At 39.5% G+C, this 72,089-nt stretch overlaps 1 non-coding gene and 1 pseudogene across 1 annotated transcript; one reads left to right on the top strand and one right to left on the bottom strand.

Moving 5' to 3' along the window:
* Nucleotides 1-9,423: 9,423 nt before the first annotated feature.
* LOC117196166 (uncharacterized) lies at nucleotides 9,424-9,645 on the bottom strand (annotated as a pseudogene).
* Nucleotides 9,646-40,380: 30,735 nt separating this feature from the next.
* Nucleotides 40,381-40,487, top strand: LOC117196168 (U6 spliceosomal RNA). Its single transcript, XR_004476251.1, has one exon. It is a non-coding gene; the product is annotated as a U6 spliceosomal RNA (small nuclear RNA).
* The last annotated feature ends 31,602 nt before the right edge of the window (nucleotides 40,488-72,089 follow it).

The raw sequence follows: 72,089 nt of genomic DNA, 5'->3' as shown, positions 1-72,089 counted from the left end.
ACAACATGGCAGCCCCTCACAGAGTTAAGCATAGAGTTGACATGTGATGCATCGATTCCACTTCAGGGTATTTACTCAAAATATTTGAAAGCAGGGACTGAAACAAATATTTGTACACTCCTATTGATAGCAGCATCATTAACAATAACAAAATGTGGAAGCAACCCAAGTGTCCATTGACAGATCAATGGATCAATAAAATGTGGTATATAATACACAAGGAATATTATTCAGCCTTGGAAACTAAGGAAATTCTGATATAAGCTATAACATGGATGAACCCTGAAGTCACTATGCTAAGCGAAATAAGTCACAGTAGGACAAATTATCTGATTCCACTTCCATAAGATGTCCAGAGAAGTCAAATTCAGAGACAGAAAGGATATGGTTGTGAAGAGCTGAGAGGATTTATTGTATAATGGATACAGTTTCACTTGGGGAAAATGAAAAAGGTCTGGAGATGGAAGGCAGAAATGTAGAAACGGAAACGTAGTTAATGCCCCTGAACTATATACTTAAAGTGATTTAAATGGTAAAGGCTATGCTATGTATTATATTTTGATCACAATGAAAAATATGAAGTGCTGATACGTGTTACAACAAGGATGAACACTGACAACATATTAAGTGAAAGAAGCCATGCAGGAAAGGCCACCCAGATCATAAACTCATCTTGTGCACTTTAAACCCATCCATGTTTTGAATATGAGGAAAAATCTCAGTAATGCTTCCTGAAAAAGAAAACTGGATCAGAATCGAAAAAGACATTTCCATAGTGTCAGGGCAGATGGTGAAAGTTGAAGTGGGCCTGTGGATTGGATTAGTATGTGGAAACTGTAATGATCCTCATTTGGGGGTTAGGTGCTGGTTCCCTGGGAGAGTGTCGCTGTTCGGGGTAAAACACATGGGAGTATTTTGTGTGAAGTGCCAAATGTGTGTACTCTGTACTGCTATTCAAAGTTTTCTATACATTTGAAATTATTGGAAAATAAATTACTTTTCGAAACAACTGTGTCAATAACAGGACAGAAAAGTAGAAAAGACATCAAACTTTGTTACAGAGGCCACCCTACCCAGACCCTGCTAATCAAAAGTGATGATGCTAACCGCCCTTGTAGGATTTCCCATGTTTTAAGGGGACCTGTGGAAAGATTGTAATAGTAGCCACTATGTCCTGGGTGTTGTGCATGACCTGCTGTGGTAGAAACAGTGGGGTTTCTAATTCCAGTTTTCCGCATCAAACCACAAAAAAACTGTTAGAATTAATAAATGAATTCAGTAAAGCTGCAGGATACAAAATCAATACACTAAGATCACGTGTGTCTCCATACACTAATAAGGAACCACCTGAAAGAGAAATTGAGAAAACAATCCCATTTACAATAACATCAGCAAAGCCAAATACCTAGGAATGAATTTAGCCTGAGACATGAAAGCCCTGCACACTGAAGACGTGAAGACATTGATGAAGAAATTGAAGACACAAATAAATGGAAAGATAGCCTGTGCTCATGGATGGAAAAAATCAGCAGTGTTAAAATGTCCATTCTACCCAAAACAATATACACATTCAATGCAACTCGTACCAAAATTCCAGCAGCATTGTTCACAGAAACTGAACAAAGAATTCTAACATTTCTGTGGTCCACAAAGGACCCCGAACAGCCAAGGGGATCCTGAGAAAGGAGAGCAGCAGCTGGAGGAAACTCACTGCCTGACTTCAAACCATATTACAAAGATACATTAAGCAAACAGTGTAGAAATAGCACAGAAAGAGGCCCACGGACCAGAGGGACAGAACAGAGCCCAGAAATAAGCCCACACACGTGGCCAGTTAACTGATGCCAAAGCTGCCAAGGACATACATCAGGGAAAGGACACTCCCCTCAATAAACTGCCTGGAAAATGGAACATCACAAGCCCAAGAGGGACATTGGACACTGTCTGCACCACACACAAAACTCACTGAAACCCACAATTTTCCACGCCAAGCCCTTCCTCCGCTGGGTCCTCTGAAGACTAACCAGCCCCACTCCAGCCCCCAGCAGTCAGCCACACACATGAAGCTTCTCCCTCATGTTTCCTCACCTCTTCTCCCCACAGCAGCACCTCCCAGCCGGGCCTGAGGAAACCGAGCTCGTCTCAATGTGGATACAGGCCCGCACTGTCCTGAAGCCAAACCCCTGGAGGGTCCGGAGGAGACCAGGCTCCGGTCAGCTGTGCAGGGAGCCAAATCTGATGAAAGAACAGGCAGGGGCTGCACTAGAAAGAAGGGCGGGCTTGTCGCCTTCTGCTGGCAACCTAGCAAATGCAGGCCTCACCCTCTCCAGTTCAGTGGAGGCAAGTCCTGCGCTGGCCATCCTGCTGCAGCCACTAAACTTTGAAAATTCAAAATGAAGGAGGCAAATATCCCATGACATCTCAATAAAGAGTTACAGAACAATAAGAAACCATGTGCAATGAAATGAATGTAGACACAAACTTTACAACTTACACCAAATGTCATTCAAAATTGTCCACAGACAAGTTTAAAACAGAAAGCTATAAATATTACAGAAGAAAATATAGAAGAAAACCTACACGGCTATGGGTTTGGTCAGGTAGATCATGAGCTTTGACTTCTAACACACAACAGGAAAAGCCCACAAATAAAAGGAAAAATAATAACGTACTTTATAAAATTAAAAATTTCTACTTGGTGAACTACTTTATTCAGAAAACCAAAAGAGAAACAATAACCTGGGAGAAAAAATATTTGCAAAACATATATCTGATAAAGCATTTGTACGCACATTATTACAACTATAAAGCAAACACTTTCATTACAAATGGGTAAAGATCTGAACAGACACCTGGCCAGAGAAGATAAACAGATAATCAATAAGTGGACAAAAACATGATCAACATTGTACACCATTAGAGAATTACCAATTAAAACAGTAAGACAGCTCTACACCCCATTAGAACTGCTAAGCTCCTCCCACATGACAATACCGATCACTGGAGGGCGGGGAACATCAGTGACTCTTCATCACTGATGGGACGCACAGACCGCCTCCTGAGATACAGTCTGGCAGTACTTTCCAAGCCAAATGGGTCTCACACCTTGAGATCCATCTATCACGCCTCCAGTATTCACATAACTGCTTTGAAAAACAGTATCCAAACAAAAACAAGGATGCTATTATGCACAGAACTTCTACTCATAATGTCTAAACCTCACAGGAATCAGGATGCCTTCAGAAGATGAATGCATAAGCTAATTGGCGTACACCCATGTGAAGGGGAGCAGAATGACACCCCAAAATATGGAATTTCAAGAGAACCTAAGGAGCTAAAACAATTTTCAGAAAGAAAATCAAAGTTGGAGGCTCACACTTCCCAATATCAAATGTTAATACAAAGCAACAGCAACTAGAACAGGGTGACACTGGCATAAAGATATACATAGAGATGAATGGAACTGAATGCAGATCCCAGAAATAAACCCACCCATCTAGGATAAACTGATTTTAGGTAACAGTCAACAAAATTAAATTGGGGGAAAACAGTGTTTTCAACAAGTGGTGCTAAGCAATTGGCTATCCACATGCAGAAGAATGAAACTGGATCCTTGCCTCATACCACATAGAAAAAGTAATTCAAAACAGATAACAGGCTTAAATGTAGTAAATTACAGTCAATCCCCTATATTCACGGGTTCCACATCTGTGGATCCCACCAACTCCAGACAGAAAATATTAGAAAAAAAATTACGGTAAGTTTCAAAAGGCAAAAGTTGAATTTGCCATGTGCCAGCAACTATTTACATAGCATTTACACTGTATTTACAACATTTATGTAGCATTTACATTGTATTAGTTATAATAAGTAATCTAGAGATAATTTAAAGTGTACAGGAAGATGTGCCCAGGTTATATGCAAATACTATACTTTTTCTTTGTTAACATCTTTATTGGAGTATAGTTGCTTTACAATGGTGCTATACCCTTTTATACGAGACTTCAGCAGCCGTGGATTTTGTTGTCCCTGGGTGTTCTGGAACCAATCCCCCACAGACATCAAGGGACTACTGTATAAACTCTCCAATAAAACACGGGGATTAATCTTCATAACCTTGGATTTAGCAACGGTGTCTTAGATCTGACACCAAAGCACAAGCAACAAAAGAAAAAACAGGTAAATTGGATTTCTTTAAAAGTACAAACTTTTTGCATCAAAAGATGCAATCCAGAAAGTGAAAAGACAGCCCACAGAACGGAAGAAAATATTTACACATTATGTATTGATGAGTCTTTTAACCAAATTACATCAAGAACTTTTACAACTCATCAACAAAAAGACAAATAACCCAATTTTAAAAATGGACAAAGGACTTGAATAGACGGTTCTCCACACAAGACATACAAATGGTCAATGAGCAGATGAAAAGATGTCAAACATCATTAGTCATGATTGAAATGCAAAGTAAATCCACAATGCAATAACTCCTTCACACATTCTAAAACAGTTATAATCAAGAAAGCTAAAAATAACAAACCTTGGCAACAATGTAGAGAATTTAAAACCCTTAAATATTACTTGTGTAAAGGTAAAATGGTGCAACTTATGTTTACAATATAAATATACAAATACCATATCGTTCAAAAACTCCACTTCTAGATATATACAGGCCAAAGAGTTGAAAACAGGTGCTCATACAGAAACCTGTACCCATATATTGAAAGCAGCACTGTTCACAGCAGCCAAATAGTAGAAATAAGGCAAATGTCCATCAATGGGTAAATATATAAAGAAAATGGGGTAGATCCATAAACTGAAATATTATTCCACCATAAAATTTATAAAGTATAATGGTGCAGCCTCTGTGGAAAACAGTATAGCAGTTCCTCAAAAAATTCAACACAGAATTAAGGTATTATCCATTAATTCCACATCAGAGTATATACTCAACAGACTGAAAGCAGAGACGGAAAGAGATATTTGTACACCCATATTCATAATAGCATTAACACAATAGCAAAAGGTGGAAGTGACCCAAGTGTCCCCTGATGAATGGATAAACTTAACTGTATCGTACACAGGATGGAATATTATTTAGCCTTAAAAACTAAGGAAATTCTGACACACACTACGATGTATGTGAACCCTGAAGTCATTCTGACAAGTGAAATAACCCTGTCACAAAAGGTCAAACATGATATGATTCCACTTATAGGAGGTACCCAGGCAAATCAAATTCAAAGGCAGAAAGTAGAATGCAGTTGCCAGGGGCTGAGGGGAATTAGTGTCTAATGGCTACAGAGTTTTGCTGGTGAAAATTGAAAAGTTCCGGAGATGGATGGTGAGGATATTTGTACAACGATGTAAATGGATTTAATGTCATAAAACTGTATACTTAAAACCATTTAAATGGAATATGTTATGTAATATATATTTAATCACAACAACAACAACAACAAATCCATGAAGTACCAATACATGTTACCAATATGGATGAACATTGAAAACATCCTTTGTTAAAAAATAAAAATAAAAAAGCCATATAGAAAAAGCCAACCAGATCACATACTCACCTTGTGCGCTTTAAATCCATTAAAGTTGTGAAAATGAGAGGAAGTATCGGTAATGGTTCCCAGAAAAGAAAACTGGATCAGTATGGGAAAAGACATTTCCATTGACTTGGGGCAGCTGGTGGACTGTGGATTGGATTCTCACATGGAAACCATGATAATAATTTCCTCATTTGGCGGTTACCTGCTAGTTGCCTGGAAGAGTGCCCTGGTGTGGGTAAAACCCACTGAAGTATTTTGTGTGGAGTGGCTAATGCAGTGAAGCAAGGACGGCTGGGGAATCTGAGGGTGCAGATACACAGGACTTTGTTCTGCTATTGGAGTTTTCTGTATGTTTGAAATTACTGGAAAGTAAATAACTTATCAAAACCGCACCAGAAAAGCGGAGAAAACATCACACTTCCTAACAGAGGCCACGCCCTACCCAGATCCAGCTTCACAAAGTCGTGGACCTAATTGCCCTCCTAGGAGTCCACGTGTAATTTATAAGCACTGTGGGAAGATTCGATTAGAAGCCGCTGTGTCTTGCGTGCTGTGGACGACCTGGCTGTGAAAAAAGCGGTGGGATTTCCAAGTTCCAATTTTCTACATCATTCCACAAAAAAACTATTAGAACGAATCAACGAATTCAGAAAAGTTACAAAATCAATACACAAAAATCAACTGTATTTCTAAACACGAATCACAAACCATCAGAAAGAGGAAGAATCCAGTTTACAACTGCATCCCAAAGACCAAAATACCAAGGAATAGATTTAACCAAGGACGTGAGAGACCTGCACACTGAAAACTTTAAGACCTTGATGAAATTGAGAAAGACATAAATCAGTGGAAAGACACCCCGTGCTCATGGGGCGGAAGAATACTGCTAAAACGTCCGTTCTGCCCAAAGCAGGGTGCGCCGTGAATGCAGGCCTTGCCTAACCTCCGATGGTGTTTGTCACAGAAACGGAGCAAATCCTCCTAATGTCTGTGTGGAGCCACAAAGGACCCCAAAGGGCCAAGGCGACCCTGAGAAAGGAGAACAAGCTGGAGGCACCTCCCCCACTGACTTCACACTACACGGCGAAGCTACCGTCACCAAAACAGTGCGGAACTGGCTCAAAACAGGCGCACAGACCAGAGGGACGGGACGCAGAGCCCGGAATCCAACCCACACGGGCGGGGTCCATTAATTTACGACAAGGGGGCCAAGGACACACCGAGGGGAAGGGCAGCCCCACGGTAAACGGTGCTGGGAAGACTGCACACCCCATAACCCACGCGGCTCCACCGCACACCAGCCTGACCAAAAACCCAGCTTTGCACACCAAGCCCTTCCTGGGTCGCACGAAGACGGACCCCCCGCCGTCAGCCGTCAGTCGCCCCCAGGAAGCTTCTCCCCACTTTTCCCCAATTTTCCTCACCTTTTCCTCCCAGCATTGCCTGGGTCGTCAGGAAACCCAGCTCCCGTCAGCGTGGACACGGCCCCGTGTTGTCGTGAAGCCAAAACCCCAGCGAGTCCTGAGGAGACCGAGCTCCCGTCAGCAGAGACGCTGAGCTCAGCGTCCCAGGCGCAGCGCTGCCGTCGACTGAGGAAACACAACTCCTCTCAGCTGCGCTCAGAGCCGAGTCCGCGGGGAACGCGCATGTGGTTGGCAGGTGGCTCGGCGCCACCCTGTGGTCCGTGCGGGAAGTGCAGGCCGCGTCTCCCTCACGGGTCAGAGTTCACGCCCTTCTCTTCCTGCACTACGTGGAAGACACTCTATAAATGGCAATACTGTAGCTGTCGTGAGCTAATGGCAGATGCTCCGGATGACTTCATCGAGTCAGAAGGTCAGCTTCCATTCAGGCTGAGATGTGGTAAGTCACACTTTCTAAATGACCTCCCAGCTCCATTCTAAAGAGCTCTCTTATAATCGCCTATTCCGTTTTGATTCTGCCTTCGCAAGTGACAGAATCCAAGCTCAAGAGCCTACACGCTGTATGACCCCGTTTATATGACGTTCTGGAAAAGGCAAACTAAGAGATGGCAAACAGATCACGACATAGTTCAGATACCTGAGCGATGGACCTCTGCCACCGTGCATCTATCTAAACCATAGATTTTTATGGTTCCACGAGTCAATTGAAACCTATTCAAATCAAGCAATCAAGGAAGTGGGAGTGTCACAGGGTAGAATACACGTAATCTAAAATGTATGAAAAAGTTAAAAGTAACTTTAGAAGTGAACTTTAGAAATGAACAGAATGTCTAGACTAAAGGCAAAATGTGCTGTACATAAACAGCGGACTCTATCTTATAAAGTTCTTTCCCATGGGGGTAGGAGCTAAGAATATTGAAACGGCTATATCTGTGATCCGGAATAGAACAAGCAATGAATTAAATAAATAAACGGACTTGGGCATGAGAACAGATGCTTGAGGGATCATGGTTCTTACAACACAGTCATTCTCTGGGGCATTATTTCTGAATTCTGTAGTGTAGATGTTGTGTATCTACAAATCTCCATTGATGTGTGACTTTTTGATTTGGTAAGAAGGCCTTTTGTGTACACTTTAGTTGGAGTAGGCTGGTTCAGATGAAAACCTGCTAAAGTACTTTCTAAAGTATTCCTATATATTTCTATGGAATTTCTAAAGTAAGTCTATATTGTTTACAGTATAAGATACTAGCTCTTATAGTATCTGGTTTATTGTGAGAATCTACCTTTATGACAGAAATTATCTTAGGAGACGTCAAGGAATCAAGTAATTCATGTACTTGTTCATGTTTAAATAGTACCTGAAGAGTCTGAGAAGCTTTTTTGTTTCTATATTATTTCAAAGAAGCAAATTGTTCTAAAATTGAACCTGTTACTGGTGTATAGATTTACTATTTTATTTAGACAATTTGGCATGTCCTAAAAAGTGTCATAAGTCAGTTCAACTTAACTTTTAGTAAGAAATTAGGTTCAATAGGCGTGACTAGACTACTTATTTTAGTGAACACATATTTTTCCATTACATGTTTAATTTAAAAACAACCAGAGCAGACATAATAAGTCAGATTCTGATTTTGGAGTGTCCATAAATTCCGTTCTGAGCAAGAACAATTCCTTAATTACAGATATACAGTCACATGATTTCCCTTTATGGGTGTTAGAGAATTATTGGATGAAAAGTCATACATCACCATCAACAGATGAATGGATAAAGAAGATGTAGTATGTATATGCTATGGAATATTACTCAGCCATAAGAAAGAATGAAATCCTGCCATTTATGACAACGTGGATGGACCTAGAGGGTATTATGCTAAGGGAAATAAGTTGGACAGAGAAAGACAAATACTGTACGATTTTACTTATATGTGGAATCTGAAAAACACAACAAATGAACAAACATAACAAAACCAAAACAGACTCATAGATACAGAGAACAAACTGGTGGTCACCAGAGGGAATGGGGTGGGAAGATGGGTGAAATAGGTGAAGGGGATTATGAGGTACAAACTTCCAGTTATAAAATAACTAAGTCACAGGGTTGTAACATAGAACACAGGGAATGTAGTCAATAATATTGTAACACCTTTGTATGGTGACAGATAGTAACCAGAATGACATGGTGATCAATTTGTAATGTACATAACATTGAATCACTATGTTGTACACTTGAAACTAATGTAATATTGTGTGTCAACTATATTTCAAATTTTTAAAAAAGGAAAAATGGAAAGCTGTATTGTTCATAAATAATTATAGGCTATTTCCCTTGAGAGTTTAGATGAAGAGCATGGAATTTCAGGATACAAGGTTTCCCTGTAAGCAGCACTACTGAACAGATTTTAGACAGTTTTCCTTGTGTTTCTTTTTTCTTTTTCTTTTTTTACCAGGGGAAAGCGCAAACGCAGTCCCCTACTATGACGAATTATGCAGTCGAGTTTCCTACATTTGGGGAAATCGCAGGGGTCAGCCCATCCAGAGTGCTATGCAGTCGAGTTTCCTACATTTGGGGAAATCGCAGGGGTCAGCCCATCCAGAGTGCAATGGATAAGCCTCAACCTGGGAAAACCACCTTTGTGATCATGGTATCTCCCTTGCCAGGTAAGTATCCTTGCGTTTCTTAACCATTATGGGTCGCTGTTTCCTTTAATGGCCTTCCTGTTCACAATATTTACACATATTCTTGTCTAGGGGCTCCCAATTAGAGCACAAAGTTTTGCTCTTTTTTCTTCCTGTGGAGGAGTTATTTTGCCTAGAGAGCCAAAAATTTCTATCAATTATCAGCTTATTTTCTAAATCTTTCCAAAAATGTCCTTTCACACTTATTGGAATGAGGAGGTGATGGTTAAAGGGTTCAGAGTTTCATTATGCAAGATAAATAAGTTCTGGACATCTGCTATACAGCATAGTGCCTACAGCTAAAACTATGGTAGCACATATTTAAAATATGCTAAGAGGATAGGGCAGATCTTGTGTTACATGTTCTCATCACATCAAGCAGTAACAACAACAATAATAACAATAATATTATAGGAGGCAGAATGAAGCTTTGGGGGGTGATAGTATGTTTATGGCCTTGATATTGATGATGGTTTCGTGACCTTGGTATTAATGATAATTTAATGTCTATATACTAATTCCCAAACTCACTGAGTTGTATGCATTAAATATGTACAGCTTTTCTTTTGCACAGCAAAGGAAACCATAAACAAGATGAAAAGACAACCCCAGAATGGGAGAAAATATTTGCAAACAAACCAACTGACAAAGGATTAATCTCCAATATATACAAGCAGCTCATGCAGCTCAATATCAAAAAAACAAACAACCCAATCCAAAAATGGGCAGAAGACCTAAACAGACATTTCTCCAAAGAAGATATACAGACTGCCAACAAACACATGAAAGGACGCTTAATGTCACTAATCATTAGAGAAATGCAAATCAAAATACCATGAGATATCATCTCACACCAGTCAGAATGGCCATCATCAAAAAATCTACAAACAATAAATACTGGAGAGGGTGTGGAGAAAAGGGAACCCTCCTACACTGTTGGTGGGAACGTGAATTGATACAGCCACTATGGAGAACAGTATGGAGGTTCCTTAAAAAACTAAAAATAGAACTACCATATGACTCAGCAATCCCACTACTGGGCATATACCCTGAGAAAACCATAACTCAAAAAGAGTCATGTACCACAGTGTTCACTGCAGCACTATTTACAATAGCTAGGACATGGAAGCAACCTAAGTGTCCATCGACACATGAATGGATAAAGAAGATGTGGCACATATATACAATGGAATATTAGTCAGCCATAAAAGGAAACGAAATTGAGTTATTTGTAGTGAGGTGGATGGACCTAGAGTCGGTCCTACGGAGGGAAGTAAGTCAGAAAGAGAAAAACAAATACCGTATGCTAACACATACACATGGAATCTAAAAACAAAAAAGAAATGGTTCTGAAGAACCTAGGGGCAGGACAGGAATAAAGATGCAGACGTAGAGAATGGACTTGAGGATACAGGGAGCGGGAAGGGTGAGCTGGGACGAAGTAAGAGGGTGGCATGGACATATATACACTACCAAATGTATAATAGATAGCTAGTGGGAAGCAACCACATAGTACAAGGAGATCAGCTTGGTGCTTTGTGACCACCTAGAGGGGAGGGATAGTGATGGTGGGAGGGAAATACAAGAGGGAGGGGATATGGAGATATATGTATACGTACAGCTGATTCACTTTGTTATAGAGCAGAAACTAAAACACCATTGTAAAGCAATTATACTCCAATAAAGATGTTAAAAAAATGTCTCTTAGCTAAGTAAAAATTCTAAGAGGGCTTACCACTTAATCTTCTCTACTAAAAATAATGTAAACTCTTCCGTGATAAGTTATCTCAAAAAATAAAAGTGACTTCTCCATGTTAAAAAAAAAATATGTACAGCTTTTTATAAGTCCATCTTACCTCAATAAAATGATTTTTTTTAAAAAAGAAGCTAGGCACAAAGGACCTCACACTGTATGATTTCATTCACATGAAATGCCCAGAGAAGGCAAATCTACAGATATAGAAAGTAGATTAGTGGTTGCCAAGGGCTGGGGAGGATAGGAGACCCAGAGGTTACAGCAAATGGATACAGTTTCTTTTGGGGACAATGAAAATGTTCTAAACTTGTTTGTGAGACTAGATACACGATTCTGTGAACACATCAAAAACCATGGCATGACACTTTTAACGGGTGAATTTTATGGTATGTGAGTTATATCAAACTAAAGTTGTTAATAAAAAGAATTCTACTTCCATCTTACTTTATTTTAAATGAAACATACAATTCACATTTTTTTCCTAAATTATAAAAATTGCTTTCAAGTAGCACCTTAAATTGTTATAGGTTTTAAAATTTACATCACATTTCTAGAGCCATCATGTCATATTTATATTCAAACTGCATGGTATTTCTAGATTAACTTGTTCTCAAAATAAAATAAATTCACTACCTGTTCCCAGAAATTCAAGGAAAAAATCATCAATTAGTTATAAAAAACTGTATTATAAATTCAATTATTTGACTGCAGTTAGAATTTTCATTATTAAAGATAGAATTGTATTACTGATTGTGCTAATATCAGAATATTATCCATTAATGATTTTGTTTACTATTTTATTGATGAAATAAAAGCAAGCTCTCTGCTATTATATGTAAGCACTAAGAATCTTTGTATGCAAGCTCTAAGTCAAAAGACTGAAATATTTTCTGAAAGAAAACCACTGGAATTGGAAACAGTGTTACAAGGGAAGAACCAAATCTGACTACATGTTGGATCTGCTTCTTTTACTTTAACCTTTGCTTTCCCCCTGCTTTTGTTCACTAAAAGCATACTGTCCATACATAATGGCCTGCCTCAGGGGACCCTGCCCCTCTGCCTGAATGTTAACTCAATGTGCCTTTGTTCAGGGAAGCATCCTGACCCTGTCCACCTGCTGATGGCGGCAAGAAAGAAGAAATTAACACATACCCTCCCCGAGGCTGGCCATTCCAGGTGATATTTGCAAAATGTATGGCCTTTTTACTTTACTTCCCCATCTCCCCCTCTCTGTGCTATAAAAGAAACTGGCATCCAAACCCCGAGGTTATTTTGAGACTTTAGTCTGCCGTCTTCTCAGTCTGCCGCTTTCCCAATAAAGTCATATTCGTGCCTCAACACCTCGTCTCCAATTCATTGGCCTGCCGTGCGGCAAGCAGAGCGAGCTTGGACTCGGTAACAATAGCAGTCATCTTAGCTAAAACTGGTACATGTATTTAACGTCCACAGGTATATCATTATTATTTTTTAAATGCTGTTTCTTAATTAAATGAACTGTAAATTGTATTTCTTCCTATGTTTTTGACCACACAATGCTTTCTGACTTTCACCTGAGTTAAACAGTTCTAGTCATACATAGCATAGTTCCTAAATTCCTAATCTAAATATGGAAAAGCAGGAAATAAGCTAAATAAGGAAACGAAGGGGGGCGGGGGGGAGATCAGAAGCGGGGGGGCCAGGAAGTTCAGGAGCGTGGGGAGACTTGTGATTTTGAGTTTGGTGTCAGAAAAAGGGGGTGCAACACCTCAGTGAGATATTAAGGAGGAGAGAAAGGAGAGATCTCCACCGGAGCAGCATTCCAGGCAATGGGGTTCAACGAGTCCAAAGAATCTGCAGTGAGAGTAAAGTCTGGGGACGCGGGGAAGCAAATCCCATAAAGCCTTACTTATCAGTTTATGCAGAGGCTTCCGCAGACCCTAATAATACAGGGCCCTGTAAGAGATGTGCCGCCCTCTAGGACTGAACAGGAAGCCGGCGGGAATTTGAGCAGCTAAGTGACAAGGTGCGACTTAACCACAGGTGAGTTAAAAGCGTCTGTAGTAACCTAAGAGGAAGAGGGTGATGGCTTGGATACAGGTGAATCAGGGGAGGCAGTGATGTGTTTTGAAAGAAAACCCAACTGGATTGGTTATGGGGTCTGAGTAAAAGAGGGTAATCCAGGAAAACTCTTACACTTCTGACCAGAGCAACTAAGATTAGATTTGGCTGTAAACTGAGATAGAAAAATCTGCAGGAGGTACAGATTTGGGGTAAAAGATAGGAGTTTATTTTTTAATGTGTTGGGCTGAGATATCAATTAGACATGCAAGTGATTACTTGGGAAAAAAGTAGAAAAGCTTGCCTCAAGTTCTGCGGAGATGATTAGTCTGGAAATATGATTTGGGAAGCATTAGCATATCAGTGGCATTTAAAGCTTTGGGGTAGGATGACATTGAGACAGAGGAGAGAGAAGGACCAAGGTCTGAGGACGGAGCTTTGGGGCACCTCAGTGTTTAGCAGATTGGGGATGAAAAAAAACAAGTGCAAGAACCAGAGAAGGAGGGATCTTGTAGCGGGCACAACTGGAAGAGAGATTTCCTGGAATCAAAGTGAAAAAAAAATATTTTAAATGGAGGAAATAGTCAAACACAGGCATGTACATGAAGATTCAAGGAAGGTGAGGATGGACAAGAGTCAGTTCAGTGGCAGCACCTGCTGGAGTCGATTCGGAGAAAAGAGGAAAAAGAATAATTGGAGGGCTTCCCTGGTGGCGCAGTGGTTGAGAATCTGCCTGCTGATGCAGGGGACGCGGGTTCGAGCCCCGGTCCAGGAAGATCGCACATGCCACGGAGTGGCTGGGCCCGTGAGCCATGGCCGCTGAGCCTGCGCGTCTGGAGCCTGTGCGCCGCAAGGGGAGAGGCCGCAACAGTGAGAGGCCCGCATACCGCAAAAAAAAAAAAAAAAAAAAAAGAGTAATTGGAAACAGTGACAAGGACTCTTTTGGGAAGGCAAGAGAAAAGGGGTTTTAACAGACAGTCGTGGAATAGGACGCAGGTCCTGGGGCCTGGGGTCTGGTTGGTGTGCAGGTGCGGTAGCACGAGGTTGTGGGAATCTGTATTTTCTCAGTGAATTGGGTGCCAAGTCCCTCAGAGTGAGGATGGAGTTGGAGGTTTCAGAGGTTTAAGAAGAGAGATGAAATAATGTTCTGTAAAAGGAGAAAGTGAGAGGGCTGGCGGCTTGCAGTACAATTATAGGACAGCAATGAAGATTGATTCAAGGTTCGAGGTCCTGCATTTAGAGATCGTCAGCACATTTGTGTGTTTTGCTCTAATTATATTTGGCTGCATAAGTGTGGGCGTAGGCTGGGGGAGATTAAATTCTAAACACAGCTTTGGCTGGTGTGCATGAGAGAGAGAACCTGAGCCAGAGTGGAGGGCACAGGAGACACTTTGGGAATTTAAGCTGTTTATGGAGGACAGTGACACTGAGGGAACAGAGAAAACTTGTTAGGATCGATGATTTGTAAATCCCAGTGGGCTCTACAGCTCACATAACCGAGCAGGACTCTACGAGGCCTTCCCAGAATAGACCCCTACCCATGTCCTCCGCCTGCCTTTTGTCTGTAGAAAAACTTTAGTCAAAGAATACATTTAATCAGAGAAGTGAGAAAATGCAGAAGGAAAGGAAAACAGTCAAACAAGACAAAATAATAATAGTTTAGCCATTGAACAGAGTCAGGGACTTTGGGTTCCTCCTCGAGGGCTGTAGATAATATTCTGAGCCATGACCTTCAAGCTGTTTTGCAGATACTGAAGCCCCTACCAGGTGGGAGAAGTTAACTGCATGCTGCCCACAAGCAAGTAGACCCTTGACCAGCTGGAACCAGAAGGTGGATGATGCCAACTCCCCATGACCTCACCACCAGCCAATCAGAAGAGTGTGCACCAGCTGACCACGCCCTGCTCCTTGAACATCACTACCCCCTCCAGGGCGGGTCACACAGTCTTGACGTCATTAGCCTGCTGTGGCCCCCTCTGCCTGGCGAAGCAGTAAAGCTATGATTTTCTAGTTCACCCAAAACTGTCTCCGAGACTGTCTCCGAGATTTAATCTGGCCTGGATGTACCGAGGCCGAATTTCATAAATAAGTACGCAAATGTGAAGTAGTATGTGTAGTTTCCATTTTTAGATGACAAAAATCGAGACTGAAATTTTAGGTGAGATCTCTGTGCAACAGCTCATGTCAAAGACCAAACCGAAGGCAGGTCTGACCCCGCACTCACTGTTTTCCCACAAGGTTAAGCCTAATTCCTCTGCAATAACGATGAAAAATGTCTTCTGAAAATATCTGAATTTTAAAAGATTACCACTTTGACATTTTCCACAATGACAGACCCAAGCATTGTTTTAGCAAACAGCCACTTTGAGCAGACATTGCTTGACTTGATAATCTCTCAGCTGAGCGTCTTTATACCCAGTTCTAAATGCCTGTGAATGTTTTTTTAGTTCTAAAGCATGGTTGAACTATAACAGCTTTTACAAACGTGGCTCTCTTTGGCTGTTTCTTGACATATTGGCAATGCCTCATGGCAACTGAACCACCTTTCCTAACCTCGCAGTCACTTGAAAAAAGTAGAGTGATCACTGGTAAAGTGCAACACTGATCGACCGCTATACATGAGTATTTGTTAGGCTTATTATTTCCCCAATACTGCAAACTCCAAACTGCTTCAGAGTTAGGACTTGGAAACTGGGACTTGTGAGCTGGCGTAGGATGAGCCCCTCATGCTCCACTTCTTGCCCAATGGCCAGAGACAGATTGCTCTAGAGGGGAAGGGACATGTATTCAGGGAAACAATTAGAAAAGAGAACAGAAGGAAAGGCAACACTGTAATGATTTAAAGTGGTTCTGCATAGTGGGTTTTGTTTAAAAAAAAAATGAAAACCCAAAATCATGTTCCACCAGCCTCTCTGGGCATCAAGCCTGCAGGGGGCACAGAGCATCTGTGATTAACCCCAGGAAACTCCACTCAGCACCTCTCAGCGCAGTAATTTACATAGTGTTCATCAATTTATTACAACCGCAAGTCAACACTTTCCACGAGCATCTTTGCTGTTTGCTATAGTGAAAAGCACGTAGAATCTGAGGTGCTACAGCTCAGTTCAAGTGTGGCTTTCCATTCAAAAGCTTCAATTCACTCATCTGTACAATAAACTTTTAATTATGGGTAGTGTGGGCCTACCTAGCTCACAAGATGATTTTAAGAATCAAATGAGGTAATTTATACACAAGAGAATTTTAGGGAAACCATACATCCAAACAACTCCAGTTGTTGGTATTTTTCATGAGGAAGTAATGAGCATACAATTGCAGATTTATATTTAAAGTTATGTTTGCATAATAGTTTAAAATAGTTTTTTTTTAAATATAGCAATATGCATGCCTCCGAGCAGGAATCTGATGTAGTGGAATACTGTAGAGAGATAGCAAGAAGCTATGTATATATCTAAACACACACACACACACACACACACACACACACACTAATCAGATATTAATTGTGGCTTTTTCTCTGGGTAGTGGAATCATAGGAAATGTTTAAAATTTTCTGTTCACTTTGCAGTAAGTTATGAATTTTCCCCCACATATGTATAACTTTTATCATTAAAAAAGAGACTACTTGGGGCTTCCCTGGTGGCGCAGTGGTTGAGAGTCCGCCTGCCGATGCAGGGGACACGGGTTCGTGCCCCAGTCCGGGAAGATCCCACATGCCGCGGAGCGGCTGGGCCCGTGAGCCATGGCCACTGAGCCTGCGCGTCTGGAGCCTGTGCTCCGCAACGGGAGAGGCCACAACAGTGAGAGGCCCGCGTACCGCAAAAAAAAAAAAAGAGACTACTTGGAAACAAAATCAGTGTTTCATTGTAAAATGGCATTTACATAGCTCTCCCAAGAATTTCTGTTCTACAAAATTTCATTATTCAAGGCTTGGAATAGAAGAGTAAGTACAAGGACATTTCCTAAGAGCCATCAGAAGAAAAGTATGTTTAGCAAAATTACTGCCATTCCAAGTAATCATACCAGCAAAAGAAAAGGATTTTTTTTTGGTTTCTCATCATCATAAGTTTAAATTAAATTCTCTCTTCTTTTCATTTCTTTGTTCTCATACCAGTTTTGTTTCTGTCTCTATGGGAACTCTAAGAAAAGAATTGGCGTAGTTGGAACAAACACAACAGCGAAATTCATTCCTCTAGTCCCTTTGTTGACTGTGATTGTCCAGCGCATCTCTATCTCTTCTGGTTCTTATGCTGAAATTCCTCACCTTCTCATTTTGTATTGCCTCTGCCACCTGAGACACAATGTCCTTTCAGGACCCTCATTGTGAGGAGGAAAGGATTTGCTCTCCTGCACAATAGCACCAGCAGGAAAGTGAGTTTCATCCCTGCCAACGTGTTTGGGAACCTGAGGTAAAGAAAATGATGGTTCTCTGTTGTTCAACTCCTTTGTTTACTCCTTTTCTTTCTCCTTGATTGAAGCTAATGCTCTATAAATGTTACTATGTTCTATACAGGCTACTTTAGCAAAAGGTTTTAGGCTTTCTTTTCTATTGAACCTCAAATGAGAGCCTTTAAAAGTGTAAATTCTCTCTGCAGGTAATGTAACAACAACATATGTGTATGTATATATGTGTGTGTGTGTGTGTGTATGATATATATGATATATCACACAGATACACACAAATACACACACATACTCTGCCCAGAGTGTGGACTTATAATAGCAAAAATCTCGATGAAATTATTTAATATGTACCATTTTCCAAAATATGCACTGTTGAAAATTAGTTGCATAGAAAGATGGTAATTGAAAATATCCACTGACACATAATAGATAAACTATACGGGATTTAAAAAATTATGCATATAAATTCAATATATAAAAAGAAAGACAGAATAAAACAATATAACAGCATCCTTATGCATCAACAAAAAATAAACAGAATAGCCAATACCATAATAAAGATGAAGGCCCAGAGAGAAAAGGAGATGTGTATAAGAAGGCTGAATATTTGTACAAGATTAATTAGTAGAATTTATAATTCTACATAAAACAATAATAGCTCACTAATAAAATCAGTAATAGCTTCAATGAATCAAATTCATATCATGCAAACAATGACTATGGAGACAGTTCTTATATTCTGCACAATTCAGAGAAAAGACACTGCCTCTATTTCATACTAGTTTTTTCAAGGATTTTGTGCACAGTCTTAGAAGACAGAGACGGTGTCCCCCTCCACTGCAGAGGTCAGGCACGCTTACTGTCCAGTAGGAAACACTGGGTTCCCTGAGTTCTGTGCTCTACTCCTGTAACACAGCCCCTGCCTGTGCAGGAGGCACCTGGACCTCCTTGAACTGCCCTGTGAGTTCTGGGGTTCGCAGAGCCCTGGGCCACAAGAGAACGTGTGAGATATTCTGGCCTCTACTGCTGCTGAGACTAACAATGTCCTTTGTTTCTGACCCAAGATTCTAATGTCTCAGCAACGCTGAAACTTCCACAGGCTGACTTGTGAGTTTGCAAGTAGTATAAAAATCTCAGGCCCTTCTTAACTTTTGGCATGACTTTTACAGAAGAAAACAAAATGGAAGTCAGAGCCGCATACATTATTATGAGCATATCTGTAAAAAATATTGTGCAGTGAAATAAGCAGTTAACACAATTTGTTTATATAATGTCTTAAAATGTGCAAAATGTACTATATATATATTTTGAGTATATTCATATAAAATAAATGAATAAAATAACTCATACCTGTGATTGACACCCAAGGTTAGAAAGAGCTAGAAAAGAATCAAAAAACAGTACCCAGGGGTTTCCCTGGTGGCGCAGTGGTTGGGAGTCTGCCTGCCGATGCAGGGGACGCGGGTTTGTGCCCCGGTCCGGGGGGATCTGACATGCCGCGGAGCGGCTGGGCCCGTGGGCCATGGCTGCTGGGCCTGCGCTTCCGGAGCCTGTGCTCCGCAATGGGAGAGGCCGCAGCAGTGAGGGTCCCGCGTGCCGGAAAAAAAAAAAAAAAACAGTACCCAGGAAACTTCCAAACTTCCAATGTATTTGTAATTTTTCTAAATTAAAAAAGTCCAGGGACCAGGGGATGGGGAGCGGGGAGGGGGAATGGGGAGTTAGTGTTTAATGGGGACAGAGTTTCCATTTAGAAAGCTGAAAAATTCAGGAGATGGATGATGGTGAGTTGCACAACAATGTGAATGTACTTAGTGCCACTGAGCTGTACAGTTAAATTAGTATGTTTTATATTATGTGACTTTTACCACAGTAAAAAAATTTTTTTTTAATCTAGAGGACTAGTTTTCTGATCTGACATGTAAAGAGATGGGAAGCCGTCACTCCTATCCTCACAACAAGAAAAAAGCTGAACAAACAACATCAACCCTCTTCTCAGACCTTTTAGAAGATTGAGGTCATTGGAAAAACTGTTGCCACAAAAACTGGAGAGACAGGTAAATACAGAGAATCACAGTTTGTCTGGAACAGAATCCCCAAAGCAGAAGCCTGCCACTGGGGCCGGAAGAGACACTCAAACTATAACTGATAAATTGCTGAACGCTTCATGAACTGGAGACGTAAAACCTGGGGAGGTGGGTCTCAGGGAGGAGGTGTTGGGAAGGGCTCAAAACCCATGAGAACTGCCCAAATCTGAAGCACTGACATCACCAAATGCTGCTGGGGATGTGGAGCAGCAGTAACTCCCATCACTGCTGGTGGGAATGCAAACTGGTCCAGCCACTCTTGAAGACAGTTTGGTGGTTTATTACAAAAATAAACATACTCTTACCATAAATTCAGCAACTAGGCTCCTTGGTATATACCTAAAGGAGCTGAAAACTGATGTCCACACAAAAACCTGCCCAGGAATGTTTATAGCAGCTTTATTCATAATTGCCAAAACTTGGAAACAATCAAGAGGCCCTTCAGTAGGTGACGGATAACTAATCTGTGGTGCATCCGGAAAATGGAAGATGATTCCGTGTTATAAAGAAATGAGCTATCAAGCCATGAAAACATATGGAGGAAGATTAAATGCATATCACTAAGTGAAAAAAGCCAATCTGAGAAGGCTACACGCTGTGTGATTCCAACTATGCGACATTCTGAAAAAGGAATAACTAGGGAGACAGTAGAAAGATCAGTGGTTGCCAGGGGCTAAGGGGCAGGGGATGAATAGGTGGAACACAGAGGATTTTTAGGGTGGTGAAACTATTCTGTACAATAGTATAATGGTGGACACGTCATTAAATGTTTATTTGTCCAAACCTATAGGATATGCAACACCAAGAGTGAGCACTAAGGTAAACTCTGGACTCTGGGTGATGATGATGTGTCAGTGGAGGTTTAATAGTAGTAACAAATGTACCATTTGGTGGGGGAAGTTGATGGTGGGAGAGGCTGTGCATGCATGGGACAGGGGTGTACCGGAATCCGTACTTCCTGCTCAATTCTGCTGTGTACCTAAAATTGCTCTCAAAAATAAAATCTATTAAAAACAAACAAACTGAAGCTTCGGGAGGTGGATGGCTCTTCACAGTCTTAAATTAAAGCAAGGGAGTGTGTCCTTGCACATCTACACTGACAAGTAACGGACACAGACAGCTTTGGAGAAGTTGTCTTATTTGGGGCCAGGCAATGTCCTTCAACCACTGGTAACTTTAAGACTGGGGCTGAGTCATGAGCACAGCATTTCTAGCTGGGGTGTAAGTGCTTAGTTATATCTGAGAGGCACCCCATAGCCACCATTAGAATATGTTTTATTTATTTTAAGAGGTGCTTTGGAATAATAGAATAAGGATCTTCAGCTTGCATTCAACATGAAAAACAAAGCTTGATACAAACATAATACTGTTGTTCATTCAACAAGCATTTATTGAGCATGATAAGCATTGTACTACACAATTTATGTTGAGATCAGTATTCACCACGGGAATTACAAGTATTTTTGTTACAGTAAAACTTAATTGGGATAAAATAGCTTTAAAGGGGAACTAAAACAGAGCTGAGGGAATCAGGCCCCGTGACTTTAGACTGTACTACAAAGCTACAGTAATCAAAACTGCATCGTACTGGCACAAAAACAGAAATATAGATCAATGGAACAGGATAGAAAGCCAGAAATAAACTCATGCACCTATGGTCAATTAATCTACAGCAAAGGTGGCAAGAATTTTCAACGGAGAAAAGACAGTCTCTGCAATAAGTGGTGCTGGGAAAACTGGACAGCTACATGTAAAAGAATGAAACTATAAAATTCTCTAACACCATACACAAAAATAAACTCAAAATGGATTAAAGACCTAAATGTAAGCCTGGTTACTATAAAACTCCTAGAGGAAAACATAGGCAGAACATTCTCCGACATAAATCGCAGCAATATCTTTTTGGATCCACCTCCTAGAGTAATGAAAATAAAAACAAAAATAAACAAATGGGACCTAGTTAAACTTAAAAGCTTTTTCACAGCAAAGGAAACCATAAACAAAACAAAAAGAGAACCCACAGAATGGGAGAAAGTATTTGCAAATGATAAGATCAACAAGGGGTTAATGTCCAAAATATACAAATAGTTCATGCAGCTCAACATCCAAAAAAAAAAAAAAACCCAATCAAAAAAATGAGATAGGGTTTCCCTGGTGGCGCAGTGGCTGGGGGTCCTCCTGCCGATGCAGGGGACGCAGGTTCGTGCCCTGGTCCGGGGGGATCCCGTGTGCCACAGAGCGGCCAGCCCCGTGAGCCATGGCTGCTGGGCCTGCATGTCCGGAGCCTGTGCTCCACAGCGGGGGAGGCCGCAGCAGTGAGGGGCCCGCGTATGGCAAAAAAAATGAGACAATCTAAATAGACATTGCTCCAAAGAAGACATACAGATAGCCAACTGGCACATGGAAAGATGTTCAACATCACTAATTATTAGAGAAATGCAAATCAAAACTACATTGAGGTATCACCTCACACTGGTCAGAATGGCCATCATCAAAAAATCTATAAACAATAAATGCTGGAGAGGGTATAGAGAAAATGGAACCCTCCTACATTGTTGGTGGGAATGTATATTGGTACAACCATTATGGAGAACATTTTGGAGGTTCCTTAAAAACTAAAAACAGAGCTACCATATGACCCAGCAATCCCACTCCTGGGAATATATCTGGAGAAAACCAGAATTTGAAAAGATACATGCACCCCAATGTTTATTGCAGCAGTATTTATGATAGTAGAGACATGGAAGCAACCTAAATGTCCATCGACAGAGAAATGGAAAAAGAAGATGTGGTACATATATACAGTGGAATGTTACTCAGCCATAAAGAAGAATGAAATGATTCCCTTTGCAGCAACATGGATGGACCTAGAGATTACCATACTAAGTAAAGTAAGTCAGATGGAGAAAGACAAATATCATATGATATCATTTATATGTGGAATCTAAAAAAATGATACAAATGAACTTATTTATGAAATAGGAACAGACTCACAGACTTTGAAAACAAACTATGGTTACCAAAGGGGAAGGAGTGGGGAGGGATAATTTAGGAGTTTGGGATTAACATACACACTACTATATATAAAACAGATAATCAACAAGGACCTACTGTATAGCAGAGGGAACTCTACCCAGTACTCTGTAATAACCTATATGGGAAAAGAATCTAAAAAAGAGTCAATATATGTATAAATGATTCACTTTGCTGTACACCTGAAACTAACACAACATTGTAAATCAACTGTAATATAAAAAAATTAAATTTAAAAAGATGAACTAAAAATATCCTGTATATACTTATGACATTTCTTTACTTAATATTTATGAAAGATGTGAAGACAATTGGCGTTAGAATTTTTCTAGTGGTTTTATTAATCACTTTATAGCTTTATATTCATGTATTTTAATGGTAGTCATTTTATTTAAAAAGTCACATATTCTTTCTAATTAAACTTTTCCCTCATCTTTTTAATTTTGTTGCCTAAAGGGACACGTTGACCTTTCAGACTTTTATTCTTAACAGAAATGTGGGAAAGGCACTATTTGCAGCTCAGCTGGCCCGTCTTTGCTTCCAGGAATCAAAACTTGCTGTGGCAACAAATCCTTCCCATTTTACTGCACCTGAGACCTGACTGGATTTGTTCTCCACCTGGTTCTGAGACATGACGTCCTGCTGATTTTGATGCAGTTCTGGTTTCTTAAAAAGAGAGCAATCGTGTATTTAATCTCGGTGCTCAGTTGAGCACTTGACTATGGTATGTCCATAGTCAAGCATACTTAAGGATATATTTTGGAGTCTTATATTTGGAAGTTTGAAAAGGCTTATTTAATGTTTTTATGCAACACTAACCATTTATTTAGCCTTTCTGATGTTGCTCCAAATTTGCAATGATTCTGTTTCATTTGTCTGTGTTTGATTTATTATGAAGTAATGCTGGAGATGATAGAAAATACATTTCTTCAGTATTTCATGCAAACTCATTGGTATTTTTATTCTGAAACTACCTCTCTTTAGGGATGAGGAAACTCTGTTTTTAAGCATGCTGGTTGAAGTGATTGACCCTTTTAAAAATGAGATCTTAGTCTAGAAAGCAGAGGAAGTTGAGAGAGATTTCAGAATGTGACCAGAGACACTGTATCTATAGTGGCGAGCAAAATTCACTGTTCCTTTTGTCTACATAGAGTGATGGGTGTAGCAGGAGGGATTTAGCTCTGGTCCAGCTCAGAGATTCACTCTTGGTACTCAATAATAGTTAATAATACTTCATGTAAAGATCTTCAAACTTGACAGAAATACGTGTTAAAAAGGAAACCTCATGATACCTCCTCAGCCATCTTTAGGGTTATTCACTACTAAAAACTCAGTGTGTATCAGTATACACCATCTTATTATGCATAGAGTATACATGGCTGCACAGTATTTTATAATGTGTTTGTACCTTCCTTATTAGTTGTTTCATTCATTTATTCCATATTTATTTACTACTTTATATTCAGCACTGAATATATAGCAGGAAACAATCCAATACTCTTTCTGCCTTCGCAGAGTTTCTAATAAGGGGAGATATATAACAAATTAATACAATATTTATTATGGACATAAATTTTGTATTCAATTATTCTCTATTACAAGCGACGCTACAATGAATAAAATTATCCATGTCATTTCCACATGTATGTAAATATCTGCAAGATAAATTCCTATAAGTAGAATTGCTGGATCAAAAAGCACCTCAGGGCTTCCCTGGTGGTGCAGTGGTTGAGAGTCCGCCTGCCGATGCACGGGACACGGGTTCGTGCCCCGGTCCGGGAAGATCCCACATGCCGCGGAGCGGCTGGGCCTGTGAACCATGGCCACTGAGCCTGCGCATCCGGAGCCTGTGCTCCGCAGCGGGAGAGGCCACAACAGTGACAGGCCCGCGTACCGCAAAAAAGAAAAAGCACGTCAAATTCAAAACAGTCCAAATTACCCTCTATAAATGTCCTCTGTAATTTTTTATGTTTACTAACATTTATGAATGTGGTCATTTTCCTACACATTTTCTAATATTGAATGTTATAAAATATTTCATTATTAGCCAATCTTATAGGTGACAAGTGGTATTCCATAAATGCTTTGATTTGACTCGTGACTTTTTTTTAGTAATGTTCGTAATTTTGTTTATTTTATGAATATACTTTGTCCTATTTTAACGTTGCGTTGTGGCCTTCTTATTGAGATTTAAAGACACTTACAGAATTATACGGCTAGGCGTTCATTTATAGGCTGTGCCTTTCTCTGAAAGTCTTTCTCTATAATAAGATTTTAAAACATTAAAGTACTTCTGGATCCGGGCAAGATAGAGTAAATGCATTCCTCCCTACTCCTCCTGCTAATTATAACCAAATACCCTAGATGACATACATAAAGCCACTATCAGAAGACTCAAAATCGGAGGGAAAAAAAAGACAGATTGGCTAGTGACCTTAGATTCATTGCAATGTCAGTTAAAATCCTAGATATTTTTGAAAGTGACAGGCTGCTTCTGAAATTTACATGGAAATGTAAAGGGCTAAGAATAGCCAAGACTTGAAGGAAAAGACTAAGAAAAGGAAGACTCATTACTCTGTATAGTGTAGTTATACACCTGCAGGTAGGAAGGTAATGTGGTGTGAGTGGAAGGCAGTTGCTCAGACCTAGCTGGAGGAATGTGGGTTCAGGTCTCGGCTGCTCCAAAGGTCCAGATACGGCAGAGCCCACTGCTTATGCTGCAGGAATACACTGGCCAGAACTGGTTTGTAACAACGTCTCAAAATATACATTTGAGAGCTAAGATATTTTACAGACAACAAACAAATAACATCTTTGTTAATGCATTATATACATTTTTTAAATAGTTTATGGCTTTGGAGAGATTCCCTTGATTATAATTTGTTTAGTGACAACTGGTTTCTTGGAAGTATTTTTTCCCCACTGGGATAACAATTTAGTGAGAACATCTTTCATATTTTTCAATGGTAAATAAATATGAAAGAAAATGTAATACTTTTAAATAATTTTAATGTAAGGGTTAATGGTAAACACAGATTTTACATGATGTAAATTCACGTGGGTCAGCTGGAAAAGGTGGTAGAAAGTAGTACATTTCAAAGATGACAATACTGTTAAATTTAGTAGCGTATATCCCTGATTTTTCTAGAGCAAAAAGCTCATCAGTAAGTTTACTCACAAGGATGATAAGATCTGGTTATAACATTTACTTATTCCTGAAATTTAAAATGTCCTCTTCTTAGAATGCAGTTTGAGATCTGAAGACTCAATTAGGTAAAGCCAGTGGGTTAGCATTAATGCTTTGTGTTTTTTAGAGCATGGAAATGGATGACTATAAACAGATCTGTAATAATAAACTCTGAAGAAAGAATGACTGGTAATTTCCTATTGGCCCCAGAGGGCGTGAGGAAAACATTATTATTCCCTCAGTGCTTCCCCATAGGCCTAAAACTCGAAATTCTCTTTTCACTATAAGGTGTGGCTTTTATTCAGTGATGCGTTTCAATGAGGAGGCATCCCTTTGAACTACCCATGGAACGTAATATGCAGATGTTTCTACTGTTTTGTAAATAACATCAATACCAGGTCATTTTCAGAATAGATTTTGATACATGAGGAGAAATGAAAAACAGGAGAGTTGTAAATAATGAAGATAAAGAGGAAGGTAAAAAGGAAGAAAAGTGATGATATGAAGAAAAACCTGGGGAGTTTTTATGATTTGAATATATCAGCCCTGATAAAAGAAAAACAATCTAAATGTTGAGCAGCACCATGGAAATCACCAAGATCCTGCCTGATTCCTCGCTGTCAGTTTATGTTGACTCACGAAGCCCTATGCTTCAAGTTACCATCCAACTACGCAAATACTTGAGTAACTAGTTACCCCATAAGGCTGTTTATCACTATTCTGTCCCCTGTTCCCACCCTCCTCCAGTTCCCAAAACCCTCCCCACATTTTGTGATAGATTCTATTTTGTCATGGTTCTGTATCATATTTCTTAGCATAAGATTATTCATTATGGAATTTTGATGTATAGGCTCATTTTGTCAAAGATTTATTTTCAGTTTTGCAATTTTTTGGTTTTGTAGTTAGCTGCCCTGGCTTTTATTCCCGCATTCCAACAAGAAACACTTGAGGCTCTTTCAGAGCTGTGCGCTGATCTCACTGAATAGACTAGAACAGTCTCTCTGGTCTCTGGGCTGTACCTGCATCTTCTCCCCTGGGCTCCTTCCCCAGCCGAGGGAGCCCTCTCAGTGCTCAGGGTTGAATGCTGAGCACAACCCCAGTTTGTTTCTCATGGTCACTTTCTCTGCCTCACCGGAACTGAATTCACCACAATGTATGGAGTTTCCCAGGGTGGCCATATGCTTTATCTACTAAACTAGGCTGCTTTTTAGAAATGAATGAGGGCACTCTCAACTGTTTTTAAAAAGCAAGTGTAAAGGTAGACTGCGCCAGGGAAACCATCTACAGAAAAATATCACCAGCACGTGGTTTCAATACCTCACTCTGCGCCATTGCTCGTTTCCAACTATTTTGTTTTTTCTTTATATTATTTTCCTCCATCTCTATGTGCAGGAATGGAATCAGTTATACCAAACTTGACCAAACTTGAAGCTAAACTACTTCTTGATTTTACTTTCTAGTTTCAGATTTTGTTTGCTCTCTGTTATTGCACTAAACTCAAATGGGTTTCTCATGCTGCATGTGCATTTCCCAGGTCTGCATTTGACAGCTGTTTCTCCAGGGGATCAATAACTAGAAACCCGGACTTCCCTGGTGGCACAGTGGTTGGGAATCCGCCTGCCAATGCAGGGGACATGGGTTCGATCCCTGGTCCGGGGGGATTCCACATGCCGTGGAGCAACTAAGCCCGTGCGCTGCGCCACGGCTGCTGAGCCTGCGCTCTGGAGCCCACGGGCCACAACTATTGAAGCCGGAGCACCCTAGAGCCCGTGCTCCGCAACGGGAGAGGCCGCTGCAGCGAGAGGCCCGCGCACCGTAACGAAGAGTGGCCCCCGCTCGCAGCAACTGGAGAAGGCCCTCGCGCAGCAACAAAGACCCAACGCAACCGAAAATAAATAATAAATAAAAATATAAATATAAATAAATTTTAAAAAAAGAAAAAAAAAGAACTAGAAACCCAAAGCCATTAGGACCTTTAAAGCACTATTTCTACCATTAAAATATACTTTAGGGGCTTCCCTGGTGGCGCAGTGGTTGAGAGTCCGCCTGCCGATACAGGGGACACGGGTTCGTGCCCCGGTCCGGGAAGATCTAAAACGCCGCAGAGCGGCTGGGCCCGTGAACCATGGCCACTAAGCCTGCGCATATGAGAGAGGCCACAACAGCGAGAGGTCCGTGTACCACAAAAAAATAAAATAAAATAAAATATATATATATATACTTTAATAGAATTTGCCTAGAGCTGTTATCCTCTTATCCTTACTTTCAAATTTGTTAAAATTTGGCTGTTTCTCTCATGGTGTTTTAAAAGTAATTTATATCAGTTTGGAGTTCAAGAACCTGTGTGTAAACCTAGGAAGAATTCTCATTTAAATTCTATCTCTGCTTTTCCCAAAAATAAACAAATGGGACCTAATCAAACTTACAAGTTTCTGTACTACAAAGGAAACCATAAACAAAAAAAGACAACCAACAGAATGGGAGAAAACATTTGCAAATGTTGTGACTGACTAGGACTTAATTTCCAAAATATACAAACAGCTCATGCAACTCAACAACAACAAAACACAACCCAATCAAAAAATGGGCAGAAGACCTGAATAGATATTTCTGCAAAGAAAACATACAGATGGCCAACAGGCACATGAAAAGATGCTCAACATCGCTAATTATTAAAGAAATGCAAATCAAAACTACAATGAGGTATCACCTCACACCAGTTAGAATGGCCATCGTCAAAAAGTCTACAAACAAGAAATTCTGGAGATGTTGTAGAGAAAAGGGAACCCTCCTACACTGTTGGTAGGAGTGTAAGTTGAGTTGATGCAGCCACTATGGAGAACAGTATGGAGGTTCCTTAAAAAACTAAAAATAGAGTTGCCATATGATCCAGCGATCCTATTCCTGGGCATGTATCTGGACGAAAATATAATTTAAAAAGATACATGCACCCCTATGTTTATAGCAGCACTATTCACAATAGCCCAGACATGGAAACAACCTAAATGTCCATCAAAAGACGAATGGACAAAGAAGATGTAGTACAAAAACACAATGGAATACTATGCAGCCATAAAAAAGAATGAAAAAATGCCGTTTGCAGTAACATGGATGGACTTAGAGATTATCATACTAAGTAAAGTAAGTCAGAAAGAGAAAAACAAATACCATATGATATCACTTATATGTGGAATCTAAAATATGACACAGATGAACTTATCTATGAAACAGAAACAGACTCACAGACATAGAGAACAGACTTGTGGTTGCCAATGGGGAGGTGGGGTGGGGGTGGAATGGTTTGAGAGCTTGGGATTAGCAGATGCAAACTATTATATATAGAATGGTTAAACAACAAGGTCCTTCTGTATAGCACAGGGAACTATATTCAATACCCTGTGATAAACCATAATGGAAAAGAATATAAAAAAGAATGTATGCATATATATAACTGAATCACTTTGCTGTACAGCAGAAACTAACACAACATTGTAAATAATAAAATCAAAATTAAAAAAATAAAAATAGAAAAATGTACCTCTGCTTTTCTTTCTTGATCGCTTCTGTGATTGTGTGATCTTTTTCACATTTATGCAACTGCTTGTACATTATCATGGAATTATTTCCATATCTCTCTATATATCTACATGTAACTGTGTATCCATGTTCCTCTATATCTCTCTTATCTTTGAGAACACATTATCTGCCCACTTTATTGTAAGATTTTCAAGGGCAATAACTATATATATATATATATACTCATAATTACTCCACAGGGCCTTTGAATTTAAGTGATTTTAAGGATTTATTAAAGGGAAACAAATTGAACTGTTTACAATCATTTTAAATCCATGAATACTTCTTAGATAAGCATCATGAAAACCTGTTAATCCTAATTTGGAAAATCACCTCAAAAAATATTAACTTGAGAACCTCAGGATGTTTATGAAATTTTAAGTGATGACTACGTTATGACTGAACTAACTTTTCTTTTAAACCCATATCTCCTGTAACTGACAGAAGCATTAATGCTTAAATATTGGCAGTGGATTAACAACTTACATATTAGTTAAATCAGGTTAAGGTTATTTCTTCTTATTTTAGTTAATCCAGCCTGTGCCATAGATAGGACACAAGTCAGGGATCTTTACGTATTTTTGTATCTATTTGTATCTTTCACTCATAAAAATTAACAGAGAGGCAGAAAGTTGCGTGATGTTTTGAAAGGTTCTTAATTCTCACCAATTGAGAATTTCTAGCAAATTATTCATTTCAGATAAAACTGAAAGGTGATATTATGAAAAAAAAGGAACAGAAGAAACTCTGATGCAAACATTGTTATTTTGTCAATCTCAGGGAGACAGTACTAAATATTTAATGGCATTATAATGATGATAACCTTGGAATTAGATTTCTCCAGCAGTGTTAACATTCAGGGATGCTATTTAATACATTTTTAAAATGTCATGTAGGTGGTATTTACATAGATAGGTAGTAGTTAGATACGCATGCACATAACTAATATTTGCTTTGCTTTGGCAAAATGTATCACTGTTAAGTCTAAGACAGGCACAGAACAATAGATTAAAACATTTGTCCAGCCAATGAAAGAGGAAATTAGCTAGTTGCCATGGGATTTTTAATTGGAAAATTGCTGACTAGATCCAGTCTTGCTAGTATTTTAAATTACTGTTTTCCTTTATCAAATAATTTCAGTAATTTGAGGACATGAGAAAGAAGCAGCAGACCTTTCTGTCTTCCACAGTTGGTGACTGCATAAAAAGGACAGTCAGATAATCCACATCTAAGCCAAAGTAAGACTCTTTGTCCTCAGAACAACAAGCAGTATCTTGTAACTCTGTTCCTTCGGGCACATGGAGCTTTACAACTTCCTATAAACCCCATTTCAGTGCTATTCCTTCAGTTAAGTCTCATGCCCCTGAATAAGCTAGTAGTCATGATATCAAGGAGCATGGGTAAGCATTTTTCTTCTAGAGAACTAGGGTAAATGCCCACAGAATTTCATGTAGAAAAAAAATCCCTCAGTCCAAAGCACAAGCTCTTGCCTGTTTAATATACTGCAATATATCTCCTCTTGGTAATAAACCCCTTAGTGTTGCAAGCTATTGTTCTTATCAAAACTCTAAAAACAAACCAACTGACTTAGGAGAAATCTTGACTAGAAAAGGAATCTATTTTCCCTGCGAGAAGAAAGCTCCAGATAACAATAACTGATGTAGAAATGTGTCCATTCCAGGCCGTGTGACCACAGCTAATTGCATTTTCCTTTCTCTTTCACATGCATTTATATGCATGTAATCATGTAACAATTATTTTATTTAGTTAATTTTTTAAACTAAATTTTATAGAGAGAATAAAAGCTGATGCACAGGGCTTCCCTGGTGGCGCAGTGGTTGGGAGTCCACCTGCCAATGCAGGGGACACGGCTTCATGTCCCGGTCTGGGAAGATCCCACATGCCGAGGAGCAGCTGGGCCCGTGAGCCATGGCCGCTGAACCTGCACGTCCGGAGCCTGTGCTCCGCAACGGGAGAGGCCACAACACTGAGAGGCCCGCGTACTGGAAAAAAAAAAAAAAAAAAGCTGATGCACACATTGAGTTCTCAGAAGCTAGAACTGGAGATTCAGCCTATTAAAATGATCCTATCACCAAACTGCAGCAAAGTCCTTCATACTCCAGCCTTGCCAGCTCTTCACTGACTGCACACGTTTTTAGTAACGCAAGACCTAAAATAAAACAGAAGCTGGGAACATACTGTTTGCTTTGATTTGAAGGATTTATTATCAAAACAGCATTTTAAATATGTAACAAGGAATGGTGAAGCCCTCTAGCTCTTCTGGGCTGTAACTGTCAATTTCTGCTGGTTAGTTTTATGTTTAGCACTGTTTGCAATGGCTGTTTCAGAATGGATATATTTATCTGTTGGGGAGAAAGAATTCTCTGAGTGGTGTCAGACAGAATCCAGGGCACTCTCTTACTGACACCATTAAAGACAAAACAAAACTCGAGCAAGCACTCCTGGATGGTAACTTATTCTTGGCCTGCGGTTCCACGTGACCTGCTTTTACATGGAAGTTGCTGAAGATGAGTGTGTGTGATTTGATCTGCCTCTCAAATCCAGGACACCTGAACACTTGCTCGAGATTCCCAAGGAAAACAGAGATCAAGAGAGGACCAAGCAGACTTCATTACCAACTCCTTCATGATGGTCTCTGGCCGGGCAGACGTGACAACATGGAGAACACGCCTACATCAGCTGGCGCCTAGAGCCCAGGACCCCAGCAGGCCCACTTTCCCCACACCCACAGGCCACCTAACCAGGAGTTTCAGACCTTTAGTGCCTACTGTGGTTCTCAGCACAGATTACAATGAAATGTCTGGAGCAAAGAGCCAGGAGGGAGGAAACCGTGCCTGTCTGATCATCTGCTAGGGCTCGTCCCTGGAAAATGTGAGAGTCAGTGGTCTTAATTCTGCATCTCTCTCACACACACACACACACACACACACACACACACACACACACACACACACACACACACACACACACACACACACACACACACACACACACACACACACACACACACACACACACACACACACACACACACACACACACACACACACACACACACACACACACACACACACAACGTTTTTCATGCGAGTAGAGTTAGGGGAGGTGGCTTGGTCCGTTCCGGCCGCTATAACAAAAGACCACAGCCTGGGTGTCTTACAAACAGCAGACAGTTCTGGAGGCTGGACGCCCAAGTGTGGCCAGGGACAGAGTTGTGTCCAATGTGGACCTCACAGGGAGGAAGCAGGGAGGGAGCTCTGTGGGTCCCTTCTGTAAAAGTACCAACCCCATTCCTGAGGGCTCCACGCTTGTGACTAAGCATCTCCCCAGGGCCCAACTTCCTAAGACCATCACATGGGCATTAGGATTTCAACACAGGAATTTGGGGGAGACACAAACAGAGCAAGCGCAGAAGTGAAAAACATTGGGCCATACTTTTGAGTTATTGTTCTTTTTCTATCTTTCTACGTAACAAGATAAATTTAAAAGCCAGATGTGGTCAACCAGGATTATTATTCTTTAGAAAATTAAAATTAATACAAATGTTGTACCAGCTTTGCATACTTGAGATAAACCACCCTTGATTGTGGTGCATAATTTTTTTTGTATGTTGTTGGGTTTCATTTGCTAATACTTTCACAAAGATTTTTGAATTTATATTCATGAGAGATATTGGTCTGTAGTTTTCTTTTCCTGTAATAACTTTGTACGATTTTGTTATTAGGGCAAAGCTGGCCTCAAATAAGTTATGAAGTATTCCCTCTGCTTCTATCGTCTAAAAGATATTGTAGATCACTGCAAGATCCTTTTTGACCCACCTCCTAGAGAAATGAAAATAAAAACAAAAATAAACAAGTGGAACCTAATTAAACTTAAAAGCTTTTGCACAACAAAGGAAACCATAAACAAAATGAAAAGACAACCCACAGAATGGGAGAAAATATTTGCAAATGAATTGACCGATAAGGGTCTAATCTCCAAAATATACAAACAGCTCATGCAGCTCAATATCAAAAAAAACAAATGACCCAATCAAAAATGGGCAGATCTAAATAGACATTTCTCCAAAGAAGACATACAGATGGCCAAAAAGCACATGAAAAGATGCTCAACATCACTAATTATTAGAGAAATGCATATCAAAACTACAATGAGGTATCACCTCACACAGGTCAGAAAGGCCATCATCAAAAAAATCTACAAACAGTAACTGCTGGAGAGGGTAAAGACAAAAGGGAACCCTTCTACACTGTTGGTGGGAATGTAAATTTGTAAGAACCACTATGCAAAAACAGTATGGAGGTTCCTTAAAAAACTAACAAGAGAGCTACTATATGATTCAGCAATCCCACTCCTGGGCGTATGCTTGTAGAAAACCATACTTGAAGAGATGCATTCACCCCAATGTTCATTGCAGCACCAGTTACAATAGAGAAGACCTGGAAGCAACCTAAATGTCCATCGACAGATGAATGGATAAAGAAGATGTGGGGTGTGTGTGTGTGTGTGTATATACAATGGAATATTATTCAGCCATAAAAGAGAACGAAACAATGCCATTTGCAGCAACATGGATGGACCTAGAGATTGTCATACTGAGTGAAGTAAGTCAGACAGAGAAGGACAAATGTTATATGATACCGGTTATATATGGAATCTTAAAAAAATGGTACAAATGAACTTATTTACAAAACAGAAATAGAGTGACAGATATAAAAAACAAACTTACGGTTACCAAGGGGGAAAGGGTGAGAAGGATAAATTGGGAGATTGGGATTGACATATACACACCAGTATATATAAAATAGATAACTAATAAGGACCTACTGTATAGCACAGAGAACTCTGCTCAATACTGTAATGACCTATATGGGAAAATAGTCTAAAAAAGAGTGGATATATTTGTATGTATAATTAATTCACTTTGCTGTACAGCAGAAACTAACACAACATTGTAAATCAGCTATACTCCAATTTTAAAAATATATTGTAGAGAATTGGTGTAATTTCTACCTTAAATGTTTGGTAGAATTCACCAGTGAACCCATCTGGGTCTGGTGCTTTCTGTTTTGGAATGTTATTAATTATTGATTCAATTTCTGTAATGGATACAGGCTTATTCAGATTGTGTATTTCTTCTTGTGTGAGTTTTGTAAACTGTATCTTTGAAGGAATTGGTCCATATCATCTAGGTTATCAAATGTGTGGGCATAGAGTTGTTCATAGTATTCCTTTAATACTTCTAATGTCCATAGGGTTTGTGGTGATGTCTCCTCTTTTATTTCTGATACCAGTCATTTGTGCCATCTCTCTTTTTTTCTCAGTCAACCTGGCTAGAGGCTCATCTTTTCAAAAAACCAGTTTTGGTTTCATTGGTTTTTCTTTGTTGATTTCTTGCTTTCAATTTCATTGATTTCTGCCCTAATTCTTATTATTTCTTTTCATTTGATTTCTTGGAATTAATTTATTCTTCTATTTCTTGTTTCCTAAGGTATAAACTTAGATTATTGATTTTAGATCTTTGTTCATAAATGCATCAAATGTTATTACTTTCCTTCTAAGAACTGCTTTTGCTGCATACCACAAATTTTGATAAGCTGTTTTCATTTTCATTTAGTTCAAAATATATTTTTAATTTCTCTTGAGATTTTCTCCTTGACTCATGTGTTCTTTAAAAGAGTGTTGCTTGGGCGCATTGGTTGAGAGTTCACCTGCCGATGCAGGGGACACGGGTTCGTGCTCCGGTCCGGAAAGATCCCACATGCCGCGGAGCGGCTGGGCCCCTGAGCCATGGCCGCTGAGCCTGCGCGTCCGGAGCCTGTGCTCCGTAACTGGAGAGGCCACAACAGTGAGAGGCCCGCGTAACGCAAGCAAAACAAAACAAAACAAAAGAGTGTTGTTTAATCTCCACACATTTTAGGATTTCCCAGCTATCTTTCTAATTTCAAGTTTAATTCCATGGTAGTCTGAGAGCAGACGTTATATGATTTCTATTTTTTTTTAATTTGTTAACATGTGTTTGTGGCTTAGCATGTGGTATATCTTGGGCTTCCCTGGTGGCACAGTGGTTGGGAGCTCACATGGAGCATTCACCAAGATATACCACATTCTTCTTCTTTTTTTTTTTTTTTTTTTTTTTTTGCGGTATGTTGCTTTTTTGCAGTATGTGGAAGGAGGGAGGTTTCAGATCTCCCCTGGGGAGCTCCTGAGGTTGTAAACCAACATGTATGAATACTGGTTTATTTTCCATTATTCATCCATCCTCCAGATGATGCCCAGGTGGTTGTGCTGGGTTCTGGTTATTAAAGGTAGTGCTGCCGTGAACGGTCAAGGACAAAAGTAAGGCCAGACATAACGAACAAAGTTGTTTATACATAAATACGTCACTTCTGTTTCAGCGGGATTCAAAGATGTTAGGAAGGATGGCACATTTTATAGAGGATAAGGGGGAACACTGAGAGCATGTCTGGTTGGCAAGTGTTCTATTCAGCTGGGATTTTTGGAAATGGGGAGACTTCCAATCTGGTCTTCAGGTGCATTTGACCATCCTTGGTTCACCGCAAAGGGACATTTCAAAAGAAGGGAGAGTGTTCAGTGCTTGGGGCAGAGGGTTTTCCGTAGCTGGGCCAACTCCCGGAACAAGTGGGGAGCCACAGGGGTGCTCTTCTGAAGTCACACTGTCATTTTGGTCCTTACGGGGTGGGGTCGGGGGTGGCTGGCTGCCATGGAAGGCACTTTCTCAGAACATTCTTTTATGGGCAGAGGAGGAATGAACAAAAACACTCACAGGATTCTAGTCTAAGTAATGAGAGTACAAACCAAACAAACAAACCACAGGCAGTGAGCAAGGTACCTGACCTTTACACTAATCAGCCACAAACAAAATCTCAGGTGGGTCCTAACACCTCAGTCTGCTTGTACAACACCGCAGGAGGCCCTTCCTTTCCCAACCTTTCCTTCTTACTGCTGAAGAGAGTATTTCTCTTGGGGGAGCTCTGGTCTGGAAAATTGTGCCAACTGGGTACAACCCAGAAGTCCTAACTTCTCTTGTCAAACAACAATTAACACACCGATTCCAGATAAAGGAAAGAAACTTTCTACTAAAGAGAATGAAACTCGCAAAGGCAAAATTCAATTTACACCAGCTAAGAAAGCACGACTTTGAAGGCTGCACGGAACACTTGGCAGTGTCTCTGGGGCAGGCAGGCTTCTTTCACTCAGGAAAAATAGGTGTATAGTATTTTACGTTTGTTTAACTAAAAGTCACATTAAATCCCACCTGGACGGCTTTTGCTTCCCAAAATGAATGGATTGCTCTACTTCTAGAAGAATTAAAAAATATAAAACTCCTAACAGATATAAAATGTCATTTTATAAATTAAGAAAAAACAAAACCCAACACCTACTGCCCCCTTTGCCATCATGTATCCTTCAAATATTTAAAACTTCATTCTTTGTTACCCGGACAAGTAAATGGAAAAAAAAAAAGCATAATTTCTCCTGGAAAACTTTAAAAATCACAGCAATCATTTATAAAACTAATGCTAATAGAATTAGAGCATCTGCTGTTTACCAGACATTTCCCCAAGATCATTACATTTTTAAACTTATTTTATTCCCCCAAACTATATTTTCTTGAACTATCTTGTATCTCCCTGTTATCATAATGTTTTTCCTGGTCCCCATTTATCTCAATGAGAAAATTCCACTTGACCCCAAGATACAGCTGTTATTGATAAATAACCATGTATAACTTTTCCCAAGCAAAAAAATCTAGGCATCTTTTGTTCTTACTCTCATAAATTAAAAGACTGCCTTGTTAAAATTTGTTAAGACTGTACCTTGGTCTCCATTGTCAGAATTTCCGCTGCTTCTTCTCAAAATGTCTCCAACTATTGCCAGAGCTGCTCCGGGTCTTTGCTCAAAGCATGCCCACCGCCACCTTTAGCAGGAGTGAACATAAATCTTTAAATTAAAGGGTCCAGAGATAAGAAAGGAAGCTACAAACAAACCAAAAACCCCAGGTAAACCAGCTGGGACCAAGATGGCAATGAATCTAACATCCAGCAGAACCTGAATCTCATTATACGTTGATTTTTACTACATTGGCTACCAGATGACACACCTGCGGCGGCATTAAGGCCCAAAATAGGATGAAAAGGAGGTGGCGCCCCAGGCCCTTGAAAAAGACCCGCCCCTTCCCCCGAAGGCCTCTTCATCCCATCACTAACCTCACTCCTCCTCCCTTTGACTTTACTCTTTAAAACTAAGTCACTTCGGCTTCCCTGGTGGCGCAGTGGTTGAGAGTCCGCCTGCCGATGCAGGGGACACGGGTTTGTGCCCCGGTTTGGGAAGGTCCCACATACCGAGGAGCGGCTGGGCCCGTGAGCCATGGCCGCTGAGCCTGCGCGTCCGGACCACAGGCTCCGCAACGGGAGGGCCACAACAATGAGAGGCCCGCGTACCGCAAAAAAAAAAAAAAAAAAAAATTAAACCACTCTCTCCAGGTGGGTGAGAAGTTGATCTGTAAATTAAGCTCCCACTTCTCCGTTCTTTGGCCACTAAATGAAGCCTGTGCTGTGTCGATCTAAGCTTCGGTTTTGTTATTTGCCTCCTAACTGAATGGAGACAGAACCCTCGACTGCCCAGGCAGAGTCCTCGGCCAGGCTAGGGCCCAAGCAGGGTCCCTACCACTTAATTTGGTAACAAAACCTTCCCCCCAATTCTCCAAGAAACCCTGTAAAATCACTTCCCTGTTTAGAGGCACTTTTTCAGAGGCTATCTTCTTGCTTTGTGGCATAATAAAGAGAAATGTTTCATTCCTTCGGATTACTTTATTGTAACAATCCTCAGAGCAATCATATTATTTGCCACTTTTTATTTGGGGAATCTGACTCAGGGTCATTCAGTTGGAAAATAGCTAAACCAAGATTCCAGCCCAGAGGACCTCCCACATCCCGGACACACACACACAACGCCCCCATCTCTGTTCTAAACACACAAACTCTTGACCACATTACTATGCAGCATTATTTCAAGTTTTTCACTTTCAAAGTGATGACTTAAGGGAATTATAAGGACTTTTATATTGCTTCCTTCCTTGACCTTTTCATTGAAAACAATTTTTTCCCATTCAAAAGTTACATGGGGGCTTCCCTGGTGGCGCAGTGGTTGAGAGTCCGCCTGCCGATGCAGGGGACACGGGTTCGTGCCCCGGTTGGGGAAGATCCCACATGCCGCGGAGCGGCTGGGCCCGTGAGCCATGGCCGCTGAGCCTGTGCGTCCGGAGCCTGTGCTCCGCAACAGGAGAGGCCACAGCAGTGAGAGGCCCTTGTACCGCAAAAAAAAAAAAATAAATAAATATAATAATAATAAAATCCTGGTCCCCAAATGAATTTCTGTTGCCTTAAATTAATTATATTAAATTTACATTTACATTATGTTACATAAAGAGTAACATATTTCAATGACTTTGCACTGTTTTCATATTCAAAGAGTGGTTGTTTTCATATTCAAAGAGTGGTTATAAAATCTTTCTTTGAAAAGACATATTTTTTGATCACTATGTTCCAATTCGCTTGTCAAGTACGTTAAGTCCCTGTAACGTCCTTTATGATATGATTCAAGAAACCCTGAAGATTTTCAGTGTCCTTACTTCTTCTAGTATTATTTACCACCAGACTAATCATTACATCACTATAAATTAATTTTGTGTTCCTCCTCAAGAGGTGATTCTAATCTTGTAATTCTGATTTTGCTTCAGGAGATTTCATCCGAAAATGTGTGCACTGAACCTAATGAAATAGATGCTACCAGGAGCTGTCAACAACTAAAGGGACCGTAAAACTGTGAAGTGTTAAGACTCAGATCTACACCTCACAACCGAAGAGATTTAAAGATACTGTGAAGTCATGAAAAACTAGAGATCTCAGGCCGGGACCGTAAGAAGTTCTCAGTCAGTTTTTCAGGGGCCATAAACCTTATCCAAGAATCCTGACCAAGATGATAACTCTCACAGGGGACAACTTCTCTATAAGACCCAGAAAACAAGCTCCAAATATCAGAGGCAGGCTGTCCTCTCTCAATCTACTCACCTTTTTTCTTTCCTTTCATCCACGCTTTCTTCTGCACTTACTTAAGGACCTAGATTATTAACAGATACTCAAACCTCTTATCTACAATGTGTATACGTTCCCTATATTTAATTTTGCTTCTGATACTTCTAGTCACTCCTTTGTGTGTGTCTTTTGATTAAGATGCACATCCAATATAATTATTGTTTATATTCCTTTGGATGACAACCAGCTTCCTGTGATGCTAGTTCGTTGCAATAAGAAAGATGATTTTCTGTGTCATTGGAATCAAGCGCTAAGCGCTTTTTAAGTGACATGTAAAACAATGGATCAAGTGGCCAGAAAAATAAAATTCTCATCAAACCTGGACATGAAGGTGTCTGCCTGAAAAATGACAACACTTGGCAACTTTGTAGGCAATTTGTCACAGAAGTAGAGCTTGGGCACCCTTGCCTCTTGCCTAACATAGGACTACAAACCGTGACTCATGTCTTTCTTAGTGTTATTCCACGTTGCTTTGCTCAGATATGTCATCGCCAAAGTCCAAAATACTGGTAGTACTTGCTTTGGCAGCACATATACTAAAACTGAAATGATACAGAGAAGATTAGCATGGCCCCTGTGCAAGACTGACATGCAAATTGGTGAAGTGTTCCATATTTTTACGAAGCGAGAGAGTGGCATGGACTTATATACACTACCAAATGTAAAATAGGTAGCTAGTGGGAAGCAGCCGCATAGCACAGGGAGATCAGCTCGGTGCTTTGTGACCACCCAGAGGGGTGGGAGGGAGATGCAAGAGGGAGGGGATATGGGGATATATGTATACGTATAGCTGATTCACTTTGTTATACAGCAGAAACTAACACAACATTGTAAAGCATTTATACTCCAATAAAGATGTTTAAAAATATTTTTTTAAAAATTTAAAATCCCAAAATACTGCTAAATGGACTTTGTCCCTTCAGGTGATCCAACAAACGATCTTCAAACAAAAAGAAAAAAAAATCTGACACTAATAGATTCTGGAAAACTACCAGCAGAGCCTTATCATATAACTACAACTCACCCAAAAGCAGTGAAGATTGAAATTGCTTCTGTTCACAGACAATGGGGTTGTAATCCCCATCCTGGGCTGACAAGTATGTCAAGGGGGTGGGGGACTGAGACCTTAAACCCATGGGGTTTTGGTTTTCCTCATGATTAAAAATATATATCCCCAGGATACTTTCCTGTCACTGTGTGAAGACTGAGAAAAATGAAAGACGTTAGAGCCTGGCTCTGGGAAATACTTGAGCCCTGAAGATAAGCTATAAATCAACTAAAATACCTGAATTATCAAGACTGTTGAGTAAACTTGGCTCAAAACTTGGTCTCATATGTGCGTTAGTGTAAAGCTATTGTGTGTCACACACTGCCCGGTCCCAAGGAGTTCCCGACCTCCAAAAGCTTGTCTGAAAATCTGTCACCCAGACAGACCCTAAAAACCCATCACTCTGCTTTTCCTGTTTGGGGCTAAGATTCTGCCAAGGTATGTTTCTTTCTTATTTCAGCAGATCCAACAAAGTGAGCTTTGCCTGCTCGGCAGGTTTTGGATGGTGTTTTGCTAAGGTGAAAGTTGACAAAAGCTATAAACGCAAAAATCAATAATTTATCTGTACGATGGCAAGACTTGACTAGAAACAGAATTGGGAAACAGTCTTTCCACAATAGATAAGAGTAATAATAAAATGCTCAGAAACAATGTCCACACGAAAGGCACAGGACCTCTGTAAATAAAGCAATCAAGTCATATTGAAAGAAGTAATAGAAAATGTCAACAAAATGGAAAAGTGTGAGAAGAATAAAAATATCCATTTCTCCCAAATTATCATAGAATTCATACAATCTTAAAGGATCACAATAGTTTTTTAAAAAAATTCTAGCTGGAAGTTAGTATGGAAAATATAGAAAAGAAAGACTGCAAGGTACTTTTGTCCTACTGGATATTAGCATACACTCCACATGCATTTACACAGGGGCTAATCAGTGTCATCTTGTGTGTATCAAGTTACACTCACCTGGATCTGCAGTGGATGAATCAGTGTTGCCGTTAGTTCCTGGTCACATTCATAATGCATAGAACAAGGACTGCTCACTGCCATTCCTCTTTCTGACCCAATTTTCTAGTTTACTTATTTGAGCATGAGGTAAATGACAGTATATTTGGGACTAGCAAGTGCCTTCAATAGGTAAGATAGAAATGTCTTGGAAGCAATAGGAAAGTATTTTATTGTGAGCTAAGCTTCACACTTTCTGTCAGTTATTCAAAATCCACTGATCTGAAAGTAATAGAAATTGGATTACTATTGAAAATTGAGAAAATAATATAGTATTCCAAAAGCAGTATATAGCTCTTAGTTATTTGTCTTTTTTGACAAAGTGAAACAGAAATCTCCCCTCAAGAGTTTATCATGCTGCACTGTAATTTTTCTTTTTTTTTGCGGTATGCAGGCCCCTCACTGCTGTGGGCCCCTCCCGCTGCGGAGCACAGGCTCCGGACACGCAGGCCCAGTGGCCATGGCCCACGGGCCCAGCCGCTCCGCGGCATGTGGGATCCTCCCAGACCGGGGCACGAACCCGCGTCCCCTGCATCGGCAGGCAGACCCTCAACCACTGCGCCACCAGGGAAGCCCTGCACTGTAATTTTATTAGGCAAGTGGTCAGCCGTAATACACAGCTGTAGAATATATTTGACAAAATCAAAATACACTGCACTGCTTTGTCAATTTTCTTCCTATGGACAGATAATTTATTATTGTTTATTCAAGTGATGAATTGCATCAAAAAGTTACAGAAGTGAAAACACATATCTGTAACTTTCTTATTTTTCCTTTCCTATCTTAGCTTACTGATTATTCATATGCTCTTCTTCTTCCTATTATGCCCATATTTAAACGAATCTGCTCTAAATTAATATTACGATCCTCTTATGAAATTTTAAAATTTAAGCCCATCTATGATGCTTCCGATTCATCAGCGTTATATCGCTTCCATAGACATAGAACAGTGAGTAGTTACAACTACCAACTCCTTTTTGCACAGTGGATGTTGTTCCCATGGCAACGGTGGACAACAGTGAACAGCAGCACACCAGGAAGCTCCCTGCACTTTAATAAACAACTCTCTTTCCTCTATCACTGTATTCATAGCCTGCACAGAATTTAAAAATCAACAGGATGCTAACATCTGCAGTGCCCATATAACAGCATAAGAAAACGCCATTCTATTCTTCCTCAATTTTGTATATATCGTTCAGGAGCGTGTTTTTCAGTAATGTAGATGACTCATCACTCTACAATTCCACGATTTGCTGAAATAGAGGAGTGGTGAACTCTGTACCAGCAATAGAAACTCAGCAAATGTCCCACTATTTTATGTTTAGCTTTTGTGACTATGTGTATGTGGATACGGATCCCTTTTTCCCAGATTCACATGGATAGAGTTGAGGGTCCGACTTCATCAGCTTTTAGACTCATTTTTGAGGAGAGTTCTATCTTGGTTGAAAATGGAACCACATTACCTAAGGCAAGCGCTCGGTGTCATTGTACCTGATCAACCATCAAAGTCATTTAGCTTGTATTTATGAAAGCAGGCAGTTATGAATTAAAATAGGATGAAATACTCATTTGGATAATTCAAAATATGAACTTATTAAACATTTTATAGAGAAAAAATCAAAATGAGAGTATCATTCTCCCTCAGTCTTCAGCATTTTTTAAATTTGGTTATTTTATATTGGAGTGTAGTTGATTTACAATATTAGTTTCAGATGTACAGCAAAGTGGTTCAGTTATACATACACATGCACCCACTCTTTTTCAGATTCTTTCTCCATTTAGGTCATTACAGAATATCATCACACTTCTCTCTATCCCTCACATCTCCTCCAGTCTTTGCTTACCAGGCTTTTTTGTCTTTTACTTCTAATTTTGGCCAACAATTTGTTTTATTTTCACTGGAATGATGACATTGTGCTTTGATATAGTAGGTCTCGATCCTTGGTTCTCGAAAACAAATTAAAAAGCCTAGTATGACTGTGTACCTGTTTGTTCTTTCACTCCTGGCTGTCTAAACTGCCTGACACATATTTCTTTGAAATGGGATAAATCTGTGATTGCCCTCTTTCTTGCTTTAAATAAGGCGGAAGTTGCACAGTTCACAGAGATTTTCTTTTTTTTAAACAACTTTATTAAGATAATTCATCTATCAATCAAGTCATCCATTTAAAGTATACAATTTGTTGTTAGTATATTCACAGATATGTACAACCATCACCACCCTGGGGTTGCCAGGACAAACAATGTGTGTTCCCTTTGGACCAAGTATAAGCCATGCATCAAAGAGAGCTGGTATCTTACAACCTGTTGAAGGAGGCTGCCTGGGTGGGCAAATACACATGATCAAAGAGAAGATGGAATGCTTCGGTCCTCAGCAATGGAGGAGAGATTTTCTCAAAGAATTCCTGAAGACATCCTGGAGAGAAAGAGGCTGGTTGAAATTCTATCAATTCCAGGGAATTCCAAGGTAAAAATTCTGCAAACTTGCTAGTCAAAAAGGTAAATTTCCACTCACCTCACTATTTTCCCTCGAAGTCTCAATCCTGGCATGGTCAGAAACTAAGGTTAAATGGATCAAGTGGGCAATGGTAGCAGAAGGTGGATGAGAAAAAAGAAAACAATTAAACTTCCTCAACATAGACCCCCTGCCTATAGAAGGATTGAATTTGATAAGAGGAAAAGGAGCATAATTTGGAAGAATGAAGATGGAAACCATCCTTTCCAAGGGACCCGATCAGAACTAATAAAGAGCTCTGATTTTAAGCTTGACCCCTGAATTGCAGATACTGTTAACTATACGTAGTAGCTCTGACCAGGGAATAGGATGCATATAAAAACACATGTAGACAAGATTACAAATTATGAGGCTATTACAAGCGACTTTATGCCAGCATAATTACCATTCATTTCAGATGACAAGATTTTTGCCTAAGAAAATAGACATTCAATAAAAGTTTTTGTTTAACTGTTAAATAAATGGATAAACTTTAGTGAGGTAGTCCCATATCAAAGAAATATGTCAATTAAATTAAAATATACTTAATAACTATAGCTATTTTAAAAATATTAAATAAACCACCATTTAAAACACTCCTACAAATATATCTAGATTTAAACCTAATGAGAAGTCCTAAGCAAAATGTGTATGAATAAAACCACAGAATTCATCTTTAGATGAAAGAGAAAAGCTGAGTAGAATGAAGATTTAAGGAGCATGTTCCTAACGGGAAAAGCAAAATAATACAGTGTTTGTTCTTTCACTCTCCAAGTGGCTAACTGACTTAGAAAAGCAATTATAATCAATATTGTAAAAGGATTCTTCTACTCGACAAAATTATTCCACTTAATTTGGGATTAGAGTGCGTAACAAAGTCAATAAAATATTTTAAATTTGCCTAATTTGATACCTTAAAGTTAAAACTGAAAATTATAAATGTATAATAAATAAAACAGGATTGTTTCAACATGAATAAACATAGTGTGACAAAGTAGAAAATTCAGAAATACAGAAAGTCATAAACATTTAGTATATGATGAAAAAATATAACATTTCATTGAATTATTTAGTAAATTCTTATGGGGTAACTTGTTAAATAGCACATTCAGAAAAATAGCAGAGTGGATAAAAAACTAAAATAAAGATAGAACTTAACATCTTACAAAGTGATAATCTAAGTTCTGGAAGAAAAAAATATGACAGAAAATAAATACAGGTACACATTTATTTGATTTAGGGTATGGAAGGACTCTTTACCATAAAAACTATGAAAGAAATAACGAAGAAAAAATAGGCAAAATTGAAAACACAAATGACCTCAGGACATGGATATGCATTTGTCAGAATAAAAATGTGCAACAGAAAGGAAGCTAAGCCTCATTGGTGGTATAAGTGCTGTGTATCAAATGAGCAATGTTGGTTGTTACAACAAACACAGAAATCTCAGAGTCTTAACAGGATGAAAAACATGTTTTTATAACACTTTACAGTCTGTGTCCTATAGTTTTCTAGGACTGCCATAACCAAGTTCCACAGACTGGGTGGCTTAAACAACAAAAGTGTATTTTCTCACAGTTCTGAAGGCTAACAGTCCAAGATGAAGGTGTTGGCAGGGTTGGTTTCTTCTGAGGCCTCTCCCTGAGTCTTCCCTCTGTATGTGTCTGTGACTTAATTGCCTCTTTCCTTATTCATTTTTTTGGTAGCAGTAATTATTTTGTTTTTTAGTTGAAATATAGTTGACGTACAATATTTTGTTAGTTTCAGCGTACTACATAGTGATTTAACATTTACGTACAATATGAAATGATCCCCACGATAAGGTTAGTAACCATCTCTTCCCATGGACATTTTAACAATATTAATTCTTCTAGTCCATGAACCTGGAATATCTTTCCATTTGTTTGTGTCCTGCCTAATTTCTTTAAACAATGTCTTATAATTTTCTGAATACAGGTCTTTCACTTCCTTGGTTGCACTTATCCCTAGGTATTTTATTCTTTTTGATGAAAATGTAACTGGGATTTTTAAAAAAATTTTTCTTTTTGATCTTTTGTTATTAGTGTACAGAAATGCAACAGATTTCTGTATATTAATTCTGTATCCTTTGACTTTACTAAATTGATTTTGGGATCTTATTTTTTTCTGGTGGCGTCTTTAGGATTTTCAAAATGAGGTATCATATCGTATGCAAATAGTGACAGTTTTACTTCATTCTTTCCAATTTGTATTCCTTTTATTTCTTCTTCTTTTCTGATTTCTGTGGCTAAGACTTCCAGTGCTACGTTGAATAAAAGTGGTGACAATGAGCATCTTTGTCTTGTTACTGAGCTTAGAGAAAATGCTTTTCGGTTTCCCTGTTGAGTACAACGTTGGCTGTAGGTTTGTCATAAATAGGCTCTAATATATTGAGGTATGTTCTGTCTATACCCATTTTTGAGAGTTTTTATCATAAATGGATGTTGAATTTTGTCAAAAGTTTTTCTGCATCTATTGAGAAGACTCTGATTTTTATTCTTCAATTATTTTAATGAGGTATATCACATTGATTAATTTGCAGATATTGAAACATTCTTGTATCCCTGGGATAAATGACCCTTTTAATGTATTGTTGAATTTGGTTTGTTAATATTTGATTGGACATTTTTCCATCTGTGTTTATCAATGATATTGCCCTGTAAGTTTTTGTGTATGGGGTGTCTTTGTCTGGTCTGGTTTTTGTATCAGGATGATGCTGGTCTTGTAGAATGAGTTCTGAGGCATTCCTTCCTCTTCAGTTTTTTGGATTAGCTTGAGAAGGATAGGTGTTAGCTCTTCCCTAAATGTTTGGTAAAATTCACGAGTGAAGCTAACTGCTCCTGGGCTTTTTTTGTTGGGAGGCTTTTGATCACTGACTCGGTCTCATTCCTGGTAATCAGTCTATTCATATTGTGTATAGATTCACTCTTGGGTTTGTAAGTTTCTAGGAGCTTATCCATTTCTTCTAGATTCTCCATTTTATTGGCATACACTTGTCAGTAGTAATCTCTTACAATCCCTTGTATTTCTGTGGTGTTGTCCATAACTAGTCATCTTTCACTTCTAATTTTATTTATTTGGGCCCTTCCTAGCCATGTATAAAACTTTACTTACAGGTATTTCCTAATTTGTCAGCTGAGAAGGCCTAGAAGCAATGGCATCCCAGTAGCAAGGAGCACATCTCACACTCAGATGCTCGTGTTTAATGTAATTCTCTAACAAAAGATACCAGGACTCTGGGGTGACCATGGAACATCCCATGTGCCAGAAGACACCCAATACACTGTGCCTGTGACACAGGAGACAGCTCAAGATGCTCCCAATGGCCAAATCTGGGACAAACTGAGCAAAAATGCATAATGACTGTAATTGATTATAATTCAACAAGATAAGTGTCCATGATTCATACAGATATAAATAACTGAATATGTAAATGGGGAAGGAGCAGCACTCCCTTATTAAGAATTCCAATTTATAAATGTAGAAGGAAGAGTGTGATATAAAATCACCATTAGACAAACACCACCATGAAAATTGCCACACACAAGATCCACCAATAGGTGTTAAAATTAGTGGGTGAAAATTTGAGGAAAAACAGTATTTGCCTGGTTTGAAGTATCTCGTCCCAAGATATGTATTAAATACAAAGGAAAATACAGAAATGGTACAGAGGAGAAGCCAGCAGATACCAACCTCACTCAGTGATCGAGGTTAACACACAGCATCGTGAAGCCCTCAGTCCAGTGCACTAAGGAGGACGGGCCACCATTTCTGTGTATTCTTGACAAAAAAGTCTAATCTCACAACAATCATGGGGGTACATCAGGCAAACTTAAATCGCAGGCATTCTACAAAGTAACTGATCAATACTCTTCCAAAGTGTCAAGATGATAAAAAAAATTAGGAAAAACTGAGAAATTCTCACAGATTAGAGGAGGCTGAGAGAAATAACAAGAAAAGACAATGTGGGATCCTAAATAGAATTCTGGAAGGGACAAGGGACAATAGTAAAAACACTGCTGGATTTTGAATAAGATCTGTGGTTTAGTTAATAATATCTTTTTATTACTAATATTTACTTAGTAATATTAATATTTATTATTATTAATTTCCTGGTCTTGGTAATTGTCCTATGGTTATATAACATTTTAAACATTAGGGAAGGCTGAGTGAGGCTAAACAGAGCTCAATGCTATTTCTGTGACTTTTCTGTAAGTCTAAACTTAGTTCAAAACATAACATTGAAAGAAAACAAAAAATAAAAATTAGGTGCTTACTGAATGCTTTATCTTCACATTTCCAGCACATTGTAGATGTTAAATAAACACACCTCTGAATAAACCACTGCTTCATACACAAACTATCTTAATATAAAACCTTTTATGAATGTCATAACGTTAATTTTACCACAGGCAGGGAAAGCCATTTTATTCCACTCCTTTTTCCACTCATTCCAAAATCATTCGTTGAGCACCTGTTATCTTGCAGGCCCTCTGCTAAAGTGCTGGAGGGACTTTGCTGATTGAAAATAAGAAATACGTTTTTTCATAGACCCTGCTTTTAGCAGAGAATAAAGACATTAATTAAGTTACCACATAAATAAGTTATATCTCCTATAAATGAGAAAAAAACATTATTTTATAAAGGTATATTATATGAGAATTTGACTTTGTCAAGTAATTCGGTGGTTTGGTTCTTCCCTGAAGGAAGTGCAACATTTTACTAAAGATAATGGATTTTTTAAAGTGTAAACAAATGAAAATATAATTTCTCTGTACAGAATTTAAGGAGATCTTCAATTATTTCTTCTATCAAGAATAAAGTTTAAGTGTTTTCTGCTAATGTCATTACTGATGCAATCTTTTCTGATTGGTCAGGAAGTAAATAGTAAAATCTTGTATCATATTTCAAAATTAACTCCTGATAGAAAATTCAAAACAGTGCCAGAAAATTAAGTACAATTTTTATGCTAATATCTTTCCTTTGTCCAATCCTTCTCCTGCAACTTTCTTCTGTTAAAAAGTAAAGTACATTGATTGATTTTTGAATGTGAAATCACCCATGCATCCCTGAAGTAAACCTCACTTGGTTGTCAGGAATTCCTCTTTTTATATATCACCTTAATAAAGTTGCTAATAATTTCTTTAGGATTTTGCATGTATTATTATAAAAGCTGTTTGTCCATAATTTCCTATGTTATACTTTTTCAGGTTTTGAAAACAGTATTATACTGGCCTCCTTAAAAATATTTCAGAAGTGTTTCTGTTTTTATTCTTTAGAACATTTTATTTGACTGGAGGCATCTCTTCCTTAAACAAGAAGAATCACTAATTGACCTGGGGTTTTCTTTTGGGGCAAGTTTTAATAATGTGTTTTTATTTCTTTGATAGATACAAAACTATTCAAATTGTGTCATTTTTTTTTCTGTCAGTCTTGTTAATTTGCATTTTTGAGGAAGTTGACTATTTCATTCAAATCGTCATATTTATTGGCACAAATTTATTCATCATGTCTGCTACTGTTCCCTGATATGGACTCTCAGGAACCAAATTTATCCTCCCTCATTAAAAGATTGGAAAAACAGACAATATGTATGAAACCATACTTTCGAGATGGTGCATAACAGGCAGAACAGAGCTGTGATCCTGGGAGAGGGGCCCAGACCAACTGTGACAAGGAGGACACAGGACAGGAGAAGAAACCCAACAGAGCTTGGTGATTTCCTGATTTGAGAAGAAAGAGGTTGGATTTGGAGTGGATCAAGGTGGCTAGAATTCGCAGGGAAAGGAACAAATGTGAGAGGAAGGGTAGGGTGCTCTCCTGATCTGCAGGGCGTCCCTGGAGTCTTTGGCTGAGTCTTAGGATGCCTACGATGTGTATGAGTGAATAGACACCACCTGAGAGGCCCTGTGCTCTACAGCAGGACCTTGTTGTTTATCCATCTTATATATACTAGTTCGCATCTGCTAACCCCAGACTCCCGGTCCATCCCTCCCCACTCCCACCCTTGGCAACCACAAGTCTGTTCTCTATGTCTGTGAGTCTGTTTCATTTCATAGATAAGTTCATTTGTGTCGTATTTTAGATTTCACATATATAAGTGATGTCATAGGGTATTTGTCTTTCTCTTCCTGACTCACTTAGTATGATAATCTCTAGGTCCATCTGTGTTGCTGCAAATGGCATTATTTAATTCTGTTTTATGGCTGAGTAATGTTTCATTGTGTGTGTGTGTGTGTGTGTGTGTGTGTGTGTGTATACACCACATCCTCTTTATTCATCTGTCAATGGACATTTAGGTTGCTTCCATGTCCTGGTATTGTAAACAGTGCTGCAACGAACATTGGGGTGCATGTATGTTTTTGGATTATGGTTTTCTCTGGATATATGCCCAGGAGTGGGATTGCTGGGTCATATGGTAATTCTATTTTTAGTTTTTAAGGAACCTCCATACTGTTCTCCATGGTGGCTATATCAATTTACATTCCCACCAACTGTGCAAGAGGGTTCCCTTTTCTCCACACCCCCTCCAGCATTTGTTGTTTGTAGATTTTCTGATGATGGCCATTCTGACTGGTGTGAGGTGATACCTCATTGTAGTTTTGATCTGCATTTCTCTAATAATTAGTGATGGTGAGCATCTTTTCATGTGCCCCTTGGCCATCTGTATGTCTTCTTTGGAGAAATGTCTGTTTAGTTCTTCTGCCCGCTTTTCGATTGGGTTATTTGTTTCTTTGTGGTCGAGTTGCACAAGCTGTGCATTAAACTAATTTTTAAAATATAATATAAAAGAAATTCAGAGCCAGACATGATTGTGGAATAAAACTGGAAAATGAGAAGTTCCATCTAACATCTGAAAGATCTGCCTAAGGGTCTGTAAAATTGATGCTGCTTTGTAATTATAAGTCAAAACCTACCAGACATGAAACAATTTGATGAAAGTAAAATAATATACACATAATAATTGTATATCCTGAACTGAAAATTGTTACCATTTTTCCATAGCTTTTAAATTTTCATTCACTTTTAAAGTATTCTGTTTTCTTCCAGTTTTATTGAGATATAATTAACATACAGCTAAGATGTACAGCATAAAGTTTTGACTTACATACATCATGAAATGATTACTACCATATGTTTAGTGAACATCCATCATCTCATACAGATACAAAAGAAAAGAGAAAGACAAAAATATTTTTCCTTGTGATGAGAACACGTAGGGTTTACTCCCTTAAACACTGTCATATATAATGGGCATCAGTGTTAATTATATTGATCATGTTGTACACTGCATCTGTAGTACTTATTTATCTTATAAATGGAAGTCTGTATCTTTTGACTGCCTTCATCCAATTCCCCCTCCTCCCATATTCTTGAATATCTGTTTAATAAAAAAAAAGTAAATGGGGAAACACTTATAACAAAATTAAAAGATCATTGTCATTAATAATAATAAGTACATCAGCACATTTGTTATAATATAGAAGTGAGCAGAGTGATCAAATGCTCAGATTCTGGAGGAAGAGAGACTAATTCAAAGCCTTTCGTACCATTTACTAGCTGTGAGATGCTGAGTATGTTTTCAGATTCTCTTTGCCTCTCTTTCCTCATCTACAAAACTGGCATAATAAGAGTTGCAAATTTATAGATTTGTTGGGAAGATCAAAGAAGAGAATAGGTATTGTTGTTGTACTTATTATTATGGTAATCAAACATGTTAAAATACAGTTATTCATTTTCTAACAGATCTCTGTTTCCTTAAAAATGAGCTAAGGTAATTCGATACTGGTAGAATAATCATCATCACTTTGACAAGCATAAAAACTCAAGTCAAAAGCATTTTTAAAAAACTTTTAGTTCAAGGTGAGTGGACCAAGGACAGATGAGTCATACATTTCCTGGCCTGGAAACTCAGTGAAAGCCCCAGATCTGGTGTCCCACTGAGTACCACACCCATATTGGCACTTGATAAATGTTTGATTAAAGGACCAAACTATTTTGCATTTCAAACATTTATCTCTAGAACTCTGTATTCTTTCATTTCAGCTATAGACACTTATTTCTACCCTCTGCATACGTATTAAGTTTCAAAATGCAAGAATTGGCAGTAGGTAGTTCATGAATGGTATTATCAAAACTCTCTAAAGGAAATCTAAATATAAGAGAGAATTTCAACATATGAAAAACCCATGCAAAGCCATATGGATGAATTTAAATTATGAGGAACATGGACAACCAAGTTTTCCTGTAAAATGAAAATTAATCAGGTTAATATTTACAATTTGTAGGTTATTATTAAAGATTATATATAAGATATATGATATTACGGTCCTTTTCTACTCCAGCTGTTTGTGTTTTAAAGGAAAATATAATTCTCCCATAAGCTGAGTTTCCAATAAATTTTAAACTGATGGGAAATTCTAGGACTGAGGAAAGTAGCTAGCCCAGGTTATGGTCAAGTAAGTTGTTTTCAGTTTACTTCTTGATAACTTCAAGATGAGCGCTTTCTTCAATTTGTTCATTAAAGGAAAGTAACTGTATGTGGTTATTTTGTGTTGGGATATGGGCCTAGCTAGGTAGACGACAGTTATTCATGGAGCTGACTTTCCATGGCTGCTTCCCCTGTGCCCCACGCTGAAATCCCTCACAGCAAGGCTGACAGACATGCTGGGTCTTTTTGGACGTTTTTGAGTGAGGAATCACTAGTCAGAACTAATTAGTTCAGTGGAGGCTTTTTTTTTTTTTTTTTTTTTGTGGTACGCGGGCCTCTCACTGTTGTGGCCTCTCCCGTTGCGGAGCACAGGCTCTGGACGCGCAGGCTCAGCGGCCATGGCTCACGGGCCCAGCCGCTCCGCAGCATGTGCGATCTTCCCGGACCGGGGCACAAACCCTTGTCCCCTGCATCGGCAGGCGGACTCTCAACCACTGCGCCACGAGGGAAGCCCCAGTGGAGGCTTTTTGAAGCATTTAAAAAAATCTGTTGAATTAAACTAAAAACACTAGAACCCTGATTTTACCCAAGTTAAGCAATTTTTATTACTTTAAACCTTCATAAAGTAATGTATTGTAAGTATTTTTCTCCTATTTATTGTAACAGACCAGAAGCTCAGCCACATCCAGACTGAGTAACTTAAAAAACTGAAAATGTGGCAATTATTTTTAATTGCTAGGTTCAGGGTAAAGCAATTTAAAATGACTAGAGATTCCATTTTTTTCCCCAGTACCTTAGTTTGGAACTGAGTCAAGTAATTCTCTACTGTGGTAATCTAAATTCTAAGCCAATTTACAAATGGAACATTTTAAGAATCATAGATGAAGAAAAGACCATTAAAATAAATAAAAATGGATGTAGAAGAATATTAGAGTCTAACTGTTCTGGACTGGGAACAAGGACAGAGTTATATTTTTTAACATGATGTAGATGGAGAAAAGTCTTCTGTAAACTCTGATCTGCACTGGTAGAACCATACTCTGAGAATCACATTCATTTATAGGTGCTGTAATTTACGAGGGTCTTTGCCAATCTGAAGCACATTAAATGAAGAACAGGTTGGATCATTAAAGAGATTCAAAATGCTTTACATGTAAAATAACTGATATGACTGGAGCTATTTAGAAAAGAAAAGAGAAGATCAAGAAAGCAATTACAACTGTTTTAAAAGTTCCTGAGTAACTGTGATGTACAATAGCGATGCTTGTCAATTTCTGTGGAAAAAGTGGATTAAACTAAGACCAAAGAATGAATGTGACCAAAGGGTGTATTTGTCATTCATTTGAGAAATCTGTCAATTTAATCTACCTATCTATTTAATCTATCAATTAAATGTAGACAAATGTAGTTAAAATTAGAGCTCTCCATCACCAAAATTACACTTGGAAAGCCTAGAAGATTAAATTTTAGGGAAGCTGTGAGGAAGATATATTCATCAAGCAGAATGTTAGATCGGGTACATTATAAAGTCATAACTTGCCTGGTGTAAGAGATATAAATTGAGATGCAGAAGCCGGAAATTCAATTTCCTTTCTCTTTGTATAGTAATTTTATATCTAGTGTTTTCCACAAACTAATGTATGTGACCCTTTTCTCTAAATTCAAAACCAGATCTGAAATGGAATCTAATATTAAAACAATTGTCCCCTATTTCTTGTTATTGCTTCATATTCCTCCATCAAGAATATCAACTTCAACTTCACGACACGCCTGACCAAAGACTAAAAGAACTCCTTTATAGAAAACAGCCCTTCTCAAATATTTCCACTTGAAATAAGCCCAGTACCACAGACAAGTCCATATGGAGCCAGGTCTTGAGATACAGTTTGAAATGCCCACTGGAAGTAGGAAATTTCTTTGAAGTGTCACTGTGGGCCTTTAAAATGCTTTTGAATGTTTTATTCTAATGAAGTTGTTAAACATGTTATGTAATGTTTCCCCAAAACTGACTGAGTAAAATTAATGCTTTAGAAAAATGTGTCACATCTTTTCCAGAACTTGGCATATCTACACATGCAGGCAAACAGTCCACGGTTTGGGAAGGGCAACATGAAAATGTCAGATAGGTATCATGGGAAATCTAGACTTTTATTTTAAGTTATAATACAATTATTCACACACAAATGAATTATTACCATGTTTCAAAATAACTATAATCAAAACAATCTTGGGCTTCCCTGGTGGCGCAGTGGTTGAGAGTCCGCCTGCCGATGCAGGGGACACGGGTTCATGTCCCAGTCCGGGAAAATCCCACATGCCGCGGAGTGGCTGGGCCTGTGAGCCATGGCTGCTGAGCCTGCGCGTCCGGAGCCTGTGCTCTGCAACGGAAGAGGCCACAACAGTGAGAGGCCCACATACCGCAAAAACAAATAAACAAACAAACAATCTTTATACAAGCTACTAAAGACAAATGAAAAAATATATAACTGTGGGAGAGCTATAAATATGAAAGAATATTTGCTAGGTATTTTTCCCCCAAGAGCAATATTTTAAACTAATTTCTATGAAGTGGTCTAAACCATTTATTTTCATTTAGAAAATGTAAAGCACTTCCATTCCAATTACTTTACTTTAGTGTAAAAGCTTTCTAAAATCGAGTCATTATAGCTTAGACCATTGGTCTAAAGAGCTTCTTGAAGATTTGAAATGAAAAGTAAGACTATGACAAATATGTTTCATTATCGCTAGTGCCTGAGCAACCAAGTTTAAGACGTGCTTCCAATAAAAATGGTTAGGTAGTAGAAGTGACAGAGCGCTCCATCCAGAGACTTGAACCCTAAAGCTACTTCATCCTCATTACCCTTAAATATTAGAGAATAATCACTGAATTAGGAAATGGAAAACTACTGAGAGGTCCATGACTCTGGTTCCCAAATACAGTGTAGGAAGTGCGGGGAGGGGGGTCAGCCATGAAGAGTTTCGCACTGTCTTGTTTAACAAATTTTTCTTAATCCACCATAAAGGATTAAGAGTGGGATTGACATGATCGATTTTTTTTATTTTAGAGAAATTAACTGACTAGACATTGGAAATGAGAATATGGGGATAGGATTAGAGATAGATAATATGGAAGTTTTAGGTAAACAACAATGAAAACTTAAACTAGAGAAGGAACATATAGAATAGAAATATTATTTACAAGATATGAAGTGAACACAAGTGAAAAGATCTGGTAGTCAGTTTGATGTAGGGAGGTCGAAGAGACGAAGAAACCCAGACAAACCCCTGGATGGTTAGAATAACTGTGTGAAAGAGGTGCCAGTTTTTGAGATGGTTACTAAAGGGAAAAAGAGCAGAGAACCATTTTGCAGAGAAGGGAGAGTAAACAAGCAGTGCACTGTGTATGCACTTGTTGAATTGGAGGTATGTATTGCACATGTTGGATATTTTGCTTTTCACAACTTTGTCCTCCCAGATCCAGCCATGAGAACACAGAGAGGTTCAAAGAAAGGTACTGTGTCAGGTAGTCCATCCAATTCAAAATAATCTGCTCATTGGCTTTATTCTCAAATAGAAATGTGTCTCAAAATATGGTTCAGGTCCTTTGGGGAACATATATTCACTCGCATGGGAGGGTCATCTTGATTCTTTAGGCCAATTTGAGATATAGGTTTTAATTCTATACCACTTAGGGTTGAAAGTACTTTACTTCTTCCTGATACTAAATATAAGTTTTGTAATAATTTTGCGCAGTAACATATTTGTGCCTAAATGTACGTTCTCAGGCTTAACTCTCCACCTATGAATCAGACTTTTTATCTTAACAAGGTTAACTTTGACGAAGCATTTCTCTAGGCCCAAATTAAGTTACAACAAATAATTGGCATTAAATAGACAGTGTTCTATGAACAGCTTATAGTTGTTAGATATATAATGTAAAATATAACTTAAAATGATCCATATGTTTGTGAATTTTAAATCGGTTCAAAATAATTAGTGGAGGAAAAAGGAAATTGAGGTGGAAATTTAAAATGCTTAAGAGTGGTTAATTATAATACTACTATATACTTTAGGGATCAGCAAAAAATATTTGGCAAAAATATGTAGCCTTTAATGCTTATATTAGAAAAATAAAAGGTGGAAAATTGATTGTAATATTTAACTGAAGATGTTATAGACAGAGAAGCAGAATAAACTCAGGAAAATTAGATGGAGGGGAGTATTATAGATAGACATGGAAATAAATGGAAAAAAGGGAAATATGTGATAAAGAACATTTAGAAAGCAAGGATAGTTTTTTATAAATACTGATAAAATAATAAATATATGTCCAAATTGATTCAGTACATAGAGAATGATAATTAAATATAGTATTATGAAATAAAAGGAACAAAATTTCAAATGCAAAAGAGTTACCATTTGTATCTCTGTCTTACCAATGAGAATATTCAGGCTTAGCAATCCATCTTGCCCTCAGGGATACAGCTTATCAGTAGTTCTAAAATGTGAGTCTGATTCCAGAGTCAGTACATTTAAATTTTATACAATACACCACCCCCCTTACTGTGGTAAACAAAACAAAAAATGCAGCTTATTAGTCCTCTGAACTGTATTTACATAGCTCACCCTTTCATACCTCGAGTATTTTTCAACTAACCTTCTATCAGCTTTGTTATTTTTTCTCAAGATTGCTTTGGCTATTCAAGGTCTTTTGTGGTTCCATAGAAATTTTAGGATTATTTGTTCTAGTTCTTTGAAAAGTGCCATGGGTATTTTGATAGGGATTGCATTAACTATGTAGATTATTTTGGGTAGTATGGACATTTTAACAATATTCATTCTTCCAATCCATGAACACAGGCTATTTTTCCATTTATTTGTATTTTCTTCATCAATCTTTTCTAGTTTTCAGAGTATAGATCTTTCACCTCTTTTGATTATATTTATTCCTGGGTATTTTATGCTTTTCGATGCAATTGTAAATGGGATTATTTTCTTGATTTCTCTTTCTGATAGTTCATTATTAATGTATAGAAATGCAACAGATTTCTGTACATTAATCTTGTATCCTGCAACTTTACTGAATTCATTTAATAGAGCTAATAGTTTTTTGGTGGAGTCTTTAGGGTTTTCCATATATAGTATTATTTCATCTGCACATAGAGAGAATGTACCTCAACGTAATAAAGGCCATTTAGGACAAACCCACAGCTAACATCATGCTCAATGGTAACAAGCTGAAGCTTTTCCTGTGAGATCAGGAACAAGACAACAATGTCCACTCTTATCACTTCCATTTAGCATAGTATTGGAAGTATTAGCCACAGCAGTCAGACAAGAAAAAGAAACAAAACACATCCAAAGTGGAAGGGAAGGAATAAAACTTTCATTATTTGCAGTAGACTAGCCAAAATTTGATCAATTAATTGTTTTATAAAGATCACAGCATAATTTAATAGGGATAAGATTTTTGTTTTTGTTTTTTTTTTTTTTGTTTTTTTGGTTTTTTTGCGGTATGCAGGCCTCTCAATGGTGTGGCCTCTCCCGTCGTGGAGCACAGGCTCTGGACACGCAGGCTCAGTGGCCATGGCTCACAGGCCTAGCCACTCCGTGGCATGTGGGATCTTCCCGGACTGGGGCACGAACCCATGTCCCCTGCATCGGCAGGCGGACTCTCAACCACTGCGCCACCTGGGAAGCCCAGGGATAAGAGTTTTTTTAAGATACTAGAAAAACTGGATATCTCTATAGAAAAAAGAAGAACCTTAACCCCTGACTCACACCGTATGAGAATTAACTGAAAATGTTTTATAGACCTAAATGTAAAAACTAAAACCATAAGACTTTTTAGAAAGAACATGGGAAAAAATCCTCACAACTTTAGACTGGGCAAAGATTTCTCAGGTCACAAAAAAACACTAAACACAAAAGAAATGTTGATATACGAACTTTAACAAAATTTAAAATGTTTGCCCTCTAAAATGACACAATGAAGAGAATAAAAAGATAGTCTCACACTGTGAGAAACTGCTGGCTACAGTGTATCTGAAAAAATATGAATATTAATTGGTACTCCTACAAATCATAATAATAAAAAAATCTATCAATAGTAAATGGGCAGAGGACCTGAACTGATGCTTCATACTGCCAATATTCACATGAAAAGTTACACAACGTGAATCATCAGCGAAACACAAGTTTAAACCACAGTGAGATAAAAATTTATTCACATTGATTGATTTGCGTATATTGAAGAATGCTTGCATCCCTGGGATAAATCCCACTTGATCATGGTGTATGATCTTTTTAATGCACTGTTGGATTCTGTTTGCTAGTATTTTGTTCAGGATTTTTGCTTTAATGTTCATCAGTGATATTGGTCTATAATACTCTTTTTTTGTATTATCTTTTTCTGGTTTTGGTATCAGAGTGATGGTGGCTTCGTAGAATGAATTTGGGAGTGTTGCTTCCTCTGCAAATTTTTGGAAGAGTTTGAGAAGGATCAGTGTTAGCTCTTCTCTAAATGTTTGATAGAACTCGCCTGTGAAGCCATCGGGTCCTGGACTTTTGTTTGATGGAATATTTTTAATTACGGTTTCAATTTCATTACTTGTGATAGGTCTGTTTATATTCTCTAATTCTTCCTGGTTCAGTCTTGGAAAATTGTACCTTTCCGAGAATTTGTCCATTTCTTCGTGGTTGTTCATTTTATTGACATATAGTTGTTTGTAGTAGTTTCTTATAATCCTTTGTATTTCTGCAGTGTCACTTGTGATTTCTTCTTTTTCATTTCTAATTTTATTGATTTGCATCCTCTCCCTTTTTTTCTTGATGAGTCTGGCTAAGGGTTTATCAATTTTGTTTATCTTCTCAAAGAACCAACTTTTAGTTTTATTGATCTTTGTTACTGTTTTCTTCATTTCTATTTCATTTATTTCTGCTCTGATCTTTATGATTTCTTTCCTTCTACTGACTTTGGGTTTTCTTTGGTCTTCTTTCTTTAGTTGTTTTACGGGTAGGGTAAGATTGTTTATTTAAGATTTTTCTTGTTTCTTGAGGTGAGACTGAATTGCTATAAACTTCCCTCTGAGAAATGCTTTTGCTGTGGCCCATAGGTTTGGGGTCATCATGTTTTCATTGTCATTTGTTTCTATGTATTTTTAAATTTCTTCTTTGATTTCTTCAAGATATCTTGGTAGCAAACTGTTTAGCCTCCATGTATTTGTATTTTTTACAGTTTTTTCCTGTAATTAATTTCCAATCTCATAGCTTTGTGGTCAGAAAAGATGCTTGATACAATTTCAATTTTCTTAAATTTTCCGAGGCTTGATTTGTGACCCAGGATGGGATGTATCCTGGAGCATGTTCCGTGTGCACTTGAGAAGAAAGTGGGTTCTGCCACTTCTGGGTGGAATATTCTATAAATATCAATTAAATATATCTGGTCTCTTGTGTCATTTAAAGCTGTGTTTCCTTATTTATTTTCTGTTTGGATGATCTGTCCATTTGTGTAAGTGGGGTGTTAAAGTCCCCTACTATTATTGTGTTACTGTCAATTTCTCCTTTCACGGTTGTTAGCATTTGCCTTATGTATTGAGGTGCTTCTACATTGGGTGCATAAACATTTATAATTGTTATATCTTCTTCCTGGATTGATCCTTTGATCATTATGTAGCATCCCTCGTTATCTCTTGTAAAAGTCTGTATTCTAAAGTCTATATTATCTGATATGTGTATTGCTACTCCAGCTTTCTTTTGATTTCCGTTTGTATGGAATATCTTTTTCCATCCCTTCACTTTCAGTCTGTATGTGTCCCTAGGTTTGAAGTGGGTCTCTTCTAGACAGCGTATATATGGGTCTTGTTTTTGTATCCATTCAGCCAGTCTGTGTCTTTAGGTTGGGGCATTTAATCCATTTACATTCAAGGTTATTATTGATATCTATGTTCCTGTTACCATTTTATTAATTGTTTTGGGTTTGTTTTTGTGGGTCTTTTTCTCCTCTTGTGTTTCCCACCTTGAGAAGTTTCTTTAGCATTTGTTGTAAAGCTGGTTTGGTGGTGCTGAATTCTCTTCGCTTTTGCTGGTCTGAAAAGCTTTTGATTTCTCCATCTAATCTGAATGAGATTCTTGCTGGATAGAGTAATCTTGGTTGTAGGTTTTTCTCTTTCATCACTTTAAGTATATCCTGCCACTCCCTTCTGGCTTGTAGAGTTTCTGCTGAAAAATCAGCTGATAACCTTATGGGGATTCTTCTGTGTGTTATTTTCTGTTTTTACCTTGCTGCTTTTAATATTTTTTCTTTGAGCTTAATTTTTGTTAGTTTGATTAGTATGTGTCTTGGTGTGTTTTTCCTAGGGTTTATCCTGTATGGGACTCTCTGTGCTTCCTGGACTTTGACTCTCTGTGCTTTCCTTTCCCATGTTAGGGAAGTTTTCAACTATAATCTCTTCAAATATTTTCTCAGACCCTTTCTTTTCCTCTTCTTCTTTTGGAACCCCTATAATTAGAATGCTGGTGTGTTTAGTGTTGTCCCAGAGGTCTCTGAGACGGTCTTCAATTCTTTTTTCTTTATTCTGCTACTTGGCAGTTTTCCCACCATTTTGTCTTCCAGCTCCCTTATTTGTTCTTCTGCCTCAGTTATTCTGTTTTTGATTCCTCCTAGTGTATTTTTCATTTAAGTTATTGTACTGTTCTCTGTTTGTTTGTTCTTTAGTTCTTCTAGATCTTTGTTAAACATTTCTTGTATTTTCTCAAGCCATGTCTCCCTTCTATTTCTGAGATTGTGGATCATCTTTACTATCATTACTCTGAATTCTTTTTCAGGTAGATTGCCTATTTCTCTTCATTTATTTGGTCTTGTAGGATTTTACCTTGCTCCTTCATCTGTGACATATTTTTTTGCCTTCTCTCTTTTTTTTTTTTCTTTTTTTTTTTTTGTATGAGTGGGATTGTGTTCCTGTCTTACTGGTTGTTTGGCCTGAGGCTACCAACACTGGAGTTTGTAGCCTATTGGGTAGAGCTGGATCTTGGTGCTGAGATGATGACCTCTGTGAGACCTCACCCTGATGAATATTCCTTGGGGTCTGAGGTTCTCTGTTAGTCCAGTGGTTAGGACTCAGAGCTCCCACTGCAGGAGCTTCCACCCGACCCCCAGCTCGAGAACCAAGATCCTGCAAGCCACATAGGGTGGCAAAAAAAAAAAAAAAAAAGAGAACAATAGCAAAGTAAAAAATAAAATTAGGCTAGGAAACTAACAGATATGTTAGAAAGAATATAAAAATAAAAATATAGATGAATCAACAACTGGAAGGTGCATCAGTACCACAATAGTAAAAAAAGAGGAGGAGGGAAAAGAAAAAAAAAAGGGGGGGAAAGGCCTTGGCTGTGGAGGGCAGGGCCTAAGCAAGGGCGAGGTTTGGGTAGTGGGCGGTGCCTATGCTTAGGACCCACAAGGCTGGCAAAGGCCCTGGGGGCTGTGTGGGGTGGGGCTTAGGCTCAAGGAAGAGAAGAGGCTCAGGCGTGTCCCCCACTCGCCTGGTCTCAGAGGGTGGGGGACCTCACCTTGGAGCCCAGCAGGCTTCCTGGGCTCGAGTGGGTGGGGCAAATGCCCTCCTCTCCTCTCCGCTCCCGCTCCTCCTGTCTAGGAGTGTTCCTCCCGCCTGCCTCTCCTGATCTCTGCGGCCTCCCTCCTATGACCCCAGGACCAATGGGAGGGAAGTGGGGTGGGCCAGAGGGCAGGGGACTGGCCTGGGAACTCAGCAGGCTCACGTGCCCAAGTGGGCGGGGCAATCGCCCACCGCTCCTCCTGCAGGGCCCCTCCCACAGACTCTCCTGATCTCCCCGGCCTCAAGGGTCCCATCCTGTCTGGCCTCCACTTCTCCTCCCCCTCAGTCCCCCTACCTCCTACCGGTTCACTCTGTGGTTCCTCCCGTCTCCTGGGGTGTCAGGGTGTTCTCCCAGAAGCTGCAGGCGCCCTAATTGTGGGGAGATGCTAACTCCTCATCTTCTCACACCGCCATCTTGACTCCGCCTCCTAGTTAAATTTATTCCTCGGTAATTTTTGGATGCAATTGTAAATGGGATTGTTTCCTTAATTTCTATTTGAGGGCACATTATTAGTGTATAGAAAGACAACTGATTTTTTTGTGCATTGATTTTGTACCCTGCAGCTTTACTGAATTCATTTATTAGTTCTAAGAGTTTTTTGGTGGTTTGATGTGGAAAACTAGAAATCAGATATCCCACTGATTCTGCTACATCCAGGTCATCCACAGCACCCAGGACATAGTGGCTCCTAATATAATCTTCCCACCGTGCCTCTTAATAACATGTGGACTCCTGCAAGAGTGAGTAGCATTACCCCTTTGGGTGAACTGGATCTAGTTAAGGCTTGGCCTCCATAATGAAGTTTGATGTCTTCCGTGCTTTTTTTGGAATGGTTTTGCATGGTTCTTTTGAAAAGTAATTTATTTTCCAGTAATTTCAAGTGTATAAAAAAAATTTAAGAAGCAGTACAAAGTACTCACGTTTGCCACCTCACATAAAATACTCCAGTGTGTTTTATGAAATCCTGGGATACTCTCCCAGGGAACCAGCACATGAACCTGCAAAGTGGAAATTTCATGGTTCTACCTTGTAATCCTATCCACAGACCCACTTCAACTTTCGTCATTGCCTCAACTGTACGGAAATGTCTTTTCCCATTCTGATCCAGTTTTCTTTTTCTGAAACTGTTACTGAGACTTTCCCTCATTTTTTTTCTTTTCTTTTTTTGGCTTTATGGCATGTGGGATCTTAGTCCCCCGGACCAGGGATTGAACCCACGCACCCTGCATTGGAGGCGTGGAGTCTTAACAACTGGACCACCAGGCATTTTCAAAACCTTTATGGATTTAAAGCACACAAGATGATTATGAACTGAGTGGCCTTTTCAGTATGACTTCTTTGACTTAGAATGTTTTCAGTGTTTATCCATGTTGTAACATGTATCTTCAGTGCTTCATTTTTTTCATTGTGATTAAAAAGACATAACTGACCATTTTGAACCATTTTGAGTATACAGTTCTATGGCATTAACTACATTCACGTTGTTGTACAAATAGTCTCAGCATCCACCTCCAGAACTTATTTTCCCCATGGGACATTATGTATCAATTTCTCTACATTTTTGCCAACATTTGTTATTTTAGGTTTTCTTGATTATAGGCCTTATAGTGTTTGTGGAGGGGTATGGCATTATGGTATTACTGTGCATTTCCATCGTGACTAACGATGTTTAACATCTCTTCCTGTGCTAGTTGATCATTTGTATGTGTTATCTGGGGAAGGGTCTTTTCAAGTCCTTTTTCCATTAAAAAAAATTGGGTTGTTTGCGGGGGCCTGCAGCTCTGCCGCCCAAGCCGGGTCCCGCCAAGCCCTCCTGCTGGCGGCCTTGGTCTCGGTGAGTCCAGCCTGGAGCGGTCTCCGCGCCGCAGGGGCCCGCGCGCTGGGGCATCGCTAGCTGCCTCGCAGGGGCGCCGCTTCCTCCCTCGCGCTCGCGGGAGAGGAGACGCCCGGCCCCAGGCACCCGTGCCGGAGTGCTGAGACTGTGCTGTGCGCGCAGACGCTGCGGGGCGGGGCGGGTGTTGCTCGGCATTAGCTGCGGGCAGCGGCACTCTCCGTGCCTCTCCCAGAAGTGCGCCTCCCAGCCGGAGCGCAGCTGGTGCAGGGCGTTCTCGAGGCTCCTTGTCGTCCGCGCCCCCCCCCACCCCGCGAGCCGGCGCGGGTCTAGGGAGACAGCGCGCGGCGGCTGGGAACGACCACTCCCGTGGGTCCCTGGCACCGCAGCGGCATCGGAGCGCGGAACCGAGGGCCGCAGACTGCAGGTAAGGGGACAGGGGCTCGGTGGGGGTGGGGGGAGGAGGGAACCACGAATCACACCTGAGCTGTTTGGTACAGTCGCGGAGCCCCCTAACCTGGAGGCCGCAGGAAGGGCTTGCCTTTGAGTAAAGGCTTTGAGGACATGCCCGAGCCTACCCTCTCCAATTTTACAAAACATCTGCTGGTGTAAAGCTCACTCCCGCGCGGTTTTCCCAAGCAGCCAAGTGCCCCAGTCTCTGCAAGCAGAACCGGAGAGGGGCTGGTTGCCCTTGGCCTATGGCAAGTCCAAGGGATTTATCCTGCATGGTGATTTCACCTGCTGGGACTACTCCAAACCCCAGCCCACACTCTGGCGAGCTGGGCCAGCCCTGCTTCCTGCAGTTCTCCAGCTCTGGTGGGCCCTTGGCTTCCTGCTGGGATGGGAAAGGGAAGGGTCCTAGAATTGCACCTTAGAAACTAGCCAGGGGGCATGGATTTAAAAACATGGTGGTCACCCAGGCAGCAGAGAAGGGAGAAGGGCACCTTGCTGCCCTTTCAGTGTGGAATTGGTGGCGCTCCTGCTGAGAGAGCCCTTTCCATGGGGACCCCATGCAGTATGTATGGTGTCTTGGAACTGGATAATTAGAACTTGTATAATTTTCAAATTATGCGGTCCTTTAAAATCAAAACCCCTAGAACCTCTAAGTGTTCTATAAATTGAGGTCTAAAAATTGAAGGTCTGTTTTGCTTCCACTGTGACATTATATTAAGAAATGTACATTTATTGAGGAAAGAGTCAGAATACGGAAGGAAACAACTCAGAGGTACCACTGCAGTTTGGCAAAGGCCATGGGAGTTAATTTGTCAATGCTGCTGGCTTTCAGTAGCCTGCAGCCATTCTCCTCCTGCGGCTGAGCGGGTATAAAGGTCTACTGGGTTGCTCTACTCTTCTTTTGTAGAAATCCAGCTCAGAGCCATATGTTGATGTGTAAGAATTTCCCATATTAGGTTCCCAGGCAAATCCTGGAGGGCCAGGGGGATTCCTGCCTTCATTATACCTGTCTGTTTGACTGAAAACCAGCAATGACATATGTTTCTTTACATCTGGTTTTTGGTCTATCATCCAGAACTTAGAGTAGCTATTTCCCCTCTTCCTCAATAGGCTCGGGTTCCTGGAATGAATTATAGTCAGATGCCCCCCGTGTTTTTACAGATGAGGAAACTGAAACCCAGAAAGGGTGGAAGAGTGCCCGAGGGAGAATGGGAGAGCCTGCGAGGAACCCTGATTCCTGGGTTCTTAATTCCTAAACAGCACGGTTATTAATTGGCAAGTGATGACATTGAGGATAAACTACTGGCGAAAATGTAAAAGCCTTTTGTTAAGAATGTGCCCACCAGATATTTTCACTGCATTCCCAACACCTGGGAGGGTGCTGGGTAGAGGGCAGATGTTTAATAGATTTATTGAATAAGTTCAATTTCATATAATTATATCAATGGAAGAGTCAGTAACACTATGAGGTGTATTGGAACAGTAGTCCTCACACTTTGGTACTTCACAGATCAGTAAAAAAAAAGAAAACTGTTTTAATAAGGCGGACTGTAACAGAATTCCTAAGTTTTAATTTTATCCCACAGGGGTATTTTTAAAATAATAAAACAAATCTCACCCATCATCTACAAGTCTGTTGGAGGTCTCTTGGGGACCTTGCACAAGGGAGTTTCTATCCTGTGTGACACCCCTGCTTCAAGCATCTCCCCAAGCCAGCAACCTGGGACAGCTGAATACACCTGAAGTTCCTTCCTTTAGTTCACCCTTTCCTCTTCTAAACAGCTCCAGCCTGCTTACTCTTCCTCTTCCCCCCACAAAACTACCTGCTGGGCTTCCCTGAATATGACTACCAGCCTCCATCCCTCATTTCCTTTCCCGATCCTGAGTCCCTTCTCTTAACTGGATTTCCCTGTTTTCCATTTAGGCACCTTTGCCCTTGCCCAGAGGACTTTTGCCCTGTAGACTCATGTGATTGTTGTGTCTCTTTGGAGTCCCTTGTAATTCCGTATATATGTTAGGGTAAGCTTGTGTATTTCTTCCCAAAGGCCTTTTGGAATTCACATTGAATCTGTAGGTTGCGTATCTTCACATTTATTTAGGATTTCTTTCAGCAATGCTTTGTAAGTGCCAGTCTTGCATCCTAATTAAATCGATTCCAAAGTATTTTAATAATGTTGACATTATTGAAAAGGGAATTGTTTAGTTAAATTCCTTTTCAGATTATTAATTGTGAGTATATACAAATACAACTAGGTAATCATTTATTTTTCCAGTTTGGACACCTGGTTAGTTATTTTAAACTTCTGGTTACAGCCCAGCACTGCATGATTAGGTTGCTTAGTTAATTCTTGCTTTGGCTCCTGTTTTCATTTAACATTTCTCCTTGTGGGTTTTTTTTTTCTTTGTATTTCTTTACTTTTTCATGCTTCAAGATTATCCTGGCTTATATATTTAGTGTCTCAATCATAGTTTCAGTCATTTCTTCAAAGAGCCCCTGGTGCTTTTTATTAGATAATGATGTTCAAAACATACATGTGGGAGCTAAATATGCTCAGCTGACAATATGTGGAAATATATACATGTATTCCAGCCTGTGCGTATACATATAAATATAAAGATTTCTATGTGGTAAAATATCTGTAAACATATTAGGCTAAAGATAATTTATGCTGATGTCTCCAACCTGATCCATTACGCCATGGAGATTGTAAACTTCTCCCTTTGTTTTTAACTTCACACTCCAGTGGTACTAAACCTGGCTTCCACCATTTGTCATTTATTGAATTCAGTGCTTGTTACTTTTGATTGCTGGTACAGTAGTTTCAGTACTGTTACCTACTTCTCCTATGGGAAAGAACTTGAGTCCACTGTTTATGTATGGTATATATTGTCTTTGGCCTGCAGATTCTGTTCATTTCCAGGATTGACTTAGGTCAGCCATTTTGTCCCCATCACCAACAGTGAGTTTTTTCCATACATTTCTAAGTCAGACTCTTTGTTACATTCTCTGTTCCATTCTATGACATCCCCATTTCATAAATAACTAAATTTGAATAGATTATGATTTACTTGTTGGGGTCTAAAAATCTTTGGGTTTAGACAAATGCATAGTGGCAGGTATTCATCACTAAAGTATCATGTGGAATAAATATTTAACCCACTACCTCATAACCTGTTTATTAACTCTGTTTTGCCTTTTCCGGAATGTTGTGTAAGTGGGGTCCTATCATGTATAGAACTTCAGACTGCATTCTTTCACTTAGCAATATAAATGTAAGATTCATCCATGATTTTTGTATGGTTTGATGGTTCATTCCTTTATATTTCTGAGTACTATTCCATTGCATGTGTATGGGAGGAAAAATAATTTTCCCTCTACACTCCTTTGTTTCTCCTTGAGATTGCCCCCCCCCATAATGAAACACAGAAGAACTGGAGAAAAACAAGTAGACGTTTAATAGCACGCATACCTCCTGTATACTTGGAAGATACCTAGGAAAACTGAGTCACTCCCTGAAATGGCCCAAGCAAGTAACTTAAATGCTATCTTCAGCTAAAAACAAAAGAAAGATGTTAGGGAAGGGGGGGGAAGCCAGTTGGGAGGTTATGAGGCAAAGCACAGTAAACAAGGGTATGGATATTATGCATATTTACATCCAGGCCTTCTCCATTGACATGCTTTTCTTGAGACTTAGTCACCCTTCAATTCCTGGTACAGGGAGGAAGACATCCTTACAACTGGAGATTTCCCTCATAAATGCACATTTACTTCCTAGAAGGGCATTTTCAAACATTCTCCTGGGTCTGCTGTTTTATAAATTAATCAGTACAAAATAATCCTTATGTTAAACAGGCATATCTTGGGGTGGCATATTCTTCTCCCCTTGACATTTATGTGGCCTAATCTGATTATGAATTCATCTATAGAAGGACATCCTGATATCTTTAATTTTTTAAGCCATTTTGAGTAGAGCTGTTGTGCATTATTTTATGCTAGTTTTTGTTTGAACAGTTTTTCAAAACAGTTGTCGAAATACAAGAGGTACGCTTATTGTATCCTAAGATGAGACTGTTTAGCTTTGGAAAAAACTGCCAAACTATCTTCCAAAGTTGGCTGTACACGCGTTCCACCAGGATCTTGAGTATGTTTTTGTATGGTTTATTTGCTATCAGTATACCCTCTTTGGCCAGGTGTCTATTTCGATCTTTACCAGTTATTAATGGGGTTGTTTGCTCTAGAGTTCTTGGTATAATTTTGCTACAAATCCTTTATTAGATGCATGTTTTGAAGATATTTTCTCCTGGTTTGTGGTTTGTCTTTTGATTTTCTGAATAAGGTCCTTCACAGAGTAGAAATATATAATTTTTTAAAGTCCATGTTATTAATTTATTTTCAAAAATTTTGTAGATTGCCTTTTAGTGTTGTGTTTATTAAAAGTCATCACCAGACCCTTGACTTGCCTGGTGGCACAGTGGTTAAGAATCCACCTGCCAATGCAGGGGACGTGGGTTCTATCCCTGGCCCAGAAAGATCCCACATGCCACGGAGCAGCTAAGCCCATGCGCCACAACTACTGAGCCTGCGCTTTAGAGCCAGCGAGCCACAACTACTGAGCCCATGCACCGCAACTACCGAAGCCCACGTGCTCTAGGGCCCGTGCTCTACAAAAAGAGAAGCCACCACAATGAGAAACCTATGCACTGCAACGAAGAGTATCCCCCACTCGCCACAACTTGAGAAAGCCCACGTGCAGCTTCTCACGCTGCACCCAACGCAGCCAAAGGAAGAAAAAGATAAAACAACTCATCACCAGACCCAAGGTCATGTAGACATTCTTTTGTTTTCTTGTAAAATTTTATAGTTTTGTCATTTGTCTATGGACAATTTTGAGTGAATTTTGGTGTCAGTTGTAAAGTTTGTGTCTATGTTCATTTCATTCCATATGGTTTTTAATATAATTGTTCCTTAGCCATTTACTGAGAAGACACGGTGAGAAGACGTGGTGAGATATTTGGCTCTGTTTCAGTTCGGATCTCCAAACTTAGTGTCCACAGCAGAACTGCATTTGGGATGAGGCTTCTTGGGTGTGTGAGTGCAGTGCTCCCCGCTCTTCTCTGTTGGCCCACAGGGGGCGCCAAACCCACCTCTCTGACCAGCAGGGCACAGGCACATTGTGCCCTCTGACTTGGCTCCCTGCACAGCTGAGAGGAGCTTTGTCTCCTTGGGATGCGTCAGGGCTCAGGCTTCTGGATAGTGGGGCTGCGTCCATGCCGACAGGAGCTGGGTTGAGTCAGTACCCACCAGCAAGGAGGCCCTGCAAGAGGGAAAAATGAGGACAAAGTAGAAGTTTCCCGTGTGCAGCTGAGTGCTGAGGGGGCAGGTCCGTCCTCAGAGGACTCAGGAAGGAAAGAGCTTGATGTGGAAAATTGGATTTTTAGTTTTGTGTGTGATGTCGATGATGACCAGTGATGTTCTTTGGCATATGGTGTCCAGTTTTCCTGGCACTGGTTGAGGTGCCTGTCCCTTCCTCTTTGTGTGTCCTTGCCCTGATTTTCATGAATTAACTGACCACATACATGTGAGGTTATTTCTGGGCTCTCTCTTCTGTTCCCCTAGTCCATGCGTCTGTGTTTGTTCCATCTCCACACTGCTGTGGTTACTACAGCTCCGTGATATAGTTTGAAGTCAGGGAGGGAGATGCCTCCAGCTGTGTTCTTTTTCAGAATCTCTTGGCTGTTCAGGGTCCTTAGTTGTTCCATACTAATACTAGGGTTGTTATTTCTATTTCTATGAAAAATGCCATTGGATGTTATACTGGGATTGCAGTGAATTTGTTGATGGCTTTGGTTGGAATAGACATTTTATTAAGGCATTCTTCCAATGCATGAACACGGAATATTTTCCTGTTTGTGTTTTCTTCAATTTCTTTATCAACGCTTTATAGTTTTCTAAGTACCGGTCTTTCATGTCCTTGGTTAAATTAGTTCCTAGATATTTTATTCTTTTTGATGCAATTGTAAATGGGATTGTTTTCTTAATTTTTCTTTCTGATGGTTCATTATTAGTGTATAGAAACACTACTGATTTTTGTATATTGATTTCATATTCTTCAACTTTACTGAATTTATTTATTTGAACAACTTTTCTGTGAAGTGATGTGGGAAATTGTATTTCTAAAATCTCACTGTTTCTCCTTCACCAGGTCATCCAGAGGACCCAAGACATGGTGGCTACTAATATACTCTTCCCACAGTGCTTCTTAATACCATGTGGACTCCTACAAGGGCAATTAGTATCACAACTTCGGTTGAACGTGGTCTGGGTAAGTCTTGGCCTCTATAACAAAGTTTGATGTCTGTCTTATCTGCTTTTCTGACATGGTATTGAGATGGTTGTTTTGAAGAGTAATTCACTTTCCAGTAATTTTAAATGCACAGAAAATTTTCAGTAATGGTAAAAAGTACTTGTAAGGCCGGATCTTAACAAACAGCACCGCGAAAGAGGAAAGCTTCAAGTGAGCTTTATTAGGGAGCGCTCCCGGGAGAGGTTCACTGGTCCGAGAGAAAGGGGCCAGAGAAGTCGCACCCGGGCGAGGGTTGGGCAAGATTTTATACGGGAAGAAGGGAAAGGGGTGTGGTGAATCTGGGAGGGCGCAGGGTATTCCTTATTTGGTGGTCTCTTCGGGTATCGTGGCAATATCTGGTGCCGGTTGCATCAGTCTTGGGACCGTTAGTCCCGCCCCTCGTTAGTCCCGCCCCTCGACAGGCGGGAAGGCTGGGCCAGGTGGAAAGTCCCCAGGGCAGTTTCTGGAACTGGGTGGTCCGGAGAGTTTCGGTCTGATGCAACCTGTGTATCTGATTGCGTTCCCCCTGCCTCGGGCCAGTTGGCCTTACAGTATTCACATTTGCTACTTCACCCAAAATACTCCATGTGTTTTATCCATCATGGGGGCATTCTCCGGAGGGACCAGCACATAACCCTGAAATGAGGAAACCATATTGTTTCCACATTGTCATTTAATCCACAGGCCCACTTCCACTTTCACCAGTTGTCCCACCTGCAGGAAAATGACTTTTACTATCCTGATCCAGTTTTCTTTTTTTGGAACCATTACCGAGATTTTCCCTCATTTGGACAACCTCGATGGATTTAAAGCAGACCCGATGAATATGGGAGCTGGGTGGCCTTTTCTGCTTGGAATTTTTTCACTAATGATCTTTTTTTTTTTTTTTGTGGTACGCAGGCCTCTCACTGTTGTGGCCTCTCCTGTTACGGAGCACAGGCTCCGGCCGCGCAGGCCCAGCGGCTATGGCTCACGGGCCCAGCCCCA

This window comes from Orcinus orca, chromosome 6 (genome assembly GCF_937001465.1).
Source record: "Orcinus orca chromosome 6, mOrcOrc1.1, whole genome shotgun sequence".
NCBI lineage: Eukaryota > Metazoa > Chordata > Mammalia > Artiodactyla > Delphinidae > Orcinus > Orcinus orca.
The sequence above is the reverse complement of the archived record's forward strand: the minus strand, read 5'-3'. Positions and strand labels throughout refer to the sequence as shown.